Source organism: Nicotiana tabacum, chromosome 14 (genome assembly GCF_000715075.1).
Source record: "Nicotiana tabacum cultivar K326 chromosome 14, ASM71507v2, whole genome shotgun sequence".
Classification (NCBI taxonomy): domain Eukaryota; kingdom Viridiplantae; phylum Streptophyta; class Magnoliopsida; order Solanales; family Solanaceae; genus Nicotiana; species Nicotiana tabacum.
In genome coordinates this window covers 53,750,189-53,822,277 of record NC_134093.1, presented here as the reverse complement: position 1 = coordinate 53,822,277, position 72,089 = coordinate 53,750,189, and the positions used below count along the sequence as shown (strand labels likewise).

The 72,089-nt window shown below is 38.3% G+C and overlaps 3 protein-coding genes and 1 long non-coding RNA gene across 11 annotated transcripts; 3 read left to right on the top strand and 1 right to left on the bottom strand.

Moving 5' to 3' along the window:
- Positions 1-18,943: 18,943 nt before the first annotated feature.
- LOC107822874 (uncharacterized) lies at positions 18,944-20,377 on the top strand. Its single transcript, XR_001656497.2, has 2 exons — positions 18,944-19,304; positions 19,692-20,377. It is a non-coding gene; the product is annotated as an uncharacterized LOC107822874 (long non-coding RNA).
- Positions 20,378-20,836: 459 nt separating this feature from the next.
- Positions 20,837-29,846, bottom strand: LOC107822872 (uncharacterized). 8 transcript variants are annotated; one of them, XR_012698668.1, is made up of 11 exons: positions 29,626-29,844; positions 26,663-26,757; positions 26,002-26,066; positions 25,565-25,608; positions 23,527-23,604; positions 23,197-23,350; positions 22,281-22,460; positions 21,930-21,989; positions 21,739-21,853; positions 21,232-21,323; positions 20,837-20,855 (listed from the first exon to the last, which is right to left on the bottom strand). XR_012698668.1 is itself a non-coding variant. In XM_016649450.2 (10 exons), exons 1-9 carry the CDS (start codon positions 29,766-29,768, stop codon positions 21,743-21,745), a joined length of 930 nt encoding a protein of 309 aa, XP_016504936.1. In that variant the 5' UTR covers positions 29,769-29,844; the 3' UTR covers positions 21,033-21,365; positions 21,739-21,742. The 8 variants fall into 8 exon arrangements, 7 of the variants coding, with proteins under 7 accessions (XP_016504936.1, XP_016504935.1, XP_016504938.1 ...); XM_016649450.2 differs by lacking the exon at positions 20,837-20,855 and having other exon boundaries at positions 21,033-21,365; XM_016649449.2 differs by lacking the exon at positions 20,837-20,855 and having other exon boundaries at positions 21,033-21,323.
- Positions 29,847-50,954: 21,108 nt separating this feature from the next.
- Positions 50,955-51,485, top strand: LOC107822869 (F-box/kelch-repeat protein At3g06240-like). The gene has a single exon (XM_016649446.2). The coding sequence runs from the start codon at positions 50,955-50,957 to the stop codon at positions 51,483-51,485; it is 531 nt and encodes a 176-aa protein (XP_016504932.1).
- A 171-nt stretch (positions 51,486-51,656) lies between these two features.
- On the top strand, positions 51,657-52,037 carry LOC142168951 (F-box protein CPR1-like). The gene has a single exon (XM_075230128.1). The coding sequence runs from the start codon at positions 51,657-51,659 to the stop codon at positions 52,035-52,037; it is 381 nt and encodes a 126-aa protein (XP_075086229.1).
- The last annotated feature ends 20,052 nt before the right edge of the window (positions 52,038-72,089 follow it).

Sequence of the window (72,089 nt, the reverse complement as noted above, 5' to 3'; positions counted from 1 at the left end):
TTATTAATTAATTAAAATGGATAGTTAAAAATGCTTTAAATTATTCTAACATTGGCTTGCCTATCAAGTGAAATGTTAGGCGCCATCACGGCCCCGAAGGTGGAAATTTTGGGTCGTGAAAAGTTGGTATCAGAGCACTAGGTTACTTAGGTCTCACGGGTCACGAGAAAGCTTAGTAGAGTCTGAAGGATCGGTACGGAGACGTCTGTACTTATCTTCCAGAGTCTATCAAGTTTAGGAACAATATCACTTCTTTCTTATTCTATTGTGCGATTTTATTCTATCATCGATGATTGAATCATTCTATTCTTGTTCTCTCGCGGATGGCGATAACACGTACTACATTTACCGCCAGAGAGGGACCAGAGCCCCCGGTGGAAACTTTGACCAGGGATAGAGGCCGAGGCCGAGGTCGCGCCAGAGGCTAAGGTAGAGCTTAGTCTAGAGCTCAAGCAACAAAACCTGTTGTAGAACCTCAGGTGGATTTGGGAGCAGAGGTTCCAGCTCAGACTGTGCATGTTGGACCAGTTTATGTCCCGGAAGGATTCATAGCTACTCCAGTGCTTCAGGATGGTCTAGTCCTTTTGGTGAGCCTTATGGAGGGCGTGGCCCATAATGGTATATTTCCAGTGGCACCAGCCGTCTCACAGGCTGGGGGAGGAGCAAAAACTCCCACTACTCCCGCTCCGGAGCAGATGGCTCCCCATAATCAGGCTCCAGCAGTCCCGCCAGTTGGGGTAGTTCAGCCAGTTGTTGCGGCACAGGCTGGTGATAGGCCTGCCATGTCTTCTGAGGCCTTATTGAGACTCGACAAGTTTTCTAAGCTCTTTCCAGTTCACTTCAGTAGTACACCTTATGAGAACCCACAGGATTATCTTGACTGCTTCCATGAGGTGCTGTGGAACATAGGAATAGTTGAAAGCAACGGGATCGATTTTGTTGTATTTCAGATGACGGGTTCCGCCAAGAGGTGGTGGAGAGATTATATGTTGACCAGACCATCTAGGTCACCTGCACTTACTTGGGACCAGTTCTCACAGCTATTTCTGGAGAAGTTTATTCCTATTACATTGAGAGAGGAATACCGCAGGCGGTTTGAGAATCTCCAGCAGGGTAGTATGACTGTTACCCAGTATGAAACCCGATTTGTGGACTTAGCACGTCATGCCATCATCTTGCTTCCTACTGAAAAGGAGAGAGTGAGAAGATTCATCGATGGACTTACTTATACTATCAGGCTTCAGATGGCCAAGGAAACAGGGAGTGATATTTCCTTCCAGACAGCTGTGAATATTACTAGGCGGATCGAGTTAGTTCGTGCTCGGGAGAGAGGGCCAGTGTTAGATAAGAGGCCTCGTCATTCCGGTAATTTCAGAGGTGCCTCATCTGGAGGCAGGGATACTTATGGTAGGGTCCATTCTCCCAGGCCATTTTATTTAGTACTTCAAGCATCTCATGGTGCTTCAGGGAGTCACGGTCCTATTATGCCATACTCTGGGTAGCCAACATTTAGTGCACATCTAGATCCTATCAGTGCACTACCGCTCCAGAGTCACTACTGCGGTTATCCGGCCCGTTCGGGTCATCTTCGGCTTTAGCAACCACAACAACAGGATGGGTGTTATAAGTGTGGGAACATTGGTCACATCATGAGGTATTTCCCTAGGTTGTCGAGCAACAGATCTCAGCAGGATTCTCGTGCCATCATATCGGCACCGGTTGCTCCACCGCCCACCCGGCCAGCTAGGGGCAGGGGTCAGACAGTTAGAGGTGGAGGTCAGATTGTTAGAGGTGGAGGCCAGCTAGTTAGGGGCCATCCCTGAGATACAACTCTGAGTGGTGGGGCTCAGCCCCGATTTTATGCTTTTCCAGCTAGGCTTGAGGCCAAGTCATCTGATACCGTAATCACATGTATTGTTCCAGTTTTCCATAGAGATGCTTCAGTTCTATTTGATCCAGGATCTACTTATTCCTACGTGTCTTCCTATTTTGCTTTGTATCTAGTTGTGCCTCGTGATTCTCTGAGTGCTTCTGTGTGTGTCCACACTGGTGGGAGATTCTATTATGGTAGATTATGTTTATTGTTCCTGTGTAATTACTATTGGGAGTCTTGAGACTAGCGTAGATATTCTATTTCTTGATATGGTAGATTTTGATGTTATCTTGGGAATGGATTGGTTGTCACCTTATCATGATGTATTGGATTGTCACGCCAAAACGGTGACCTTATCCATGCTGGGGTTACCTCGAATAGAGTGGAAAGGGACTCTTGGACATTCCACCAGCAAGGTTATCTCTTACGTGAAAGCTCGTCGTATGGTCAAGAAGGGATGTCTAGCTTATTTGGCCTATATTCGCGATCCCAGCACGGAAGTTCCTTCTATGGATTCAGTTCCAGTTGTCCGTGAGTTTCCAGATGTATTTCCTACAGATTTGCCAGGGATACCACCCGACAGAGATATTGACTTCTATATCGATTTGGCTCCAGGCACCCAACCTATTTCTATTTTACCATACAGTATGGCTCTGCCAGAGCTAAAGGAAATGAAGGAGCAGTTACAAGACTTATTTAACCAGGGATTCATTAGACCTAGTGTATTGCCATGGGGTGCACCAGTGTTATTTGTAAAGAAGAAAGATGGTTCAATGCGAATATGTATAGATTATTGGCAGTTGAACAAGGCTACTAGCAAGAACAAGTATCCGTTGCCAAGAATTGATGACTTATTCAATCAGGTTCAGGGTACCAAGGTGTTTTCAAAGACCGATTTAAGGTCTGGTTATCATCAATTGAAGATTAGGGCATCTGATGTCCCTAAGACAGTTTTTCAGACTCGGTATGGGCATTATGAATTCCTAGTGATGTCATTTGGGCTGACAAATGCCCCAGCAGCATTTATGGATTTGATGAATCAGGTGTTCAAGCCCTGTCTGAATTCTTTTGTGGTTGTGTTCATTGATAATATCCTGATTTACTCTAGCAGTCGAGAGGAGCATGAACAACATCTTCGGATTGTGCTTCAGACTTTGGAGAATAGACAATTATATGCCAAATTTTTAAAATGCGAGTTTTTGTTAAACTCAGTTGCCTTTTTGGGCCATGTTGTATCGGCAAAAGTTATAAAGGTGGATCCTAAGAAGATTGAGGCAGTTTAGAACTGGCCTAGACCTACTTCAGTAATAGAGATACAGAGTTTTTTGGGTTTGGCAGGTTATTATCGCCGGTTCGTGGAAGGGTTTTCATCCATAGCAAACCCATTGACCAGACTAACCCAGAAAGGTGTTCCATTCAGATGGTCAGACGAGTGTGAGTTGAGCTTTCAGAAGCTCAAGACTGCTTTGACTACGGCACCAGTGTTGGTGTTACCCACAGGTTCAGGATCTTACACGGTGTATTGTGATGCGTCTCATATTGGATCGGTGCAGTATTAATGCAAGATGGTAGGGTGATTGCATATACGTCGCGGCAGTTGAAAGTTCACAAGAAGAATTATCATGTTCATGATTTAAAATTGGCATCCATTGTTCATGCGCTGAAGATTTGGAGACACTACCTTTATGGCATGTCATGTGAGGTATTCACGGATCATCGTAGTCTACAGTATCTGTTCAAACAAAAAGATCTCAATTTGAGGCAGAGAAGATGGTTAGAGTTGTTGAAAGACTATGATATCACCATTTTGTATCACCCAGGGAAGGCCAATGTGGTGGCCGATGCTTTGAGTAAAAAGGCTGTAAGTATGGGCAACCTTACGTGTATTCCAGTTCGTGAGAGGCCATTAGCTGCAGATGTTCAGACTTTGGCCAATCGGTTCTTGAGGCTAGATGTTTCATAGCCCAGTCGGATTCTAGCTTGTATAGTCGCTCAGTCTTTTTTATATGAGCGCATCAGAGAGCAACAATATGATGATCCTCATTTGTTTGTCCTTAAGGACACGGGGCGGCACGGTGGTGCCAAGCAGGTTGTTGTGGGAGATGATGGAGTTCTGCGGATGCAGGGTCATATTTGTGTTCCTAATATGGATGGGCTTTGTGAATTAATTCTTGAAGAGGCCCACAGTTCCTAGTATTCTATTCATCCGGGTACCGTCAAAACGTATCAAGTTTTGCGGCAACATTATTGGTGAAGGAGAATGAAAAAGGATATAATTGCATATGTAGCTAGGTGTCTGAATTGTCAACAAGTCAATTACGAGCATTAGAGACCTGGTGGTTTACTTCAGAAGTTAGAAATTCTTGAGTGGAAGTGGGAGCGTATCACTATGGATTTTGTTGTTGGACTCCCACAAACTCAGAGAAAGTTTGACGCAATATGGGTCATTCTGGACAGGTTGACAAAGTCAGCACATTTCATTCCAGTGGCAGTTACCTATCCTTCAGACAATTAGCTGAAATTTACATTCGTGAGATTGTCCGCCTTCACGGTGTGCCCGTATCTATTATTTCAGATCGAGGCATGCAGTTCACCTCGCACTTCTGGAGGGCAGTACAGCGTGATTTATGCATGCGGGATGAGTTGAGTACAACATTTCATACCCAGACAGACGGACAGTCCGAGCGCACTATTCAGATATTGGAAAATATGCTCTGTGCTTGTGTTATAGAATTTGGAGGTTCTTGGGATCAGTTCTTGCCACTTGCGGAGTTTGCCTATAATAATAGCTACCAGTCAAGCATTTAGATGGCTTCGTATGAAACATTATATGGGAGGCGATACCGTTCTCCAGTTGGCTAGTTTGAATCGGGAGAGGCTCGGTTGTTGGGTACTGATTTGGTACAAGATGCCTTAGATAAGGTCAAGATTATTCAGGATCGACTTCGCACAGCTCAATCTAGGCAAAAGAGCTATGCAGACTATAAGGTTCGTGACGTTGCATTCATGGCAGGAGAAAAAGTATTGCTCCGGGTTTCACCATGAAAGGTGTAATGAGATTCGGAAAGAAGGGCAAGTTGAGCCCTAGGTATATCGGACCCTTTGAAATTCTTGAACGGGTGGGTGAAGTAGCCTACAGGCTTGCACTACCACCTAGTTTATCAAAAGTCAATCCAGTGTTCCATGCTCCAAAAATATCATGGCGATTCGTCCCATGTACTAGACTTCAGCTCAGTCCAATTGGACAAAGATTTGACTTATGAGGAGGAGCGAGTAGCTATTCTAGCTAGGCAGGTCCGACAGTTGAGGTCTAAGAGTTATCCTTCAGTTCGGGTGTAATGGATAGGTCAACCGATTGAGGCATCTACCTAGGAGTCGAGTCGGACATGCGGAGTAGATATCCACACCTTTTCACCAGCTCAAGTACTTTTCTAATTTCGTTCGAGGACGAATATTTGTTTTAGAGGTAGAGAATGTGATGACCCAATATGTCATCTTTAAATTTAAAATTTATTTCTGTGTTCTATGACCTTGAATAGCACTATTCATCATTCCCCGACTTGTGTGCGTAGTGCGTATAATTTTTTGGAAAATTTTTATATGAAAAATTGATTAAAATGTGAAATAAAGCTTTAAAACTTATTTGAGTTGACTTGGATCAACATTTTGAGCAAACAGACCTGGATCAGTATTTTGACAGTTCTGATAGGTCTGTATCGTGATTTGGGACTTGGGTGTATGTCCGAAATTGAATTCGTAGGTCCCTAGCTCAAATTATCGCCATTTAACGGAAACTAGAAATCTAAAGACTAAAGATTTCCAAAGTTTGATCGCGGAGTTGTCTTTATTGATATCAGACTCAGATTGAGATTCTAAAAATTGGAATAGCTTCGCTACGTCATTTATGACTTGTGTGTCAAATTCGAAGTCATTCCGGATTCATTATTATGTTTCGGCACGAGTTTTGTTAATTGAAAAGTTTGAAACTCATAAGTCTGAATCGAGATGTGAATTGTAATTTCGATGTTGTTTGACGTGATTTGAAACCCCGAGTAAGTCCGTATTATGTTGCGAGAGTTGTTGGAATATTTGAACGGGATCCCGAGTGGCTTGGGTGAGTTTTGAGTGAGTTTGGGAATTTCGGCACTCTGACTATGTTGTGGAACATTTGAAGTGCGGAGGGCACATTTTAGAGTGCGGAAGTGCGGCCTCAAACTCCCAAAGTGTGGGGGCAGTAGTAATTGTGCGGACCGCAGTTGAAATTGTGCTGTCCGTAGAATTCTTCTCACGGCCGCAGAAAGGAGGTTCTGCAAGTTCGATGGTCTGACTTTGAAAACTTATATCTTTTAATCTTTAAGGAATTTGGAGATGATTCAAAAACGAATGTTGTAGCACTTTGAATCTAATTTCCATAAAGGTATATCATTAATAATTTGGACATTTGTACAGAAAGTTATGGTCAAATTACTAAAGCTTGATAGTGCAGTCACCATAGAAGTGCGACCACACAATTTGGAATTGCGGCCGCAGAACCTGGGATGTGCAACCGCACAAGAAAATGTGCGGTCAGCAGAATGAGAGTTTAGATTGTGTACTATATAACCGAGGGTTAGGGTATTATTTAACATTTGGACTTTGGGAGCTTGGTTTGTGACGATGTTTCGTGGGTTTTTCAAGAAATTCATCGGGGTAAGTGATTCTAACTCGGATTTGGTTAATATACATGAATATATCATTGTTTTCATCATTCAATTAGTATTGTGAGATAAAAATTTGGAAAAAATTATAGAAACTTCATAAACTATAATTTTAGGATTCAAAGGGCAATCCAATGTCGGAATTCGATAATTTTTGTATGGTTGAACTCGTAACGGAACGGGTGTTCGAATTTCATAATTTTTCGTCGGGGTCCGAAAGGTGGGCCCCACATTGACTTTTGGTTGACTTTTCCGAGAATGACTTAAATTAAGTCTCTTTCGAATTGCGAATAATTTTCAAAGCTCCAATTGAATTGTTGGCCAATAATTTGATAGGTTTGATTGGTTTGGAGACTAATTTGAAAGAAAAAGTCGTGGCCGAGTAATCATTTAAATTGCGAATCAAGGTAAGTGTCGTGGTTAACCTTGACTTGAGGGAATAGAACCCTTAAATTATTTATTATGTGAATTTCATGTGTAACGATGTATAGGCAAGGTGACAAGTGTCTATACATCGTTAAATTGATTGTTTGCATATTTATCTGGAAATCATAAATTATTTTCTTTATCATGAGTTAATTATTATATTAATTATTTCTCTCATATTCCTCGCCAAATATTAAGTCTTGAATTCATGCTATAATTGCTACATGCTTATTTGACTTATGTGCTACTTGACATTTAGTATATTAGATATTAAATTACCTATTTTCTCCCTGATTTCCACAATTAATTGCTACTTGTCATTTACTTGTTTCCTAAATAATTTAAAAATATTGTATGCTTTGTTGCCTAATAATTTCTTATCGAATGTGGTATTTATTGGAGTATTTTTATTACATTTAAGAGTTGTTAAATTATATTGTTGAAACGACGAATCACACCTAAATTGAGATAAAAATGAATATATTAGGGGATCGGGTTACACGCCGCAACGGATTATATTTTAAGTTATATTGTTGGAGTAGGTTGCATGCCGCAACAGAATTTAATTGAAGGATTATATTGGGGAAACGGGTTGCACGCCGCAACAGAATGAGAAAAGAAATAATTGGTTGTGACTGTTGAAATGATTTATTGGTGTTACTTCTATTTCTGTTATTATTATTATTATTATTATTATTATTATTATTATTATTATTATTGCGTACAGGTTAATGTAAGCAACCTGCCTTAGCCTCGTCACTACTTCGTCGAGGTTAAGTTCGGCACTTACAGAGTGCATGGGGTCGGTTGTACTCATACTACACTCTGCACTTCTTGTGCAGATACCGGAGTTGGTCCTAGCGGCGTACTATAGATTTGCTCGGATTCAACTATCAGAGGAGATTTGAGGTATAGTTGCACGGCGTTCGCAGCTCTGAAGTCTCCTTCTACTTTATTTTAGTTGTGCTTTCTTTCAGACAACTTTATTTTTATTCACACCCTTGTTTGTATTATCTAGAAGCTCGTGTACTTGTGACTCCAGTTCTGTGTTGGTATTTAGACAGCGTTATTATTTTGGATTGTTCACTTTAATTTAGACATTTTTTTTAGTTTTTTTGGTTTCTTTATTAATTAATTAAAATGGATTGTTAAAAATGGTTTAAATTATTCTAACGTTAGCTTGCCTAGCAAGTGAAATGTTAGGTACCATATCGGTCCCGAAGGTGGAAATTTCGGTTCGTGACACACTCTTCCTCTCAAAGCACACGTATATCAATGACAAGCAAGGTAGAAAGCATGGATAGCATCAAGAAGAGTGATTAAGCAAATACACCACGTGAACATCAATCATCGTTCTTGAACCAATAAATAATTTAATAAACCTCAAGAACCTTATTGTTCAAGTATCTCGACAAAGCTCAAACATGCTTTTCAACATAAGTATGGAACCCAAGTACCTCAGAATTACGGTCATAGACATGTATTTTGTGATTAGGTATAGTGATGACCGAATTTAGCACATCACCAATTTACAAAGAGGCCGTCAAATTTAATCTAGTTATGACAAGTTGAATCATGGTTTCTAGCGTTGAAATTCATATTCATATTATTATAGAAGTCAAGTAAAATATAAGGCAAGAAAATCACATAGTCCTACAAGGCAAAAAGAATCATATATTCTACCTCGAGCATGGATAAATCTGGCACATGCATATACGCTCGTCACCTAGCATATACATCACCCCGCATGTAGCAAACAATCCTATTTTATTAGGAAAAAATTTCTCCAATAAAGTTAGGCAAGACACTTACTAAAAGTAAGCTAAATCAACACTCTAAAAAGCCCTTCCTACGCAAATCAACCTCCGGACGGCTCGAATCTAGTCAAAATAACTTAATATCATAAATAAAGCTATAGAAAACGATTCCGAATAATAAAACTTCGATCTTTAACTAAAATAAAAAAGTCAACCTCGGGCCCGCACCTCGGAACCCGACAAAGCTCACAAATTCCAAACACTCATTCGAATACGAGTCCAAATATATGTGTTTCATCCAAATCCGACCTCAAATCGACCATCAAATCATCAATTTATGTTTTAAATTTTTTATTTACTAAAATCCCAATTTCTTCAATTTGATTCATCAAACAATCGCTAAATTCAAGGTTGGAATCGTGAAATATAAATAAATCCGAGTAAAAAATACTTACCCCAATCCAAATTATAAAAATTCCCTCCAAAATCGTCCAAATCCGAGCTTCAAAACCTTGTGATAAAAAATGACTAAATTTTGAAACAAGTAAAAAAAATAATACAGCAGTTGTTCTAACTTGAATCAGATCATAGATGACCTCGAAACTCAAATTTGATAAGGCCAACATAATCCTTGCGAGATTACACCCAAGATAGCCTTTTGAATCACTCAATTTGGCCTTAAAATGAGGGAGATATAATGTTTTGATATTTTAAGAGAAGTCTGAACATTTCAGGGACATAAATGATATTTTCGTAATTATTCACACCAGAAAAATCAGCAATAAAAAAAAATTCATTTTAGCACCCCAAAATTCATTCGGAACCTCTCGGACATAAACCATATATATATTTCAATCATAAAACATGCTACAAACCTGCTCGCACACTCAAAATATCGAAAAAAAGGTCATCTTGACCCTATATTGACCATGATCAAACTCCAAATCTTTAACTTAACTAGTCTCTCAACCAATAATCCAAAACAAACCCGAGCCCCTTGAGATCCCATACAATCTTACCAACAAGTACAAATCCATTAACCAAGTTTATCCAAAGTCTCAAAACACCCACAAGAACATCTCAACAAAGAACGAGGCCCAAACTAAATAAATTTTCTCTTAGATTGTTAAATATTTCCGTCAAAAGTGTGTCCGAATCACACTTACACACTTCGGATTACTTTAAAATTTTGCACACAAGTTCAATTCAACTATATCGAACTTTTCAAAGTGTCTAAACACCAATTGAAAATAATATCAAAGTCAACTCTTGATTAAATTTATGAACTGTTAAATTCTTCAATTGCCAACTTTCGAGAAATAGAGTCGAATTCTTTTAGGAACCTCCAAAATCAAATTCGAACATACGAATAAGTCTAAAATCTTCAGACGAACCTATCAGAACAATCAAAACCCGATTTTGAGTCCGTTTATCCAAAAGTCAAACCTTGATCAACTATCCCAACTTAAAATTTCTAAATCGAGAATCATTCTTCCAAATTAATCTCGAACAACTCAAAAACTAAAATCGTCCATACACGCAAGTCATAATATATCATATGAAGCTACTCAAAGTCTCAAACCACCGAACAAAATACACTTGCTTGTGTTCTCCAATGATAACTAAGGTTTTCACAGGGACTTCTAGGGGTATTTGAATGCATATTCTCACATAATGCCCTCTGAAAGTGGATGGGGTGCATGTATCTACCTTAAGTAGCTTTCCTGGTTTCCTGCCAACTTTTCCATGATTTCTTTATCATAGAACTCTATAGGGAGTTGTGGTAGGTGAATCCATATGGCAGTAGATGATAGGGTTGCTGCCTCAGGGACAAATTTTGACTCCCAGCGTCTTACAGAAAGGAAATTGCCAGTTATGAACCATGTCCCTTCATGTAGTGATTTCACCATATTTTCCTCTTGTCCAAACTTGACAATAATGAAAAAAAAAATCCATCCTAGGTTTCTTTATCATTACTTATTAGAGTCCAACTAAAATACACGCACCATTGAAGTTTGACATATGGGAAATATAAGTAACAAAACAGAGAATTTGCTAATGAATTCTTTTTTGTTTCCTTTAATGACTTTTTGATTAAACCATCCAAAAGTCTTTTAAGTAATGAACTAAACTTTTGAGTCATCAAAACTGATGGCTTGTCGCTGTGACAAATTAAAGACTAAACTCTAATGGAGCAAGTGGACCAATAGAAGCTCAAAACTTGAAGTAGACTTAAAAAGAAATATTTCCTTGCAATATAAGAAGGACCCCTCTAAAATATGGTTCTCTCAAAATAAAACATACTATTTGATCATTATTATGTTCTAGTGTAACAAATATGCAACTTTAGGAAAGCTATAATCGACTACCAATGTGTGCTCCATCGCAAGTATTTTCCATAGTGTAATATATTTTCTCAAACCTATTTGAATACTAAATGTATTTGCAAGTATTTTCTTCTTTCATACTTTCTTTTTTTCTTTCTAAACACAGTTAACAAGAAAAACAGAGAAAATAAAACTAGGCAGCAGTGATCCTGTAACGACCCGATCAGTCGTTTTAAAAGTTGTAACCCCATTCCCATATTTACTACTCATTATGTACTTTATAACTGTTATGTGACTTGTCGGGGTAGTCGGTTCAGATCCGTAGAGATTTTAGAATGAATTGGAACACTTAGTTCCAAAGTTTAAAATTTAAGTTGAAAAAGTTGGTTGAATGTCGACCTATGTGTAAACGACCCCGGAATAGAATTTTGATGATTCCAACAGCTCTGTATGGTGCCTTTGGACTTAGGAGCGTGATCAGAACTTTATTTGGAAGTTCGTAGTTAAATTAGGCTTAAAATGGCTAAAATAGGAATTTAAGTTAGGAAGTTTGACCAGGGAGTTGACTTTTTGATATCGGGGTCAGAATCAAGTTCCGAAAATTTTCATAGCTCCGTTATGTCATTTATGACTTGTGTGCAAATTTTGAGGTCAATCGGACTTGATTTGATAGGTTTCGACATCGAATATAGAAGTTGGAAATTCTTAAGTTTCTTAAGCTTGAATTGAGGTATGATTCGTGGTTTTAGCATCGTTTTATGTGATTTGAGGTTTCAAATAAGTTTGTATGATATTTTAGGACTTGTTGGTATATTTGGTTGAGGTCCCGAGGGCCTCGGGTGAGTTTCAGATGGTTAACAGATCAAAAGTTGGACTTAAACAGCTGTTGCAATTTTTCTACTGGAAATTCGGGGGCAAAAATCGAAGCCAGGATCGAGGCCATGATCGAGGGCAAGGATCGAGGGCCAGGATCAAGGGCCAGGATTGAGGGCAGGATCGAGGCTAGGATCGAGGGCCAGGATCGAGGGCCAGGATCATGGGCCATGATCGAGGGCAGTCTAGTCGATCAGGCCCGAGCCAATCTCAGCAGCCACGTCCTCCGAGGGCTTGTTTTGAGTGTGGTGACACTCGTCATATAATGAGGGATTTCCCCATATTTAGGAGGGGTGCACCTCCACAGATTTGTCAGGCCCCACCTATTCCACACCTCACGCTTCTCAGGCCATGATTTCTGCACCAGTTGCCACTCCACCTGTACAGCTAGCTAGAGGTGGAGGTCGGACAGGTAGAGGTCACCCTAGAGAGGGAGGCCATGCCAGATATTATGCCCTTCCTGCTAGGACGGAGGCAGTTGTATCCGATTCTGTTATCACAGGTATTATTTCGATCTGTCATAGAGATGCATCAGTCTTATTTGATCCAGGCTCCACTTATTCTTATGTGTCATCTTATTTTGCCCCGTATTTGGGCGTATCTCGTGATTCATTGAGTTCTTTTGTTTATGTATCTACACCTGTGGGTGAATCTATTATTGTGGACCATGTGTATCGGTCGTGTTCAATTGTGATCAGTGGTTTTGAGACCAAAGCTGATTTATTATTGCTCAGTATGGTGGATTTCGATATTATTTTGGGCATGGACTGGTTGTCGCCCTATCACGCTATTCTTGATTGTGACGGTGACGTTGGCTATGCCAGGTCTACCGCGGCTAGAGTGGAGAGGTACCTTGGATCATGTTCCTAGCAGGGTTGTTTCATTTCTTAAAGCTCAACGAATGGTTGAGAAGGGGCATGATGCGTACCTGGCCTATATGAGAGATGCTAATGTTGATACTCTTACCGTGGAGTCAGTTCCTATAGTAAGGGATTTTCCTGATGTATTTCCAACGGATCTTTCGGGTATGCCGCCCGATAGGGATGTTGACTTTAGCATTGATTTGTTACTAGGCACTCAGCCCATTTCTATTCCACCATATTGTATGGCCCCAGTAGAGTTGAAAGAATTAAAAGAACAGTTACAGGAGTTGCTTGATAAGGGTTTCATTCGGCCCAGTATATAGCCTTGGGGTGCTCCTATCTTATTTGTGAAGAAGAAGGATGGTTCTATGCGGATGTATATTGATTACCGCCAGCTGAACAAGGTTAAAGTGAAGACCATGTATCCATTGCCATGTATTGATGACTTATTTGATCAGCTCCAGGGTGCCAGAATGTTCTCTAAGATCGACTTGCGTTCAGGCTATCATCAGTTGAAGATTCGAGAGCCAAATATTCTGAATACTGCTTTTATGACTCGGTATGGTCATTATGAGTTCCTTGTAATGTCATTTGGTCTAACCAACGCTCCAGTAGTATTTTTGCACTTAATGAATAGTGTATTTCAGCCCTATCTTGACTCATTCGTCATTGTATTTATTTACGACATTCTGGTGTATTCCCGGAGTCAGGAGGATCATGAGCAGCACTTGAGAACTGTGCTTCAGACTTTGATAGAAAAGAAGTTATATGCAAAATTTTCAAAGTGTGAATTCTTATTTGATTCAGTGGGATTTTTGGGTCATATATTTTCATGCGAAGGGATCAAGGTGGATCCGAAGAAGATTGAAGCAGTGCAGAGTTGGTCCACACTGTCCTTAGCTATGGAGATCCAGAGTTTCCTTGGTTTAGCATGGTATTATCGCTGATTTGTAGAGGATTTCTCTTCTATTGTTGCACCTATGACCAAATTGACCCGGAAGGGTGCTCCACTCAGGTGGACCGAGGAATGTGAGGAGAACTTCCAAAAGCTCAAGACGACTTTGACTACATCCCCAGTATTGGTATTACCTACAGGTTCAGGGTCTTATATAGTGTATTGTGATGCGTCGCGTATTGGTCTCGGCGCAGTGTTGATACAAGACAGTAGGGTGATTGCCTATGCGTCCAGACAGTTAAAGGTACATGAGAAGAATTATCCGGTCCACGACCTTGAGTTAGCAGCTATTGTTCATGCCTTGAAGATTTGGCGGCATTATTTGTACAGTGTCCATTATGAGGTTTATACCGATCACCGAAGTCTACATCATCTGTTTAAACAGAAGGATCTTAATTTACAGCAGCAGAGATGGTTGGAGTTGCTTAAGGATTATGATATCACCATTCTCTATCATCCCGGAAAGGCCAATGTGGTGGCCAATGCCTTGAGTCGTAAGGCGGAGAGTTTGGGCAGCTTAGCATAATTACAGGTAGCAGAAAGGCCTTTGGCCTTGGATGTTCAAGCATTGACCAACCAGTTTGTCAGATTGGATATTTTCGAGCCGAGCCGAGTTTTGGCTTGTGTAGTTTCTCAGTCTTCTCTTTATGATCGTATCAGAGAGCGTCAATATGATGACCCTCATCTGCTTGTCCTTAAGGATACAGTTCAGTACGGTGATGCCAAGAAAGTTACTATTGGAGATGACGGTGTATTATGGATGTAGGGCAGGCTATGTGTACCCAATGTAGATGGCTTGCATGAGTTGATTCTCCAGGAGGCTCATAGTTCACGGTACTCCATTCATCCGGGTGTCGCGAAGATGTATCAGGACTTGAGGCAACATTACTGGTGGAGGTGAATAAAGAAAGACATAGTGAAGTATGTGGCTCGCTGTCTAAATTGCCAACAGGTGAAGTATGAGCATCAGCGGCCAGGTGGGTTACTTCAGAAGTTAGAGATTCCAGAGTGGAAATGGGAGCAGATCACTATGGATTTTGTTTTCGGACTCACCGGAGGTTTGATGCAGTCTGGGTGATTGTGGATAGACTGACCAAGTCAGCTCATTTCATTCCTGTGATGACTACCCATTCTTCCGAGCAGTTGGCTCGAATTTATATCTGCAAAAATGTCAGGTTTCATGGCGTACCGGTATCCATCATCTCTGACCAGGGTACGCAATTTACACCACGGTTCTGGAGGGCTGTATAGTAAGAGTTAGGTAATCGGGTTGAGTTGAGCACAACATTTCACCCTCAGACAGACGGACAGTCCGAACGCACTATTCATATACTAAGGATATGCTCTGCGCTTGTGTGATAGATTTTGGGGGTGCTTGGGATCAGTTCTTACCACTTGCGGAGTTTTCTTACAACAACAGCTACCAGTAGAGCATTCAGATGGCTCCGTATGAGGCCTTGTATGGTAGGCGGTGCCGGTCTCCAGTGGGTTAGTTCGAACCGGGCGAGGCTAGGCTATTAGGCACAGACTTGGTTCAGGATGCCTTGGAAAAGGTTAAATTGATTCAGGATTCACTTCGTACATCCCAATCTAGACAGAAGAGTTATGTGGATTGGAAGGTTCGTGATGTTGCATTCATAGTTGGTGAGCGGGTCTTGCTCCGGGTTTCGCCTATGAAGGGTGTGATGAGGTTCGGGAAGAAGGGCAAGTTGATCCCTAGGTATATTGGGCCTTTTGAGATTCTTGAAGAGTTGGAGAGGTGGCTTACAAACTTGCACTACCACTTAGTCTCTCTGTAGTTCATCCGGTATTCCATGTTTCTATGCTCTGAAAGTATCGTGGCAATCCGTCTCATATGTTAGACTTCAGTTCAGTTCAGTTGGACAAGAATCTATCTTATGTTGAGGAACCAGTAGCTATTTTGGACAGGCAGGTTCGAAAGCCGAGGTCAAAGAACATTGCTTCCGTGAAGGTTCAGTGGAGGGGTCATCCGGTCGAGGAGGCGACTTGGGAGACCGAGCAGGATATGCGCAGCCGTTATCCTCGTCTTTTCACCACTTCAGGTATGTCTCTATGCTCGTTCGAGGATGAATGATTGTTTTAAGAGGGGGAGGATGTAACTACCCGGTCAGTCGTTTTAAAAGGTGTAGCCCCATTCCCCTATTTACTTCTCATTCTGTGCTTTATAACTGTTATGTGACTTGTCGGGATAGTCGGTTCAGATCCGGAGAGATTTTAGAATGAATTGGAATACTTAGTTCCAAAGTTTAAAACTTAAGTTAAAAAGGTTGGCTGAATGTCGACTTATATGTAAACGACCCCGGAATAGAATTTTGATGATTCCAACAGCTCTGTATGGTGATTTTGGATTTAGGAGCGTGATCGGAACTTTATTTGGAAGTCCGTAGTTAAATTAGGCTTGAAATGGCTAAAATGGGAATTTAAGTTAGGAAGTTTGACCGGGGAGTTGACTTTTTGATATCAAGGTCGGAATCCAGTTCCGAAAATTTTTATAGCTCCGTTATGTCATTTATGACTTGTGTGCAAAATTTGAGGTCAATTGGACTTGATTTGATAGGTTTCGACATCGAATGTAGAAGTTGGAAATTCTTGAGTTTCTTAAGTTTGAATTGAGGTATGATTCGTGATTTTAGCGTCGTTTTATGTGATTTGTGGTTTCAAATAAGTTCATATGATGTTTAAGGACTTGTTGGTGTATTTGGTTGAGGTCCCGAGGGCCAGCATCGAGGGCCAGGATCGAGGGCCATGATCGAGGCTAGGATTGAGGGCCAGGATCGAGGACCAGGATCGAGGGCCAGGATCGAAGCCATGATCGAGGGGCAGGATCGAGGGCAGCCTGGACAGAACTGTAAGTTATAAAGCAGGGGACTTCATCCCATTTTCCATTATTTGACAAATTTGAAGCTTGCGGAGAGGCGATTTTTGAGAGATTTTCAAGAAAAAATATTAGGGTAAGTGATTCTAACTCGGATTTGATCAATATACATGGATATATCATTGTTTTCACCATTTAATTAGTGTTTTGAGATTTAAATTTGGAAAAATTTTAGAAATCTCATAGAAACGAATTTTTGCGATTTTGGTGTCGATTCGGAATCGGATTTGAGTGAAACTGATATGGTTGGAATCGTAATTGAATGGGTTGTCGGATTTTGTGTGTTTCGTCGGATTCCGAGACGTGGGCCCTACGGGTGATTTTTGAGTTAATTTTAGATTTTTATTGAAAAATGTAGTATTTTCTTATGAAATTGATTCCTATAATTTTTGTTGACTGTATCGAATTATTTTGGCTGGATTTGAGCCATTCAGAGTTGGATAATCGAGGAAAAGGCCTACTAGTGGATTAAATAGGAACAAGTCGAGGTAAGTGACTTATCTAACCTTGTATGGAGGAAATTTCCCCTATGATTGGTATTGATGTGATAAGTGTAATGTGTTGAAAGTCGTGTACACGAGGTGATAAGTATGTACACGGGCTAAATGTGGAAGATTACGTCTTTAAATTGTGTAGTACACTGTTGCATATTAATTAAATTATTTTATTCTGTTATATTCATCATCATTAATATATTTTCGTATTTTAAATTTGCCTGACCTATTCCTGCTAAGTGTTTTATCTGTTTAGTTGAAACTCTGTTTTCTTTTGTTCTGTGCATTACTTGAAGGATGAATTTCTTAATTTAAATATTATAAAAAAAATAAAGTATTTTACATTTAAAAATTTGATATTTAGACAAGGTGTTAAATTTGTGAAATATTAGTTTTGTTGAATATTTTGTGAAAATTTCGTACTCATTGTGATGGAGTCGTGATCTCTTTATTATGAAAAATATAGTTGTTGATTTATTTTGCCATGAGCCGTGAGCTCTTTATTGTGAAAAATATTGTTATTTATTTATTTTGGCAAGTTAAAATATTTGGGCACTTGAGGTGCAAATTGTGATATATTGTGATATTGATACGCATGCGGTGGTATAAGGTCTGAGTGTTGAAACGTATGCGGTGAGATAAGGGTGGCTTGATACGTGTGGCTAGTAGGGGAACTACTAGAAGTCATGTGGTGTGATAAGGATGGCTAAAACGCGTGACGCTATTTCGAAAAAAATATTTTCTTTAAAATTAAATGTGAAGGCTCCCGCTGTGATATAAGAAAATGAGATATTGTGAAATTATTTATTATTTGGGACTACGAGGCGGTACCTCGGGAGTACCCTTGTTGATATTTATTTATGGCCGCAGTTGCCTTTGATTATTGTTGTGATTTTTCTTAAAGTTGAAAATTTTATTTTGTTTCCGCGAGGTATTATTTTCCCTTATTCTGTGTAGTTAAATGGTGACATACTATTTACCTGATTCATTTTCATTGTCATTTTATTGTTAGTATATTGTTAAACATGTCACCAGGTCTTTTATTATTCCAGTAGGGCCTGACTTGACCTCGTCACTACTCTACCGAGATTAGGCTTGGCACTTACTGGGTACCGCTGTGGTGTACTCATACTACGCTTCTGCACATTTTTTTTGTGCAGATCCAAGTACTCCCTATCAGACCAGGCATCAGTGAGCTACCGGTGTACGGAGATTTCGAGGTATATCTGCCAGCGTCCGCAGACTCCGGAGTCCCCTTCTATCCTTATTATGTTGTTTTCTCTATTCACATTAGACTCAGATGTATAAAGATATTCGTACTACTTCTTTAGAGCTTGTGACTTGTATTTCACCGGATTTTGAGAATTTCTTTATGTAAACTGAAAGGATTGAGATTTTAAATTGTTATGTTGGTTATTCCGCATATTGATAGGCTTACCTAGTCTTAGACACTAGGTGCTATCACGACATCCTATGGAGGAGAATTTGGGGTCGTGACAGATCCAGACTTGAAATTGTGACATTACAGTTCAAAATGTAATTTCTTCAACTTTAACTATCAAATTGTACCCTATTCTAAGGGAGCTCATAGTATAAATCACTTCATTAAGGGTAAAATGAATATTTTAAAATTAAATTATTATTAATTATAAAAAATATCATTCTTTTTAGGACATATTTTAAATTAAAAAAGAAAAAGTGTCACATGGATCGGGACGGAGAAAGCACTAAATAGCTTGAAGAATAAGGGATGTCAATGAAGAGGAAAAGGGGAGAAAGCAGAGGTGTCATAGAAAGTGTGAAAAGTACAAGTGATTGGTAGAGTGGCAATAACTTGTGCTACAAAGGGAGAGGTATGATAGAGACATAACACCAAGTTCTAAAATTGTGAAAGAAATGAAATGAATGCATGATTTGTCTGCAAGGCAAATGCAAATGTTTATAAGGACAGTGACCCAAACGTCACCCTTTGTCTAAGCAAACTAAGCCCTCTCCTTTCTCCCTCCTATAGTCTCTCTTATTTTCATTTTAATTACCTACCATGAACTTCATCTCCACCCTCTTTTCCTCATGGGGTGGCTGCAATCCCTCTTCTCTCCATTGAAGAAGCTTTGGGTTCGTCTTCACTCTGCTCCCAAGAAGAGTATGTCCGATCCTCCATTACTTGTTACACTGTTTCACTTTTATGTAAGGTTTACTTTGTCAAAGATTCTCTATGTACACTAGATAATTAGCTCTCATTAACAACGGCATATACAAAATTTAGATGTTGTGGATTCTGAAAAATGTCTCAACTCCCTCCATACTTAGTTCTGACCAATCCGTTAGCCTATTGTTGAATCAGAACATTAAGAAGTTCGATTGACTTGATCTTTTTACAGCCCTATACACATGCTTATATATATTTCATCTAGAAACAACTCTGCATTTGCATATTCTTCCGTTCTCTTTTACAAAACTATAATGTTGCTCAAGAAAAATGTGTATATACTTACTTTTGTACAAAAATTTCTCATTTTTGGTTTTTCAGGAAGAGGGATATATATCCTGTACGAGGATGTTAAGTCTTGCCCTTGTGAAGATGTTCAAGTGCTTTGGTCCATACTAGTGGAGTCGCATCCACGTTCTTTGCCTCCACCAAAATGAAGGTCTTTACATAAAAGCACAAAAAAAGAGAGGGGAGATTTACAGTCACATGTACATAGATTACAACACTTTTGTCCCACATAGGTCCTTTTCCCATCTCTTCATTCATGTTTGCATCTTCAATCTCTTGTGAATTGTGAGTGAGGTTCATCTGAAAGTCTTTATATTATTGAAATTATTATGTCTTTCACTTATTGTGAGTGTATTATTCTTTGCAATTTGGTAAAATGCTTGTAAATGTAATGCGAGTGAGCGAGTGAAAAGTGGAGAACAAAAATGTTATTTTGCTCGAACTTTTTAAAAATATTGTCGAGTGTGTCGGATTCTTCAAAAACAGTGCATTTTAAAAGGATCCCACTGCCACTTTTTTGGGGAATTCGAGCAACACAACAAGAAGGTAGAAGAAAAGAAGACCTTTGTGAAATTGAAACACCAGACTCCAGCAGTACAAGGTGTAATCTTAATATTTTGCAAGTTGATGACAATTTTAAGAGGTTCTGCATAGTCGGTGTTTCGCTTCCAAGAACAAAGAGATGTTCTAATAAAGTAGACTCTCATTATTTTATTTTCTATTTGTTGTCTTGTCAGTTTCAACAGTTAATGAGTCAATAGGTCTTCAAAACTTATTATGAATTAAATAAAGTTGACTATGGGCTAGCTTAAGGACGTTAGATTGAGCTGTGATTTTCATTTCGACATACATCAATCTGGATGATGAACTCTTTCCTTTCTTTTGCTTTCTTTTACTCCCACTATCCCAGATTGAAATTTATACTCCATTGACTGTGATGCGTCTGCAACCACCTAACTTTTTGATCGTTTAAGAATAAACACATGCCATTTATTTCTTGATTATTTAAGAATAATATAAAGAAAACGTGGTAAGATTCGAGATTAGATTTCCCTTAAAAAGAACAGCAAAAGTTATGTTTACTTCTCCCATACGTGTGTAACTTAATAACTTTGCAATTGTGCTAAAGTCTGCAGGCCGTTTAGATACGTGTGGGATACAGTGTTCAGAAGTCTTCTAGAGATGATACCTGTGAAACTGCTAAAGAAAGAACATAACTCATGGAATTGACAACACAAACAACGAAACTAAAACTGTTAACAGTACATATGTTCTGCAAATCATCAAAGATAAAATAAGTCTATGGGATTTTAGACGCTCATATTGCAAGCACGGGGAGAATATAGCAGTAAAACTTGATCCGTTTTCTGGAAATAAGAATAATCGCTTGGTTTAAGTTTAAAGCATAACTAGGAGAACAAACAAAACAGGTTGTACAAAACTTTAAGCTTGAACATACACCAAATCTGTTACTACATCATAAATTCTATGATCTTTCCTAAGAAACATTAGAGAATAGCTTGCAGAAAATGAAACGATGCATCTAAATTTTAACCAGGGAGAGGATACCTACATCTGGAAGGACATGCAAATGCATTAACTCTGGACATCAGCTTTAGCTTTCTCGAGTCTACTTATCACATCTCATCTCTACAAACTTATCTTCTGGCAAATTGATCATGATAACCCACATTGTATCAGAGCAAGCTTAGACACAGATTAACCACAATGAAGAACAATCATCAGAAATGAAGACATGAACAAACAATCAAAACGATGAAACCAGTTTCTTTCTACTTCTGTGGAATATACAAGTAAGCTTAGTAGTACAATGATCATAACTTTTTCACACTTGGTCAAAATTTATGGTGAACAGAAAGTTCAAGCCCATTATATCCCCAAGCAAAATTAAGCACCTCGGTAGCAAAAACGCAAAATCAACATCAAACACAAAAACAGAAAACAGAAACACCAGCACCAGTAGCTAATCGAATGTCCATTATCACACTAAAAACAGATGATATAACAAGTAGTGTTAAGGTCACATCAGAATTGGATTTGACTTGGGGGACCAACTTACAGCACTATAAAGCAGAGGAAGGGTAATGATCAACAACACTGGGCAGCCAATTCTGAAAGAATGAAACAGCATCTAGCTCTGCTGGAGACAAGCCGCCAAGGGGTGTGACAGTTATCTGTGATAAAGGACAATACCAATGATTGGTCTTTCTCATCAAATGACTGACAACCATATAAATCAATAGTACATACATATCCTTCTCGGAGAGAACAGTAGTCTGTATCACCATCCTCCACTAGAATTCTGGTAACCTACAAAGGAAAGCGTAAAATCAACAGATTACTCCATTAAAATCTCTATAAATTTCTTTTCTGTTTCTTTTTTCCTTTAACTTTCAAAGAATCAGGAATAAACAAATATCTGGTGTGTAATACAACAAAAGAGCAGCGTCTTTCAAAGGGCTATTTTAATTTCCTAAGGTTGTCAGGTTTTCACAAAACATTAGTTCTCTATTTGTTGCAAGGAGCCCGCATGAGGGGGAAAGATCTGGGAGATAAGGATAACAATAATGGAGCAAGCAACTGTTGAGAAAGGGATCACACTTGTTTCTTGAACAGTAGATGATCTTGTGGTGCCTTTTTCAAAGCTCTAGCTTCTGCACTTTCTGATGAATTCGTCTCCATAGTCATTGTGGACAATACTTTTCCTCCTTCTCGTTCAGAATTAACTTGCCTCCATCCCATTTTGACAAAACTTTTTCCTTGTCTAGTCAGACGGTATCCCTAGAACGACCAGGATAAATCTTTTGAGGAAATGGTTAAGGAGAAAAAACAACACTTATCCAATCAGGTGTAGGTGTAAATGATACAGACACAATGTAACAGTTTGTAAAACAAAGTATTCAAGTTTTAAGATACAGGCCCTCAAGGGAAACTCAAGCTGAAATAGATAATCATTCAAATTTCTATTGGCAAAATAGTGACTGAGCCACACTCATTATGACGGCTTGAGTAAAGCTTGTCTTAGGAGTTGTACAGGGAACAAAGAAAACCACAATCTAAGAAAAGCCTTATTTCATTTGTATACAATAAAATCTAACAGAATTTTATAGTACATAAAGACAGATGAGACTATTGATTCGTCAATACAAAGTAGATGACCAGTGCAGTTTGTTCATAACAACCTTGTCCATTCTTAACTATTTTATTAATAAAGAGACATGCTTCAGTTGGCCTGAAATGACTCATTTGGCCTAACTTTAGCTGTTAATAGAAATCTAAATAAAACAAGAGACCAACAGCGAGTAAATGAAGTAAAGCAAATCAGACTGCTGACAAGGCCAACAAGAGGCGATCACATACAAGAAAGTACATCAAAATGAAGACCAACTTTTACATGATATTTTCACCAATGATGAAAGACGAGAGTGAATCCCAACATCTATATCTACATTACAGTTTCCTTCTCTAGGTGATTCTCTATCATAGACAACAAAAACAAAGCTAGCATAAAGTTTACCTTGTGATTGATGACATCTGTTGGCACATCAATATTCAGAAAGCAATTTTGGGGATAGTTGTTTCTTTTGATTTCAGCTAATATAGCGCTGATGATGGGTAAGCATGCTTTAGCAGCCAATGTGAAGTCATTAACATTGCTTTTTCCACGAACCCTGTATTTAGCAATCCCAAGGAAATATGGAACAAAGACTTATGAAGAAAACAACCAATAGGGCACGAAAAATGTAGAATTTCTGGAGCGCATGAGGGCCCTCAAAACCAAAACACAAGGTAATGATGCTGCTCTCTGCATGAAACACAATAACTCAAAAAGTTCACTGATGAATACCAATTATATGATACAGACACAGCAGGAATACCATTGAAGAAAGCCTCCCTAGCGCCAGCCACTGTACCCGAGTATACTCTGAACATTTCAGCAAGGGTACAAATTAATTCTCACAGAAGCAACCACAAAATTACGAATGTCAATATATTTTGTTCATAATTTTTTATTTTTTTTACGTTTGACATTTGATTTTGCTTGAGTTTCAAGCATGGTAAACTAAATTAACTTGACAAAGCACTATTCTTCAATTTTATGTTCAAGGATCATCTAAAAGAAAGTACAAAGTCAAGAAGATAATGCCAGTTGGCTGTATGGATTCCCTTTCACCCAGTTATACTTTGTGCTCAATTTTTAAAATAAAAATCCATCACTGGTACAATGCAAAGTTAAACTTCCTGTGGATAATTTATGGATGAGACGAGCCATTTGACTAAAGGTGAAAAGAGCAAACTTGGAGACGATAGGATGAGAAGAATCATTCAGTTAAAGGTTAAAGAAACCTTTAATTTTTGGATATCATAGAGTCAAATAAATTATACAACAGATGGACCTAAAAGTGCTACATTCCCAGTATATTAGCACAAATGGTAAGTATGCTTATTATTCACTAGCTGAATCTAGAAACTGAACTGAGTACTTGTACCATTTGAGCAGCCAAGAACAGTTTGCAACAAAGTCGCCATGGATTAAGGACTCAAAGCATAAAGAACTTATATGAGATTTCAACACGCCGTAATAGGGGTGGGCATAGTTTGGGGCCTTTGGGCAAAAAAGCCAAAATCCAAATTTCTCGGATTTTTTTTTATTTTTTGATTTTTGGATTACAGTTCGGTGTTTGGTTTTAATTTTTGAAAAATTCAGGTTTTGGATTCGGGATGAAAAATTTTGGATATCTGAAAACGAAAATTCTTAAACCTTATGTTTGGTCCTCAGGTCTTAACCTAAGTTGCTCGGACACGGGTGTGGGTGTCCGACACGGGTTCAGATCTAGAGGTCGGATCCTTCGACATGTAAATTCTAAGATTCCGGGATATAGATCCTAGTACGGATACGGGTGCAAGGATCTGGTTAAAAATAATTCAAAAATATAAAATTATTTATAAATTATGAGAGATTTTGTGGAATACTTATAGCTTGTAAAGTGTGGATTTCTTTTATATTCTCACGTTGTAGATAAGTAAAGGATTGATTTCCTAGATACCGTATGTTGTTTTCTTCAAATTTACCCTAGTTTTGGTTCTTATTCGGGAATCAAATTGTATCTTGTCTCGAATTTTTCTGTCCGTCATGGTCAAAGTACCCAAAATGTTTGATCAAATCCGGTATGGATCCCATACACCCACACCAATATCGTGTTGACACGGGTGCGGCACCTGAAGTGCCGTGCGGAGCAACTTAGGTCTTAACCACCCAAACAAACATGCCCATTAGAGATTAGCTCGATATTAAATTAGATCATCAGTAAAAAACAACAACCTACTTAAGAATAGGGTTTCAACTTTCAAGTTTAACTTTGATACTAAAAATAAGTGAACTTATTGTTCTTTTCTACTTACCACCATCACCTTTTTTCGCTCTTCGCATTTGTACTCACAATTACCAAATTTCCTGGTGGGAATGAGGAATTACTAAAGCAAGTTCATATGTTTGGAGGTTTTTTTTTTTTTTAGTGAGAGAAGAAGCCCAACATATATGTTCAAACCAAAATCCGAAATAACCAAACCGATCACCGAACTCTAAAGTTCGACCAAAACCAAACTTATCTGCTTAGATTTGGATCGTCATTTATTAAATTCAAAAATTGAAAATCAATAACGAACTGCCTGACACCCATCCCTACACATTACAATATGTTGAGGGAATGTTCTTTATATTTTCATTAGATAGTTGATACTAATAAAAAGAGGTATAAAACGACAAATTATAACATAAATAGCCCAAGCTACCCAGTCAGTGGAATTAAAAATAATGGTATAGCAGCAAGATACTTCACCATCACCACAAAGAAACTGAATGCTAGTGAAGAAAATCTACTAACATATGATAGCCGCAGTTGTCACCCATATTAACACCACTGATCACCTGAAAGAATAGATTAAGATTATTGCGAGAGTGTTCTAGCCAACGACTTTCTAATTATGCAAAGTCCCAAGGCATTGATAATTAAAACCTAGCATGGTATATAGTAGTAATCATGTGATAAAGGAGACAGAAAACTAAGTATTTGGAAAATCAAACCGCATAATGCCAATAAGAAACACTAAGATGTCATGATGAGGAAGAGGGAAGCAATAACTTAAAAAGGAAACTTATACATATAAACGAGGGGAAAGCAAGAGTCTTTGTGGGTGTTCATATGTATTAGTGATGTTCCATTTTTCTTTTTCTTTTATGTTCTTTTCTTTTCCAAACAAAATCTATTTGGAAGAGTTGTGAATAGAGAAATATTATCTCGGTTTAAGAAAGCTGTACTACCAGATCAGGTACTGAAGGGAAAAGAGCTTTGGAGATACCCAAAGAAGTACAATCTGCTGGAGTTCCTGTAAGAAAGAAGAAATAGAAAAAGGAAAGCGAAGTCAGCATTCTCATCTTCTTCTATTACTTCAAATCTGGGATCTTGAAGCATGACAGCTCAGATAATATCAACATATCATTTTCTTGGTTGTATTTGATTGAGCATTTCTGGACCAATATCCCATGACATATACTAGCTGTTAGTAAAATTTTAAAAGAACTTTCCAAGAAAAGCTCCACAGTTCTAAATTACAACTAATCTTTAACTAGATTGCTTTTAGTTTTAAGTTAAAAGCTTATGTTCATCTTTATTCATCTATTCAAATAGAAAACCATTAGAATGCCAAATTATGTGGCACAATCTCACAAAACTCAGGTTTTCAAGAAAGGAGAGACTTCCTCCTTTATTTGTCTGATCAATTTCCAGAATAGTTTGGTATTGAGGTGTAGTTGATTGACTTGTCTGTTCAATTACATGGACTAAGAATATCATAGCACTATTTAATATAACAAAGGGTTGTGAGGCATTGATCATTAGAATTAGTAATCCAATAAACTTAGTCAAATACTGTAGTTCAGTCCAGAACTCTAAATTATTTATTTGTTGAAGATTGAAACAGACCTGAAACTGAAAAGGCTGTTGCTCCTCTAATGTCCACCTGCTTAACAGAAAGGGCATGACGCCATGTAATGCTATGACTAACAGCTGACTTTTCTCTGAAAGTATTAATAAGCACATAACCAGTAGCAAAAGTCTTAATCTATTATGTAATTTTGCAAGTGATAGATGAGGCAAAAATTGCAATATATAAGAGCATAAGTCATCAACCAAAAGTCAGTTAACTCCTAACTTTAAGATTATCCAACAGTGAACTGGACATCAAGAATTTTGGAAGCTTCTTAACAATATAATAACTTAAACATTAAACAGTTCATTCTAACAAATATTGGGCCTACTAGAAAGATGGCATACATAGGGCAAACATTATTGACAGGAAAACAAATATCATGGGTTCATGACTTGCATCATTAAGCAATGATACAGACACTGCGTTTTGCACAAGTGGCAGGTGAAAATCAAAAGGTAAACATGGTATCAATGACCAAAACATAAAACAGTCAAAAAAAATCACTCAAAGTTTCATTCTTCTCTGATTAATGGTCTAGTGCTTAGCAAGTCATTCAGTAGACTTGGGTCACTTGCAGTCTGCCAATGCAGTAAAAGGCTACTTCTTCCCCCATCCCCACCCCCACCCCCACCTCAATTCGTAATTCAAAATTAGAGGAGATCCTCAAAATAGAGAGAGAGAGAGAGAGAGAGAGAGAGAGAGAGAGAGAGAGAGAGAGAGAGAGAGAGAGAGAGAGAGAGAGAGAGAAAGAAAAAGAAAAATTGCAATTGCTTGTAAAGCACAGGGCTTGTAAAGCACAGGAAGAAGCAAAGAAAATGAGATGTTTATATTTAACGTAGTGCTAATGAATGATTGACTTACTGTTTCAAAAGGAGCAAAACAGGAAGAAGATGTTCATAACCAAATCCACAAGGAGAAAAATAAGTTCATGGAATGAGCCGACTATGAACAGAACAACAAGCAGATCTTACTCCAAACTTTTAATTGCCAGAACCAATATTTATTTGCTAATTAGCATATTTAAGTTCATCATACTGCTAAAGTGAAACAATACATGCTCAACTCCAACCTTCCTTTGTAAAATCATAAAAGATTTACATTATGTTAGACTCCGATATGTAAGATGTACTAAACATCATATCAGTCTCAGCAATATAAATTGTTAATACCATGCAACATGTTCAAATAAAAAACTAACAGCAACATGAAAATTTTGTCAAGCTCTCCATGAGAGCCAAAGCATCGAGTAAAAACTGATTTCCTAAAGAAGACATGACCAAAGTAGTAAACGAGAGCAGTCAAAGAATTGAAACTCAAATAACCAAGAGAGCTCATCAATCATCCAAATTTGTTACCTGCCTGTCTCAAAATATCCCTTTTGCATTCGGGGATGTTGCAAAACAATGTTCACTTTAATCATTAAGCAGTACAATTTCACATAGACCCCAATTTTGGACTATCAAAAACTAATAAATGCTTTGCAATCGCCCCCAAGGGCTTGGTTCAATGGTAAGAGTGTAGCTCATGATGCGTAGGTTAGGCGCATGCCACTGATTAAAACCCTACTGCAGACAGAAGGCTGGTATTTAAATGGAAAAGGGTATAGGGACATGCGCATTATTTACCGAGTTTCAAACATTGCACCACTTGCCATCAGAGATTTTTCGATTATAGATATATTTTCTTTGTATTCTTTACTTTTTAACCATAAAAAGCAAGTACCACAACCATTTATCATTAGATCAATATTTACATACCTAATTCTAAAACCATCTTTAATAAATTATGATATGGCATGATTAAAGACAAATCTAGGATTTGGAGTCAGTGGGTTCAAAACATGTATGATCTTATTATACTATATGTATACATTATAATTTTTTTGCATATGTATGCATAATTCGAGCTGAAAGCAGGTTCAGCTAAACCTGCAGAACCCAACCTAGACCACCCCTGCATTGAAAACACTAAATTTGGGATTACCGGTAGGGGTGGGCATAGTTTGGACAAACCCGAAATCCGAATTTTTTGGATTATTGGTTTGGATTTTCGGATTACGGATTACATTTTGGTTTTGATTTTTAAAATTTTTGGATATTGGATTATGTACTTAGGATGTTTGGATATCCGAAAATTCAAAATTTTTATACTTTACATTTAGTTCATTATTTGCATGCCAATAATAATAAGTCCAATACCCTATTCATTAGATATTGTCTCATATATTCAATTAATTACTAAGTTACTGTCAGAATACATTCTATTTAGACATGGTTTTACTATTGCTACTTCTTATCGGCCGTATTAATGTCTCTATTGCATTTTCATGATAATTATTTCATTACTTGAATATTTTATTTGGATCATTGTGGTGAGAATGAGAAACTTTTAAGGCAATTTAACATGAGTACTTTATTTGGATATTAATTTTTGTAAGAAAAGGAAACATCTCAATTTAAAAGCTCAAAAACGAAAATCCGAAATATCCAAACCGATTTATCCGAAACCGAACTTAAAAAATCTGATCCAATACGAGCTTATTTGGATTGTCATTTCTTCAATCCGAAAATCCAAATCGAAATTTTCATATCCAATTCGAACTGCCCGAACGCCCACCCCTAATTACCGGAGTGGTAGAACTCCCTGCACGCCGGTAAAAGTTTGGGTTTCCAATACAAGTTAAAAAGTCAAATTTTCTCTACACATTAACAAAATATACTTTTTCAATTTACCTAGTTTAACCACCCATACCGGCCGAAATAAGGAAAATTAACCTCAAGCATTATTCAACAAATCATTGTAATATATATAAGCAACCGAACTAAGTAAAACTAAGAAGTCGCTACATATAAGTAGTTACAGAAATTTAACTAAAAAATAGTTGTACATACTAACATAAAACGTGCAAATTCACATTAAATTTGTAAGGAGAGAGTGCTTGAGTGAGTGATCATACGAGTCAGGAGCACAAACAAGGACGTGAAAGCGATTGGTAGAAACAAGCACATTAACTAGAGCTCTTAATCCCGGCGCGTCGATTCCGTCGTCGTTCGTCACCATCACCGTCGGTCGATCGCCGTCGACGAAGTTATCCTCCATTTCGCTTCTCGAAGTTTTCCGTTCAGTGAAAGTATATGCAAATTTTTATCTTCCCCGTTTGGCAATGGATTTTATTTCTTTTTTAAGGTTTAATTTGAAACATTATTTACAATTGAATATTTATTTTACAATTTAGTCCTTTTTCTAATTTCAACTTAATAGAGAATTTGAAATTTAAAAAAATAATTAAAATAGTACAACAACAACAACAGCATACCTACTATTATCCCACACCGTGGGGTCCGAAAATTAAAATAGTATTACAAGTAAAACAAAACTTCAACGTTTTTTCAAAATAAAAACATAACCAAAATAAAAAAAAAATAAAATAAAATATATATATATATATATATATATATATATGAGCTAGTTTAGATTTTAGTCATTTTAGAAAAAATAATTTTTTTAACTTTGAAAAGAATTTAACTTAAATTTCTTATTTTAACCTTAATAACAAGCTAAATGGTCACACTAAGGGTGGCAAGTGGGCCGGTCCCGGGCCTAAACGGGCTAAGTGGTCCGGTCCAAACGGTCCCGATCTCGGTCCCGGAGCGGTCCCAAATTAAACGGGCTAAATGGTCTTTTTGTAGGGACCGGTCCGGGACCGGGACCGTTTGGTCCCGGGTTAAACGGCCCCGGCCCGCGGGCTAAATGGGCTAAGTGGGCCCAACAGATTTTTAAAAAAAAATTAAATTGAAATTAGAGACAAAAGGATGTTAAAATAATATCTAAGTCTAAAGACAAAAATATTGTAAAAAGATATGCCTTGTAATTTTATTATAGCATTAAAAAATATGACAATATCTTTCTTAGCCTTCATCTCCCTATGGAATGAGCACAACAAGGTGTTAATACCACCATTGAGCAGAAGAAGAAACTAATCAAGATGTGCCAAAATATAAGTTACATAATACATACTAATTTTTGTTCATATAAGTTACATGGTATCTCTTACAAACTTTATAAATCTATCAAGGTCCGGAGGAATTTCCGTTGGTGATGGCAGAAAAGTAGCTTGGTCATCGCCACTTTCGGGCGAAGTAACATCCTCCGCAAGTTCAGCTAGCATTTCTTCGTAAGCTTCGTCTTCATCTGGTTGTGATTTAGCAAGTCCAAAATTTCTTCTTTCCGACCGGATTCAATCTCTGAAAAGTACTGATTTTTCCAAACTCTCCCTCATAGACGCTCTATAATCACCGAATTGAAGTCTTGCTTGACTGAAAGCGCTCTCTGATGCCACTGTTGAAACTTGAATAGTTAAAATATCTCGGGCCATCCTTGAAAGAAACGGAAAGTATTTTTCTTTGTCCTTCCACCATTCCAAAAAATTAATGGAGCCGTCGGGATTCACTTCCTCAATTGCCTGCGACAAATAAACTTCAAGCTCATTTAGTTGTGAAAAATCACTACTACTAGAACCTTGAGGATCCCTAAACCCCGCACAAGCACTAAGTGCTCTTACTCCCGCAGTTCTTTTAGATGATTGAGAATCAGAAGAAGAAGGAGTTGGAACATTTGGTCTAGCATGATTTAATGCAACATGATAAGTATTAAAAATAGTTTGAGCATTTATTCTAATTGAGGCTATTGCTTCCGGAAGTTGAGACAATTCCTCATCTTCAAGTGCTAAACTATTATAAACAGTTTCATACCAAAAATGAAGATCTCCTAATTTCATATAAGGATTTAATAAAGCAAAAATACCATAAATAGGGGGAATATGAAAAAAATATTTTTTAAATTTTTTTCTCATAGAATCAATAGCAAGTGTATAAATTTCCCCACCCTCTGAAAAATGAGCAAATAAATTTGCAAGTTCTGCAATATAAACTAAACAGTTAGAAATAGTATGATAATATTGCCCAGAAAATTCATTTGTAGCAATATGAAATTTTTCTAAAAAATCTACAAGTATTTTAACATTAGCCCAATCCCCATTTGTAAGGTGTTCATCATCATCACTTACATGTGCATTAAATGTTGAGTTTATGGGGCTTCTATATTCATATGCAACAACCATTTTTGTTCATCATCATCACTTACATCCCCGAGTACTCATTATCTCAAAAATACTCAATCTGTTTGCCAAATGCACACATAATTACTCAGCATTGTACGGGTGCCTGGAATCAATGCCCCTCGCCAAAGCACGTGTATATATATATATCATTATGCATGTGCTCACTGCTGGTATGTCAGACTTCGGAGGGCGGATCCTGCCCAAAAGCTAATATAAGGCCTGTTGTGGCATGCAGTCCGCTCCACAATAATAAATAAGCCAGTAAGGCATGCTGTGCGTGCAGCTCGATCCACAATAACACTCACAATCCGGCTCTCGAGCCCACTCAGTCATCAATATCTCAAGTCTCAAGGGCTCACACATCTCGTACCACTCAACCCAAACAATGATAACATGTAATGTAACAGTGAATGATAACAGAGACTGAGATGTGATATGCAAATGAAGAATCATGACTTAGTACGTAATTGTAGTTAAAGCAAATAACTCAAAAATAGTAGAAATAACCTCATTAAGTTACAACCGAATAAGCACATAGCCTAACATGATTTCTAACATGAATCACACTTCAATTAGTCTAATAAGTAGGGATTACATAGATAAAACAAGACTTGATAGTAACTCAGTACAAAAATCCACCCGGATCATGGTTACCACGGTGCACGTCTATAAGTCTATCACCTAGCATGTGCGTCACCCGAACACAACATAAATAACACATTTTTTGGGGATAATTACCCTCAATTCAAAGTTTAGAAATATTACTTACCTCAAAACGCGTAACTTACTACTCTAACAAAGCCCTTGCCTCGCGAATCGGCCTCCGAACTACTCGAATCTAGTCACAAACAACTTAATACAATCAATACAAGCTATAGGAATCGATTCAATACGATAAAGCTAAGATATTTAACCAAAATAAAAAAAGTCAACCCCAAGCCCGCATCTCGAAACCTGCCAAAATTTACAAAACCTGAACACCTATTCAATTACGAGTCCAACCATACCAAAATTATTCAATTCCGACCTCAAATCAACTTCCAAACCTCTATTTTTCATTTTAAAAAGGTTTCCACAAAATTCCTCATTTCTTCACTTTAATTCACTATTTAGATGCCAAAACAAAGATAAATTCATGAAATATTAACAAATTCGAGTCAAAAATACTTACCTCGATCCAAATTTTAAAAATCCCCTTCAAAATCTCCCAAATCAGAGCTTGTTCCTCGCGTTCGCGAAGTACAAATCTCCCCAGCTGCCAATTCCTCATTCGCGAACGCGATGACCCTGTCGCGAACGCGATGACCGTTGATCCCATACCTACCCAAACACGATCCCTCTCCCACGAACGTGAAGGGTAAATGCCTGATGCCCAAAACCGGTCTTCCTTCTACGCGAGCACGAGTCCTGCTCGCGATCGCGATGACAGCCTCCTCAAGCCTTCATGAACGCGACCCTTGTGTTGCGAACGCTAAGAGCAAAAACCCACCTGCCATCAATAACACTACGCGAACACGGACCCTGTGTCGCGAACGCGAAGACGAATGCACCATATACCAGATCAGTAATTTTTTGAGAATAATATGAAGCCGAACTTCATCCGAATTACACCCGGGGCCCCCGGGACCCCAGCCAAACATACCAACAGGTCCTAAAACATGATAAGAACTTAGTCGAAGCCTCAAATCACATCAAACAACATCGAAATCACGAATCACACCCCAATTCAAGCTTAATGAACTAATGAACTTCCAACTTCCAAAACCAATGCCGAATCATACCAAACCAACTTCGATTGACCTCAAATTTTGCACACAGGTCATAAAATGACACAACAGACCTACTCCAACTCCCAAAACTGAAATTCGAACTCGATATCAACAAAGTCAACTCTCTGTCAAAACTCTCAACCATCCAAACCTTCAACTTTTCAATTTACGCCAATTCAAGCCAAAACGACCTACAAACCTGAAATCAATATCCGGACATACTTCTAAGTCCAAAATCACCATACGAAGCTATCAGAACTGTCAAAAATACATTATAGAGTCGTCTATTCAAAAGTTAAACTCCGGTCAACTGTAACAACTTAAGCCTCCAACCTTGGGACTAAGTATATCAATTCATTGCGAATCATCCCCGGAACCAAATCAATCACCCCCGGCAAGTCACTAAACCACAAATGAACATAGAAGAAACGATAAATGGGAAAACGAGGCTACAATACTTAAAACGTATGGCCGGGTCGTCATACCCCAATGCACAAATAAAATAAAAATAACGAGAGTGGACAAAAAATCTCTGAAAGGCCAAAAGCCGAAGCAATAGTAGCTCGTGAAGTACTCAGACTTCTCCAATTCATGGTCCTATATGGGCACCCTACACTTAGTTCTAACCATCTAGCTCGCTTTTGCACATATCGTATGACCTTGCTTCCCATGCTCATAATCCTACAAAATGAAAACAAACTCTACAGAAATAACATAATAAAAAATAATAAAAATAAAAAAAAGCAGCAAAGCTAGCCTCCCAACAAGGGATGATTTATAGTTGCATTTGAAAACCATAAATTTTCAAAGTCTTACAACCAACAACTATTGTGTCATATTTAAGACCACATAAAATTTAATGCCCAATCAAATAGGTTCACATATATTAAAATAAATGGAGTATATTTTTTCGACTTTAACTTCAAAATTTTCTTCTTCTTTTCAATTTAAATCAAATATTGCGGCTGCATTTCAATGAATTTTTAAATGATAAGTACTTGCCCGCTCATGATGTTTATATTAAACCAAATAGTTTAACCATAAAAGTTACAAATTAAAGTGTATATACATATCAATTAACTATGATTAACTAATAAATAATTTATATTAATAATAAGTGCCATATATTCATTTGCTTCGTGTAAATATCAAGTACGTGCAAACTTTTACCTTCTAAAACCTTCAAGAGTATTGGAATAGATATTTGCTAGTTAATATCGCTCGTACTAGTATCAAGTTGTTTCAGACTTTGGTCAATAATTACTTCTACACAACAATAATATCGTGCATAACAAGGGAAAACACATCTTTGATCTTTCTATCTCTTAAGAGTAAATCAGAAAAATAATTTTATTTTTCAAATGAATCAGTGAAATTATTTCAAGTGGTTAGACATATATTGAGAGTAAGCTTAAGTTTCTTCAGAATCAGAAAGAGAGGAAAAATAAATGTTCATTTAATCTTGCGTCTTATATTAAACTGCATAGATCTGGCTCATATTCTCAGTGTATCTTGGAATTGAATTTTTGTCTGCAATATAGGTTTGAGTGAGAAGATGAGGAAAAAAAGAGGAGCGTATAGTGTAAGCTAAGATAAGAATTGAAAAAAAAGAAAGAGCTCAACTTCATTAATAATCCAACACGTATCTATTTACAAATTAAACGTGTGTAACTAATTATGAGCCTACACAATCTAACCACCGCTCTTATAGTCCGTTGGCCAGACTTTTTTTTATTTTTTTGGGACCAAAAGTTTTTTTTTTTTGTCGAAAGTATTTTTTAAAAAAAATTAAAGTTATTAGAAGGAAAAAAATATTTTTGAATAGAAGCAACAACAGTTTTTGAGAAACAGAAAAAAGTAACTTCTCTTCAAAAAGTACTTTTCTGATAAGCACTTTTGAGAAAAATAAACAGTTTTTAAAAGTTTGGCCAAACACTAATTACTGCTCAAAAATATTTTTTAAATTAATTAGCCAAACACAAACTGCTTCTCACCAAAAGTACTTTTTTGAAAAATACTTATGAGAAAAACACTTTCAAAATAAGCTGATTTTAGAAGATTGACCAAACAGGCTATTAACCACCTAACTAATACTTAGCTTGTTAGGCCAAACTTTTAAAATAAGATTCTTTTGAAAATTACTTTTTTAAAAAGTATTTTGGTGAAAAGTAATTTGTGTTTGGCTAATTAATTTGAAAAGTACTTTTCAGCAATAATAGTGTTTGCCAAGCTTTTAAAAAGTATTTCTAAGTATATTTTTTTCAAAAGTATTTTTGAAGAGTAGCTACTTTTTTCTGTTTTTCAAAAACTATTACTCAAAAGTACATTTTTTTTTCTTATAAAAATTTGATCAAATACTTTAACTTAAAAAAAATTTCTTTTAAGAAAATGCTTTTGACCCCGGAGAAAGCAACTTGGTTAAACAAGCTATACTTAACAATAATTAGCCAGTTAACTATCTACACTAGGTTAAACAAGCTATACTTAACAATAATTAGCCAGTTAACTATCTACACTAGGTCCAGTTAAATCTTAATTCAAGTTTACCTAACCTTAGATAACATCATTCTCAACATCTTAAAGACCTGTCTCAAATTTTTGTTGAAAAAAGGATGAGATGGGATGAAAGAGATATACCATAGTATGATGTCTCTATCAATATTAATGTCAGGTTCTTGATTTGATTTGGCTATCTTGTTGATAATTAACTAAAACCCTTACCTTCATCAGTTTGTAGTGAAAAATTGTGATGACCCAAAAATGTCATCTTTAATTTAAATATTTATTTCTGTGTTTTATGAAGATGTTGGGAGCTTACCTGTTATGAGTTATTATCACGACCCAAAAATCCAACTAGTCGTGATGACACCTAACCCAATCCGTTAGGTAAGCCAATTACCAACTATTCAATTACAATGGCAATTATTTAAAAGAAAATATCAAAAACCAATACATTTTCCCAAGAACTGGTAGTACAAATCATGAGTTTCTAAGAATAGAGTATACAAAGCGTAAATGAAATAAATACATAGTCTGTTTGAATAATACATAAGCAGAGCTTTTATAAATCTAAGTCTACCCTAAACAAGAGACAGCTACAACAGGAACGCAGGTACATTTTTAAATCCCGCAACCATCGAGCACAACAACAACAACAACCAACATCTGCACAAAATGTGCAAAAGTGTAGTATTAGTACAACCGACCCCATGTACTGAGTAAGTAACAAACCTAACCGTAGGTTGAAAGTAGTAACGAACTTCCACCAAGGTTGGGTCCAAAACCAATAGTCCACAACAGTCCATAACAACAATAAGCAAATAATACCAGAAGTAACTCAGAGATAAAATGCTCAGCCAAATCATGATTTCAAAAATAATAGTTCTTCCTTTCAAATCCATCAGTAAAAACTCAAATCTTTTGCCGAAGTTGCCAATAATATGAATAGTTTGAAAACAATAAATTTTTCCAAAAATCTTTTCAATAATAAACAATATATTTCATTTTCCTTCCGGATAACTCGTGTAAAACAAATGCATCACTATGCCCATCTGTCAAAATGTGTGAGAAATCATGAATAATGTGATACTGTACATCATGAGGAAAACACATCTCTATGCATATATGTCATGTGTGCATGTCAATGCAATATATCTCAGAGATTGCACTCATGTACTCACACTCTTAGAGTACTCAATCTCATTGTCTCGCATTCTCTCTCACTGTGCTCAGCACACTCAATCACTCAGCGCTATACAATACCTGCTGCGGCATGCAGCCCGATCCCTATTTATAGTCGACTGCGCTCACTGGGGTGTACAGACTCATGAGGGGCTCCTACAGCCCAAGCGCTATAAGCACGGACAACTCACGTGCTGCACGGATAACTCACGTTCCATAATATAAATATCTGGATCCGCACGACCAACTCACGTGCTGCACGACCAACTCACGTGCAATAATAATATAAGGATCCGTACGGCCAACTCACGTGAAATAATAATATAAGGATCCGCACGGCCAACTCACGTACAATAATAATATAAGGATCCGCACGGCCAACTCACGTGCTACACGATCAACTCATGTGCAATAATAATATAAAGATCTGCACGGCCAACTCACGTGCAATAATAATATAAAGATCCGCACGGCCAACTCACGTGCAATAATAATATATATAAAGCCAACATGGCTTGCTGCGGCGTGCAACCCAATCCCATAAATATCCTCACAAATCAGGCCCTCGGCCTCACTCAGTCATCAACCTCTCCAGTCTCTCGGGCTCACAATGTCATAAAAATAGCCCAAAATGATGATATGTTGTATCAATAAATAACAACAGAGACTGAGATATGATATGCAATGAAATGAATATGACTGAGTATGAATTTTCAATTTAACACAATAATTTACAGCAATATGACCTCTGTGGGTCCCAATAATACTGGCACATAGCCTCAACATGATTTTTAATATACTTTTCAGCTCAATTTCTTTAACACATAAAACTGCATGAAAAATTCCAAGATTTTTTAACTATAAAATTCCACAGAAATAATTATGTCATAATTTTTATAGTGCATGCCCACACGCCCGTTATCTAGCATGTGCGTCACCTCCCAACAATTCACAAAATACATATATTCATGGTTCATACCCTCAACTCCAAGATTAGAAGAGTTACTTACCTCGAACAAGCCAAATCTAATGTCGAGCAAGCTAAGCAATGCTCCAGAAATTTCATTCTGCGCGTATCAACTTCCAAATGGCTCGAATCTAGTCACAATTAATTTGATTCAGTCAATAAAATTTATTGGAATTAATTCCATAAGAAAATGCTAATTTTTCATCAAAATCCGAAATTTAGTTCAAAAATCGCCCGTAGTGCTCACGTCTCGGAATCCGACGAAACTCACAAAATCCGAACCCGCATTTAACCACGAGTCCAATTATACCAAAATTACTCAAATTCGACCACAACTTGGCCTTCAAATTCTCAATTAAAGTCTATAAATTTTCTACTATTTTCAACCCAAAACACTAATTTGTTGATAAAAACAATAATAAAATCGTGTAATTTAACCAAAACCGAGTTAGAATCACTTACCCCAATACATATGGTGAAAATCGCCTAAAAATCGCTTCAATCCGAGCTCCATAGCTCCAAATGTGTTAAAATGGCCGAAACCTCAAAATATATCTTTTGTCCAGGCATTTACACTTCGCGATCGCGGAAAATGCTTCGCGGTCGCGAAGCACAAAAATTTTCAGCCCAAAATTTGCCTTTCGCGATCGCGAAGAACAAATTCCCAATACTTCGAGACAGCCTCTAGTATAATGGTCATAACTTTTTGTGCAAAACTCCAAGTTGCAAATAGTTTAACTTTCTGAAAACTAGACATCAAGGGCTATAACTTTTATTTATTTTTCATCTCCCAAATTCTTTACAGATTTCTAGATATAAGCTTCCAAAATCAGCCATGTGCAACGGAGATTTCCAAACTCTTCCCGGATAGCCTATAGTATATCTACCATAAATTTTTGTATACAACTCCAAATTATAAATGGTTTACATTGCTGAAAACAAGATATCAAGGGCTACAACTTTTATTTTTGGATCATCTCTAAATTCCTTATAGAGTGTGAGATATAAGCTTCCAAAATCGGGTCAGTGCAACATAGATTTTGTTCTACGCGATCGCGAAAGAGCTTCCGCGATCGCGATTCACAAGGTTCCAAACTGCTGTTTTCTCTTCGCGAACGCGACCAAATATTTGCGATCACGATGCACACCTCTGTAGGTAGAAATGAGCAACTAAAAATGGCCTAGAAATGGTCCGAAACCACCCCAAAACTCACCCGAGCCTCTCGGGACCTCAACCAAATATACCAACAAGTCCTATAATATCATACAAACTTAGTCGAAGCCTCGAATCACCTCAAACAATGCTAAAACTACGAATCATACCTCAATTCAAGCCTAATAAACTTTGAACTTTCAAATTCTATATCTTGTGCCGAAATACATCAAATCAATCCGTAATGACTTCAAATTTTGCACACAAGTCATAAATGATATAACGAATCTATTCCAATTTTCAGAATCGGATTCCGACCTCGATATCAAAAAGTCAACCCCCCGATCAAACTTCCCAAAAATTTAACTTTCGGCATTTCAAGCCTAATTCCACTACGGACCTCCAAATAATTTTCTGGACACGCTCCTAAGTCCAAAATTACCATACGGAGCTATTGGAATCATCAAAATTAAATTCCGAAGTCGTTTACACATAAGTCGATATCCGGTCACTGTTTTAACTTAAGCTTTAAACTTTGAAACTAAGTGTTCAAATTCATTCCAAAACCTCACCGTACCCGAACCAATTACCCCGGCAAGTCACACAACAACTATAAAGCCTAATTTGAGCAGTAAATGGGGAAACGATGTTGTAATACTCAAAATGACCGGTTGGGTCGTTACAGTTACGTATCACCGGAATAGTTGATGTTAATGTCGTTTATTTTCTAGAAATATATTTCTTATGAGGCATGTTAGTATTGTTTTCATGTTATGTTATATTGATTGGATAATGTATGTGTTGTTAGGATTGGTTTTTGGGATTCTCTGGCAGGTGGATAGGCCTAGTTACAAAGGAAACTTTGGAGAAATTTTTGGAAATTTTGGGAGTTAGTAAAATTCGAGAAATTGAAATGTGCAAAAGAAGAGATAAGTTATGTTATGTATTTGGGGGCGGACTCTACTTCTCATTCGAGGACTATTAACATGATGGACACCTATTGGATATGATAATAAGTGTACGAGTCATATTATAAGTGATATGAGGTCTAAGAAAAGTCCTAAGTCTAAGCCAAGTTGGAAAATTTCATAATAGACTAAAGTTCCAAGTGAGTACGCACAAGAAAACATTTTGGACGAGAATATCTACATATATATAAGGAGTTATGTGATGGAAATACTATCAAATGAAAGATCTTCGAGTCTAGTTTCTAACGCTTCAAACCGTTCATCATTTGGATATGTATACAGAAAGTTATGGCCATTTTACTGGACATGTGTCATATGCGCGTCTGGATGCGCGGCCGCGCATATTTGAGACTTTCTGCCTCGGGTGCGCGGCCACTTGCCCAGGTGCGCGGACGCGCACGTAGGAGCTTATTTAATACCCCCAAGCCGGATAGGGGGAGGGATTAAGTCATTTTTGAGCTAAAACCTGATATTTTTAGAAAGAAGTGAGAGTGTTCTAGAGAGAGGAAGAAGCTCAAGTGTCTTGTTCATCAAATCTTGCTCAAGCCTTGAAATCCAACAAGAAATTTCTCAAGTTCTTCATCTAAGAGGTAAGGTTTCATACACTAGTTTTTCAATTTCGGATTTGGAGACAATATGGTTGATTAGGAGTATGATTCTTGGGTGTAAGAGTATTATTTATATATGCTTATACCAATAAGGTTTGTGGGAAGATTTTTGAGTTCAAATGGGTAAAGATTGAGTTGAAAATGGTAGAAATCTTCAAAGACTTTAATTTAAGATTTGAAGGTTCATTTGACTTCGAAATTTGATAATTTTTGTATGGTTGGACTCATCTCGTAACGGTTGTTCGAATTTCGTAAGTTTTTCCGAGATTCGAGACGTGGGCCCCACTGATATTTTTAAAATGAATTTTGGATTTTAATCCGAAAAATTAGTAAATTCATATGAAATTAATTCCTACGAATTGTATTGAGTATATTGAATTGTTTATGACTAGATTTGAGGGTTTCAGACACTAATTCGCGAGATAAAAGTTTATTGGATTCATGAATTTGGTTGCATAGCGAGGTAAGTGTCGTGGTTAACCTTGACTTGAGGGAATATAACCCTTGAATTATTTGCTATGTGAATTTCATGTGTAACGATGTATAGGCAAGGTGACGAGTGCCTATACTTTGTCAAATTAATTGTTTGCTTAATTATTTTAACATCTTAAATTATTTAGCACACAAATTAATTATTATAATAATTATTTATCTCATATTCCTTGTCAAATATCAATTCTAGAATTTCTACAATAATTTCTACATACTTATTTGATTTATGTGACTTAATTGCTACTTGACATTTAGCATATTAAATATTATACTGCCTATTTTCTCCCTAATTTCTATAATTAATTGCTACTTGTCATTGTTTGTTTCATAAATGAATTATAATTATTGTATGCCTTGATGCTTAATAGTTTCTCATTGAACGTGGTATTTATTGGAGTATTTTTATTACATTTAAGAGTTGTTAAAAAATATGGGGGGATCGGGTTGCACGCCGCAACAAAATTGTTTAAAGTTTATATTGGGAGATCAGGTTGCACGCCGCAACGGATTTATTTAAAGTTTATATTGTTGGAGCGGGTTGCACGATGCAACAAAAATTTATTGAGGAATATTATTGGGGCGGGTTGCACACCGCAACAGAATTGATTGAAATGAATATAATGGAGGAACGGGTTGCACGCCGCAACAGAATTAATTGAAATGAATATATTGGAGGATCGGGTTGCACGCCGCAATCGAATTGAATGTGAATATATTGTGGGATCGGGTTGCACGCCGCAACAGAAACTGATTGAAATAATAATTGGTTATGACTGCCGAGTTGGTTTCAATTGTTGAAAAGAGATACCTGTTTTATTTCTATTATTGTTGTTATTATTATTATTGCGTACAGGTTAATGTATGTGACCTGCCTTAGCCTCGTCACTACTTCGTCGACGTTAGGCACGACACTTACCAGTACATGGGGTCGGTTGTACTGATACTACACTCTGCACTTTTTGTGCATATTTCGGAGTTTGTCCCAACGACATACTGTAGATTTGCCCGGATACAGCTATCAGTGGAGACTTGAGGTATAACTGCACAACGTTCGCAGTTCTGAAGTCCCCTTCTATATTATCTCAGTTGTGTATTATATTTCAAACAGCTTGAATTTTATTCAGACCTTTATTTGTATTATTCTAGAAGCTCGTGCACTTGTGACTTTAATTTTGGGATGGTATTTAGATATCGCGATTATTATGGATTATTCACTTTATTTCAGACTTTATTTCCGCATTTATTTTTTTGTTATTAATTAATTTAATTTTTTTGTTAAAATGGCTAATTATATTCTAACGTTGGCTTGCCTAACAAGTGAAATGTTAGGCGCCATCACGGTCCCGAAGGTGAAAATTTCGGGTCGTGATAAAAACCTCAATGACAAGCTTTTTGATAGGAAAGGCGGTTACAAGAAGAAATGCCCTATTAATGAATTCGCCTTCGAGCTTTGCCTGTCCTTTATAATAAAAAATTCTGACTCGGTCCGGAAAGCGCTATTAACGATTTTTTAAGATGCATCCTTTATCTTTTACTCGTCTTATGACCCCTTGATTATATTTGAAGTACTCCCTCCGTTCACTTTTACTTGTCCACTATGGACTTTGCACACCCCTTAAAAAATAATAAATAAAGTGCATAATTTATCATGATACCCATATTAATTGATGCATGTTTTTAATGGATTTGAGAAAATTATTTGAAACGAGTAATTAATATTGTGGATATAACAGAAAAAAATAAATTGTCTTCTCTTGATATGCTAAAAGTGACAAGTAAAAATAAAAATCTATTTTTAAAATACTGGACAAGTAAAAGTGAACAGAGAGAGTATAATAAATAACACATTTTAAGCCCATATGGTGTAGAAAACACTCTTAAGAGAGTGGGAGGCGAAAATAAGAGCCCGTTTGGACATAAGAAATTTTTTTCTTTTTCCAAAAAAGTTTCACTTTTTTTTTAAATCAGCGTTTGTTCATAAAATTTTTAATTTTCATTTGAAGATATATTTTGAAAATTTTTGAATTTTGAAAAACTCCAAAAGGCTATTTTTTAAAATTTTTACTCACAAAACTTCAAAAACAACCCAAAATTATATTCATGTCCAAACACAACTCTAAATTTCAAATACTATTTTTACTTTAAAAAAAATTTCTCCATATTTTGAAATTTTACAATTCTTATGTCCAAACGCCCACTGAATATCAAAATTTTATTTTGATTAGCATTTTTTACACGCCCCCTCCTCTCCTTTATTTTTTTGTCATCACATACACCCTTTCTTTATAAAATTTTCTTCGTCATTCCATTAATTCTTCTATGTGACTGCCATAACCAAACACTTTAAACCTAGTAACGGAGAATCTGAACAACAATTATCAAATGAATCTTTTTTAGATGATATTGGCCGCAATTTCCAGGTCTCGAATATCAAAACAGATATTGGCAGGAAATTTTTTCCGGCAAGCTTCTATTTTTCCGGTCAGCCTTCAACCTCTTTCATTCATCTCTCTCCTCCCAATCCATCCTCTTTTTCAGTATTACTTAGCCAAGAATCATCACGAATGACTTAAAAACTATTTTATCAAGTTGAAACTCAAATATTTGGAGATCCTTTTAGTTGGCATGAAGGGGCGGGAGTGAGCTTCAACAGTTTTCTGATGAGGTGAAATAGGAAAGAAAAGAAAAGAAATAAAATAAGAAGAAAAGATATAGAATAAATAAATAAATTAAAATTAATTGATTTTACATGTGTAAGTAAAGATTGGTCTGTAATTTACACTTTTTTTTGAAAGTGAAATTGGCTTTAAAAGGTACTATTATTTGTTACACTTCAAACAATCAAACACAGCCGCATATACCAACTGACCAACCACCGAAAAATGTTAACAGTAATCTGTTTAATAAGGAACCAAAATTAAAAATATTAAAAATCTTGGATAAACTTTATCAATGATAAAAAGCTAATCTTTTATCACTAAAATCTCTCTAACACGGACATCATCTCAACAATAGAAACATAAAAAAGTATTCCAACCTAGAGGAAAAATTATGACTAGGGGTGGCAAAGGAGGTCGGGTCGGATATGGACGGTGAAAAATGAGTAATTCAAAAATGGATAAATTATCCGATTCGATTCATATTTAAAATTGATAGAAAATAGATTAACCGGTGAATAATATCGATATCCATATATAATTACTTTTGGGAAAATTTTTAGTCTCCAAAACTTGAGTAACCCCTAATTTGAGTCTTTACAAATGTAAAAGTTAAACACATTTGTTATCTATTTTCTAAGTGGATAATATGTCCTTATTTATATTTGACCCATTTTTAAAAGCTCATTATCCAAATCATTTTTTAGTAGATAATATGAATGCATTGAAAGGGAGAAGAAGAATGAGAGAACAGAGAGAGAAGAAAGTTCTCGATATTTTAACTCTATTATTTCATCTGTCTTTACACGTGTGTAACCCTTTACATATATATCCCCTACTCTAACTTTTTCTAACAGTACATATAACTATCTATTAGTGCTAAACTAATACTAATCAATTATGTACAACTACCATTGCTTATGTACAACATTATACTGCACATGTTGATTTCAACACTCCCCCTCAAGTTGGGTGATGAAAAATATTTATCATACCCAACTTGCTAACCATTTCACTGTGCAGGTGCTTCCCAAGTGCCTTGGTCAATATATCTGCTATCTGCTCCTTGCTGGACACATGTGTTGGTTTTATCATCCCTGTTTGCAATTTTTCTCTAATAAAATGACAGTCAATTTATATATGCTTTGTACGTTCATGATATATAGGATTTGATGCAATCTGCAGTGCTGCTTTATTATCACAATATAACTCCACGGGCAAATCAACTTTCATACCCAACTCTTCAAGCAATCCCTGCAACCATACCAACTCTGCTACAGTGTGGCCATACTCCTGTATTATGCTTCTGCTGAGCTTCTTGAAATTGTACTATGCTTCTTGGATTTTCAGGAGATCATTGAATCTCCAAGTTTTATGCAATAGCCTGTTACTGATTTTCTGGTCACTGGGCACGATGCCCAATCAGCATCACAAAATGCAATAACCTTGCCGCTTTGTTTGCTACTCATTAGCAGACTTTTCCCTGGGCAGTCTTTCACATATTTTACTACTCTTAGGGCTGCTTCATAATGAGATTGCTTTGGTGCATTCATGAACTGACTTAGAGTCAGGACTGCAAAAGAGATATCTGGTCTTGTGATTGCCAGATATAAAAGTCTGCCAATTAACCTCTGGTATACTCTTCTGTCTTCAAGTTCATAGTCATTCTCCTGCATCCCAAACAACTTGTCATATTCCACACTAGTTAGCTTCACATTTTGATCCAGTGGAAATGTAACTGGTCTTGCTCCCCCTAAGCCACATTCTGATGTAAGCTCTAGAGCATATTTCCTCTGATTCATGACAATGCCTTTGTGTGATCTTGCAAACTCTATACCAAGGAAAAATTTGAGCTCCCCTAAATATTTCATCTTGAAATTACCATTCAGAATCCTTTTAGCATCTTGTATTAGGCCATTGTCACTTCTTGTAATTAGGAGATCATCTACATATACCAATATAATTACTATATCCCTACCACTCCTTTTGGTAAACAATGAATAGTCCAGTTTGCTTTGGCTAAAACCAGAAACTACAAGAGCTGAAGTCAGTTTCAGGTTCCATTGCATGCTGGCACCACTTGAGTAGTCTACACACTCTAGTCTCCCCCTGACTACCAAAGCCCTGTGGTAAGGACATGTAAACCTCCTCCGAAAGATCACATTGGAGGAATGCATTATAAACATCCATCTGGAACAAAGGCCAACCACACTGAGCTGCCAAGGCAATCACACTCCGTACTGTGACCATCTTTACTACAGGAAAAAAGGTCTCATGATAATCCAGACCCTCCTGCTGAGTAAACCCCTTCGCTACTAGCCTTGCTTTATACCTCTCTACAAACCCATCAGCTTTGTATTTGACTTTGTAAACCAACTTAAAACCTATGGGAGACTTCCCTGCAGGCAAGGTTACTAACTTCTAGGTATTATTATCTGTGAGAGCTTGAATCTCAAGCTTCATAGCTTGTACCCAATTGTTGTCAGTGACAGCTTGGTGAAAGATGTTGGTTCAATGATGGAGGAATAGGAAAACAAACATGTTTGATAAGAAGAGGATAAGAAAGAGTAATTGATGGAATCTGTGATGGAGTAAGGAGTGGAGGATGAAGGTTTGACCTGATGGATAAAGTCTGTAAGCCACAAGGGAGTTTTAGATGGCCTTCCAGATTTCCTCAAAGGAGCTATAGGAGTAGGAGGCAAATCCTGGTGTTGTGGTGCTGAAGGCAAGATTGTAGGAGGAGCAGACAGGACAGGGGAGGATGTTGGAGTAGGATAAGGAATATGAGAGGTAGATGGAGATGAGTGAACTGGAGATGACATATGAAAAGAGGTAGATGGATACAAGGGATGATCAGAAGAAGTTGAAGGAGAATCAGGATCTGGGATTGAGGGTGGTAAGGGATCCATAGAAGCTGGAAAGGAATCATCACAAGTAGAAGTTGGAATACTGGTAGGAAATATAGGTGTTGAGCTTGAAGATAGAGTATGGAGAAAGGTGGATTTAGGATACTTAAATGGAAACAATATCTCCCTGAAAGAAACATCCCTACCGACAAAGAAAGTTCCATTGGAGATATTGTATAATCTATAATCCTTTTGAAAAGTTGAATAACCCATAAAGATAGCAGGCATGGCTCTTTGAGAAAACTTGTCAGTATTATGTAAGGTGGTTGCATAACAAAGACATCCAAAAACTGTAGTGATGTCAAGTGTGGGAGGATGTCCATGAAAAACCTTATAAGGAGACTTCCCAGATAGGACTGAAGATGGTAATATATTAATAAGAAAGGTTGCAGTGAGTACACACTCCCCCTAGAAATTTAATGGTACATGAGCCTGAAACCTAAGGGCTCTAGCCATTTCAAGTAAATATTTGTGTTTCCTTTTTGCCACTCCATTTTGCTGTGGAGTGTGTACACAAGAGCTTTGATGTAAAATTCCAATTGATGAGAAAAGAGTTGAACACTGATAATTGAAGAATTCAAGACCATTATCTGATCTTATGATTTTAATTTTGGTAGAAAACTGATTTTTGACAAGTGTGAGAAATGATTTGATTAAAAGGAAGACATCACTTTTCATTCTCATCAAGTAGATCCAAGTCATTCTAGAGTAATCATCTACAATAGTAAGGAAATACTTGTATCCATTGTAAGTACATTATCTATATGGACCCCCAGACATCCATGTGTACAAGTTCAAAAGGAGATAGACTCTTCTTTGTACTAGTAGGAAAAGAAAATCTAATTTGCCTTGCTAAAGGACAAACAGTACAATTTAGAGTCTTTATTCAACAAGCGATTCTTCAATGAAGGAATCTTTTGTAATACTGCTACTGGAGCATGACCAAATCTGTGGTGCCCAATGGAAGAATGTGAGCATGACTTTGATGAGATATTGGATGATTCTAGGACTGGAGTAGTAGAGGCTGGAATTGTTGAAGGTATAAAAGAGCTGAAAGCAGGAGTTGAAGGTGTTTCAGGTACTTTGATAGGTGGTGGTATCTTGGCAGGTTGAAGTATGTAAAGTCCATCCTTCTCCTTACCAATTCCCCTCACCCTGCCATTGTAGAGGTCCTAAAAAATGCAGAATTCAGGAAAGAATAATGCACAACACATCAGTTCTTTAGTTAGCTTTGAAACAGATAATAGATTGTATTTGAAGTTAGGAACATAAAGAACATTATACAGTTCTAGGTCATTAGAAATAATTAATGATCTTGTATGTGTTACTGAAGTAGTGTTGCCATTTGGCAGATGTACTTTACTAGAGTTAGAAGCAACAAAATGAGATTCAGTTAAGTGGTCCAAGCTAGAAACCATATGATTCTAAGCTCCAGTATCTATGACCCAAGCGTTAGTTTCAGAACCTACAGAGTAACATGCATTAAGGAGATCAGCTATACCTGCCATGTTTACCCTTGCATCTGTTATTGTTGGTTCTTTGTCAATTAACTTTAACAGTTGGTTATACTGTTCTGGAGTAAAAAATAGTATACTGTTGGGCCCTAATAAGCTGCCTACTGAGCTGGTTCCTTCAGATTCCTCAACACAGCTCACATTGTTGGCTGTAGGTCCCATGCTTCCTCCTGAATTTCCCTTGTCAAAAGTTCTCCTTTTGTTGAATTTGTTGTTAGGTGGATACCCTACCAGCTTATAGCAATTCTCTTTCTCGTGATCCTTCATATGATAGTAATCACATTGCAATACACTATTTCCATTCTTCTTTCTGAACCTGTTACTTTGGATGGAAGCCAAGGCTGTAGGGTCATTCAAATCAAGTTGTTGCAAGGCTGGAGCTACCTGTGATATCATGTTTGATTGCACTCTTTGGCTTTCATCTTGCATGATCATATTGTATTCTGATTGAGAGTGGGAACATGGACAGTCAACAACACTTGACTCCTTGCTTGCACATATATTTTATTTAGACCTATTAGAAATTGTACCAATCTTTGTTGTTTCATGTGTTCTGCATATTCCTTATGCTTTGTGCAGTCACATGGCAATGGTACCATTGACCAATACTCATCCCATGCACATTTCAATTTTGAGTAATATTCTGACACTCATAAACTTCCTTGGCTAGTGGTACAAATTTCTCGGAGCAGTTGATAAACTCTAATGAGATTTTTCTTATCAAATCTTTCCTTTAGGTCTGTCCAAATACTATAGGCATTGGTTGAGTATATTATACCATTCGCTAGTTCCTTAGACACTGAATTAGTTATCCAGGACAACACGAAAGCATTATATCTCTCCCATTCATGTTCCAAATTACCATTATAGTGTTTTTTCCGACATTTTTCATCTATGAACCCTAGCTTATTTTTGGCTAATAAAGCTACTCGCATAGAATTACTCCAAGCTGTATAGTTTTCTAATCCCGTTAGTTATTGAGGGATTAGACCACTACCTGGACTGTCGGAGGGATGTAAGTATAGAGGATGCCCGGGATGTATGTCCGTGAACTTTTCTCTGTCGTCCTTCCCGGTCTCCAAAGTTGTGTCATCATCGACGAGGCTTGGAATTAGTGAATCGAAGGTAGAATCAAGGTCGATCTTCAAGGAAAACCTTGCACTTTGCCGGAATTTGCGAATTATGAGATCGATCGATCGCAAACCCTAGGTGAATCGCCCAAATTTCTGACGAACTCTTTTAATTTCTTACTTCTCCGACAAAATTGAGTGAGCATATAGATACTAATCTTAGATTCCTCGAAGAATCAGCTCGAAAATTGCCATGGATTTATGGCTCTGATACCATATTAAAAGGGAGAAGAGAGCTGCTCTTCGAGCTAAAAATGAGAGAATAGAGAGAGAAGAAAGTTCTGGATATTTTGACTCTTTTATTTCATCTGTCTTTACACGTGTGTAACCCTTTACATATATATCCCCTACTCTAACTTTTTCTAATAATACATATAACTATCTATTAGTGCTAAACTAATACTAATCAATTATATGCAATTACCATTGCTTATGTACAACATTATACTGCACATGTTGATTTTAACAGAATGAATAAATATTTTTTATTAATTTTGCCACCACTAATCACGAGAAACAATTTGGCATTCCCACCTCAATATTTAACCAGTAAATAAATTTAATATTGTTTCACTTTGTAATGTCCTTTATCATCGATTTATTGAAAAAATATTTTATTATGAAAGTTTCTTTTAGATTTTAATTTTCAGTAATTATTGCGGTTACTAGATGCTTACTCATTTATTTTGTTGTTTGATTTACATGTCAACAATAACCCAGTATAATCCCAGGTTATTTTCGATAGACCCTCGGCTCCGTCACAACCTCTTGGTTGGAAAGGAAGTGGAGGTGCTCCCATCATTTCACAATATTTTTGCACATTTGAAAGGAAGTATAGTATTTAAAATCAACATAATTTCTATAAGAAGAAAATCATTCACACTTAAATGGCGAAGGCGAAACTAAAGGAGTACTAAAACCATAATGCCTAAAACCTGCAAATGAGAGGCGAAATAGAGGATAAGTTGGTAAGTTTTCTGTGAAAATCTCTCTTGCGTACGCAAAATCTGAAGTTACAATGGAAACTACAGCTTTAAAGAGGAGAAATGTCCATATTCCATCTACTTCAAGAAAAGATTCAAGCTCAATAATCCCTCCTCCATTTCCCCAAGCAATCATCATCGAGATACTAGATCTCGAAGCTGCCCGTTAAGTCACTTTTTTGATTCAGGTGTGCTTCAAAACCATGGCTTGCTCTAATATCTAGCTCTGAGTTCTCCGCTAATGACAAAGAATATCGCCACATCACGGTTATGTTAAGCTTTGGATCGGAGATAATTACCTCAAGGATTGTACTGAGGCATTTGACCCGGATTCTCCCATGCGCAAATCCCAGACTACTTGGTGTGTGGGTTCTGCCAATGGATTAATTTGTTTGAACATTGGACTAGTGTGTATCCCATTTGATAAGACTTCACCAAATAATTTATGTATTTGGAACCCATCAATTAGGAAGTCCAAGAAGTTGCCTGGCTCAGAAGTTACATTGAGGAGGGATTGTAATAGCTTTTCAGGATATGGTTTTGGATTTGATGAGTTACATGACGATTATAAAGTTGTGTTTATTCTCAATACTTTTAGTGATTTTCCTTCATATGATACTAAGATCAGAATTTACAGCCTAAAGACTGATTCTTGGAGAACAGTGGATAATTTTCAGGATGGCTTTATGGTAAATAGTTCAGGTATATTTGTTAAAGGGAAGCTTTATTGGACCTCACTTGCTAGTGTTCATGAGCTCAATGGCTACAGTAGATGCAACATCATGTGTTTTGATTTATCAAATGAGACATGGGGAATGGTGGAGCAACCTAATTATGGAGAAGGCAAGTGGAGAAGCCAGAAAATTTAATAAGGGTGTTCAAATTGCCAGTGGGCTATGCAAGGGTGTTCAAAGTCTATTTTTAATTACTAACAAGTAATATTTTACCTTATACGTAGTATAATATTTCGGCAAAGGGTGGTTAGTTGACCACCTTTGGGCCAACATAGCTTCGCCCCTGGAGAAGGCAAATTTAGTTTGATGCCGGGAGTTTTTGGAAGTGATCTTATCGTGATTTGTAACCATGAGGGATGTCATTATGATGTGTGGGTTATGAATGATTATGGAGTTGAAGCATTCTGGACAAAGATGTTCATCATTTACTGTCCCGATGATCCTGGGAATCATGTGCATTATCGACCCTTTGCCATGTCATTTTCACCGCCGATTTGCCGGTCAAATAAGGGTGAAATTTTATTTTTGTATCGGTCAATGTTTATGATATACAATCCAAAGGATGATTCAATCAGACAACCTGAGGTTACTAAATTTGAGAGCTGTTTTGAAGCAGAAATCTATGTTGAAAGCCTTGTTAGTCCCTCGTTGGTTGCTGACTGGGGACACGATAACCATGAAGACTAACAGCCATGTCGTCGATAACTGTAAGAGTTCTGTTACCCATTTCATTTTAATAATTGAAGTTCTCCTTTTGCATTTCCTTTTAGTCATATATAGAACAAGACAGTGAATATCTTTGAAGCTATATGTTACATTTTCTTGTGTTGGTTGAAGTTCTTCTAAGCATTCCTCTTTTTTATTTTGTCACTATTTGCATGAAAAAAGGTTATTAGTCGTAATATATTATTTTTCAAAGTTCTAGTTAGAGTAAATATATGTTATTTGTTGTCTTAAATAGAGGTTTAGAAATTAGAAGACATGATTTTCCTCTAGGCAGGGCATCCCAACAGCTTGGTTAGTCTTACATTCAGGTTTTGCGGCACCTATTGTCCATTTCATTTGGGGATACTTAATAGAGCTAAAAGAAGAACAATAAGAATAATAAAGTCTTGTTAAGTTCTGACATAATATCCGATTTTGGTCTTTTTCCTTGTATCAGGCTGTTTCTTTTCTCTTTCTCGCAATCTTTTTCTTTCTTTTACTTCTTTGGTGAATTAATGGCCGAATCTTGTTTCACTTTGACAGACATTGTGATGAAAGCACAAGCAATTTGGACGAGAAAATGAGATTTAGGAAGTAAAGCTGCAATAGTCATGAGGGTGGAGTGAACGACCAAATCCGAGGGTAGTCCAGGAGAGTAATGGACTTGGACTGAGCCCTTGTCTGATAGGGTTCTATCAATTTAAATTATAGAATGAGTAAATAATATCATACTGATTTATTACTTTCAAAAATAAATAGATCTACTTTACTGATTATTTATGCTTCTTTATGAATAGACCTGGACCACGTTTGCAATCGTCTGTAGTTCCATATTCTCAGAATTGTTAGTCGCTATAATGCATTCTACAAAATTCGTCACAATAGGGATCAAATCTACTTAATATCTCAAAACCTAGCAATCTATCTCTCGAAAGCCTTAAAAGGCTCCTTTTTTTTTTGGTAAGGTAAAATTTTATTAATAAGGTACCAAGATGGTACAATAAAGTTACAGAAAAAATTCCCAAATTACAACATCAGCAAACTATTCTCCCCCTCCTAACACCTCTAGAAAGTCCATAAATTGATTCAGATTTCTTAACTGGCTACATTTACACCAAAAATACAGATTATGAAAATATATATTCTTAATTCTAATAATATTATTTCTATGTCCTTCAAAGCAGGCCATGTTTCTTTCCAGCCATAAGGTCCATAGAATGCACAATGGAATGGTTCTCCACATCTGTTTCAGCCTTCTAGGTTCTCTTTGGGATTGCCAAGTTTCTAATAAGCCCCTCACAGATTGAGGCATCACCCAAGAAATACCACAGATGCTAAAAAATAGATCCCAGCATTGCGTAGATACTCTGCAATGGAGAAGTAGATGGTTTACTGATTCTTGCTCTTATTCACATAGGTAACACCTATTGCACAGACTAAAACCTCTTCTCTGCAAATTGTCCTGAGTTAAACAGGCTCCCCAGGCTGCTATCCACCCAAAGCCAGCTACCTTAACTGGAACTCTGATTTTCTAAATAATCTTCCTAGGCCAGTTGTTATCTCTGTGATTTGACTGTTCTATCAACCTGTCATAACAGCTTTTCACAAAAAAAGTTCTATCCTTGCCGTCAGTCCAAATGAAAGAGTCCACATTGTTATTAACTATCTGCCAACCTGTATCTGAGTAAAAATCAGAGATGGTACTGTTAGGATCGGAAACTCGGGTAGTGCGGAATTTAACTAAACAATGTTATAATGACAATAACAAAGACAATGCAAGTTGATAATAACGATAATTAAAGCAGATAAAGAAGACACCAATTTAACGTAGTTCGGTCAGTGTGACCTACGTCCACAAGCGGAGAGAAAATTTTTTACTATACTAATAAGAGTACAAAAGAGAATACAAAATTAGAATAAATACTCTAATTAATCCCAAATACCCTAAGAGAATAACCTCACAAGATAACTACAAAGAAATAGTTCACACAAGTGCTTCCCAATACTTAACTCTCATACAAAACACTTTTAATAAAGGAGGAAAGGAAGAAACAAGAAATGAAGACTCAAATCTCGTTGGTGTGATTAAAATGAACTAATGTTCTTTCCTTTTATAGGCAAAAAAGCTTTGGCATCTTAGTTGTAAAAGAAAAGATACAACTTGTGCAAATAATATCCACAACACAATGAAATATTTTTGGGTCCCAAAGAATATTGCCAACAAAGTCTACACTTTGCAAATATGCTTATGCTTATGTGAGATGGACTCCATTAACCAAAATATTGGCCATATTACAGATACCATCCTTGTTAACAGAATAATTGAACAAATTAGGGAATCTAGATTTCAGACATTCATCCCCTATCTATAAATCTGTCCAAAACTTGATTCTTTGCCCATTTCCAACTTTCAGTTTAGTATACTCCAAAAATTCTTCCCATAGTCCGCTAATGCACTTCCATTAACCACCTCTTGCCTTCATGTGTAAAGAAGGAGGTCTCCAGCCTTTCTTATTACCATAAATTGCATTAATCAAATTCATCCAAACTTTATTATCTTCCAGAATGTATCTCCAAATCCATTTGAAAAGTAGGCTCTTATTATGCAATTTTCAAATTCCTTACTCCCAGACCACCTCCTTTTTTATCATTCAATACCACCTGCCATTTAATTAAATGCAATCTGTTTTTCATAGCATTCCCTTCCCATGGAAATTGGTTTCTCAAAGAATTCATTTTTTTTTCTACTGCAACAAGCATTGAGAATAAAGACATCAAACATGTTGGCATACCATCCAACACACTATTAATTAGAGTGAGTCTACCCCTAAAGGATAGGTACTGTTTCTTACAAGGAATTAGCTTTCTTGCACACCTGTACGGAACCCCTTTTCCATATATTAGGATCATTTTTCTTTGCCCCCCAAAGAAGCCCTAAGTAAATTATTGGAAACTTCTCCACTTTACAATCTAAAATGTCACCCAGTTCATCAATAATATCATCAGCATTTATACTGAATATACTACATTTTGCCAAATTAGTCCTTAATGAGTGGCTGCTTCAAAAGTTAAAAGAACTCCTTTGAGTTTTTTTTTTGAAAATAACTCCTTTGAGTTAAAGCATTTGTTCTTTCTCTGGCTCACAAAATAGTAGAGTATCATCAACATATAAAATATGAGAGATTTAAACCCTGTCTTCATTAGTACTTCCAAAGCTCATGCCTTTAACCCATCCTAATTCTTCTGCCTTCATTAAGATCTTACTGAAAGCTTCCATTACCAGAGTAAATAAATAAGGGGATAAAGGATCCCCTTGCCTCAATCCTCTTTGAGATCTAAAATAGCCTTGGGGGTTTCCATTTATCAATACTGAGAACCTGACAGTGGAGATACAATAACTGATCCATTCAATCCACTTGTCACCAAAATTCATCTGCTTCATTATGCTTAATAAACAAGACCAATCAACATGATCATATGCCTTTTCTAGGTCAAGTTTGTAAGCAACACCTATCTTCTTCCTTTTCAACAAATATTCAATACTTTCATTAGCCAACGTAGATGCATCTGTTATTTGTCTACCCTTAATGAAAGCATTCTGACTCTCAGAAACTAGATTGTCAATAACCAATTTCAGTCTTTCTGCCAACAGCTTTGCTAGAATCTTGTACACACTCCCCAATAGATTAATAGGCCTAAAATCTTTCACCTCTATTGCTCCCTTTTTCGTGGGAATCAAAGCAACAAAAGTAGAATTTAGGCTCCTAATAAAGGTCCCCATTTTATGAAATCTTTCAACAATTCTCCACACATCATCTTTTACTGTACTCCAACATTTCTGAAAAAACATAAGGTTGAAACCTGGGGCTTTGTCACCTCTAAAACATTTGATTACATCTTCCACCTCCTCCATTGTAAATGGTCTCTGCGCAGCCATTCCTTATCTTCACTTCCATTTGTTATTTTCTCGGGATAAAGTGACAATTTCTTCTCTATTTTCGCTCAAATTCTTCTCAATTTCTAGTTTTTGTCGCTTAAAATGATGATTTACTCTATCCATTTAGAGTTATGTTTCTAATCACTGATTTTCATAGTCAAACTGTTTGGTATATTCTTCAACTCTTTGTTGGTTTTGTTTACCCTAAAAATGGATAACAATTAAATTTGTATGTGATTTTAAGGATACGTGGATTAATTCAATACAAATGATAAATTGCGTTAGATTAAATAGATAAAGGACGTAGTAGATTGTCAAACCACTTAAAGAGGGTGATTCTGAATTCAATGACAGCCTTAATGAGATGTCTGCCCTCGATCCCGGACTCACAATAATGAAGCACTGATGAACAAGAATAAGAACTTTGAATAACAGAGAAAATAAGAGTATATTACCTTGATATGCGTGTTACAGTATCTTTGATGAATAATCAGACCCTTTTTACATAGTAAAGGAGTTTTACCCTAAGTACAATTCTATAAAAGGTAAAAAAATCTTCTGTTTAACCAATTACCGGTTCTCTGCCGATACGTGCCAAGATCCACGCCGTGATATCCGCCTGGTCACGGACATCACGACCTTTTGTTAGTAGTGCTCGGTTACCTGGTAGTGCTCTCCGAGGCCTTTGGGATTCGAACCGAACTCGTGGTCATGGCCCTGATACTCTCTTAAACCGGGCGTTTTGCCCGGACCCCGGCTCGAGGGGCTCCTTATCTCGATTCTGGTTCCTTTCCATTACGTCTCTTGCTCCGTTTGCTTCATCTGAAGCCGAGGCATCTCATGAGCTCAGTTTTACCCGTATACAGATAGTCCCCTCGTTTCTCGGAGAGTAAGTTTACGGAAACAACGAGAAATGACACAAGCACCTCGATTCCTTCTCCAACACGCCATAACAGAAATAACATAAGATTCCAAACATCCCGTCAATTGTGTCATAATGACTTCAAACGCGTGTCAGCTGGTCCCTGGATACAAAACGGCTCAAAGCCTCTATAAATACTCCCCTCCTTCATTCATTTTTTACTTTTTGACCAAGCTTCTACCCTCTTACCGAAGTCGAGAAGACCGCTCCCGATGTGGTTGACCTCGAGAGGTCTGCTCCGGGTGCGACTATCGATGAACTGGCAGCCGAGCCTCCCTTGAAAATGTTCGTCACCGAGGGGTGTTCGGTCGTGGACAACTTTAAGGTCGAAAAACCCTCATCGGTGCAAGGCCGATGTGAGGCGGTATCTATGTACATTTGCTCTATCATCGAGGTTGTCTTCCCTACGGTTTGTAAGGACTGCATCTGGGCAGATAAAGACATAATAATCTCCGGGCCCGATGATGACATTACTACCCATATGGAGGGGTATCTAAGTGTTTACACTTACCCCTTCACACTGGGCCCGGTGGACCCCGTTATTCTGGACTTCTGTTGGAGTTATGAAGTGTGCCTCGGTCAGATCCACCCATCGCTATGGAGGATCATAATCCTCCTCCGATTCTTTGTGAACAAAATTGACTCTTGCCTGTTCACCATTGATCATCTACTCCGCTTGTACAGTCCCCGAATCTTCTAGGGAGGGGGGGGGATGATAAAGCTCGTACGATGGGCTAGCAAACCCCCATTTTCAAGCATCAATGAGGATCGGTATCGGGGCTGGCAGGGACACTTTGTCCGGGTGAGGACCGCAGACTTGATCCCTATCGAGTTCAGGCCATTCCCCGAGAAGTGGAATGTATCACGTAAGCATGACTTTATTTTAAATGTTGATTTTATGTTTTATTTCCCTTTTTCTCATCGGTATTTGCTGTGGTACAGCCCTTGCTTGAGTCCCAAACGCCATTCCTCGAGTCCCAAATGCCATTCCTCGGCTCAAGGAGTGGATCGAGGGCATTTGCTCGCAGATGCCTTATTCTGAGCGCTCGTGGTGCAAATTCTCGAAGAGCCGCTGGGAGGCCCATTCCCACGGTAATATTTCTTTCCCGGATAAGTAACACTAGGCTCCGTTTCTCAACACCATGTTCTCATTCCCTCTCTTTTCTTTTTGCAGGTTTTCCTAAAACCATTGAGCATAGGCCTTTGGTAGGGGGCAAAGACTTGTCCGTCAATCCTTTCACTTCGGGGTAGCCCGGGGCCGCAGCAGGAGAGAAGAAGAGAAAGAGGGCTCCGAGTTCCCTGAGTTCAGAGAAGAAGAGGCCAAGGAGAATGTTGGACCATAAGCCAAAGGAGAGTTCTAGCTCCCGAGCGCCTGACTCGGACTCACTTTTTCGGCTTAGGGACGAGCCCTAGGAAGGTGATGCTTTTGTGGCCTGTGAGCCATCCTTCCCCGAAGAGCGGGTGGCAGCCGAGGGGGAAACAACGGAGGCTGATCCCCCTCAGGTTCAGGAGGTCGATATAGATGTGAGGGCCGAGACTTCTCGAGATGCCGGCTTCGCTCCACCCGGTGTCATAGAAATTTTGGTGTCGCCTTCGTTCGCCGAGTCCATGCACGACGAAACCCGAGCGGTGAAGGAGCGATCCAATGAAGGGGCCCACGGTATGGATGATCCCCTCCGTTTATTTTTCGAAGGTGTGGACTCAACCCCCCTGAAAGACTTCTCCGGGTTGGGTGATTTGGAGTTGCTGAGAAAAGACCCATCTTCGGAGGTTGGTGGGTTGAACTCGAGCATAAAATTAATCAACCGGTTCCTCGTCCCGAGCATGGATCTCGGTCGAAAGTGGTCAATAATCATCACCATCCCGGAGGATGCTCGGGTTCTTTTCGCCCCCGTTGGAGTAGCTAGCTACCTCTGGTGCCTGGTAACTGAAGAAGACCAGGCAAAAATGAACGAGGTGGATACGCCGTGCTTGTTTAACGAAGCACAACAGGTGCTGAACCGGGTAAGGTGTCATTACACTATTTCATCTTCGGATTTAGTTTTTAATATCTCTCATGCCTTTTTTTAAAAATATTTTTGCATGCCTCAGTACTTCATCATGAAAGTTTTCTCCGATACCGGACCGAGATTAACTAACTTGAGACTGAGGTCAAAGAGCTTGCTGAGAAGAGGGACATGTATAAGCATCTTAGCGAGCAACATGAAGGAGAAGTCAAGAGTCTTCGGGCTGAGTTGGATGTGGCTCAGAAGGAGCATGCCGACCTAGTGGAACAAGTAAAGATTTTTGAAGTCAGTGATGATGAGTTAGACATGGAGACTAACGACCAAACCTCGTAGGTCCAGCAGAAGGTTGATAGGATCGACCAACTCTGAGCCGAGATAAACGAGGTCAAGACCATGGCCGAAGGGTGAAGGAAAAATGGACCGATTGGTTTCGGAGAAGGAGACTGCCCGGGAGCAGCTGGCATCAGTGGAGGTCCAACCCCAAGTGGCGAGAGAGAAGGCCGAAGCACATCCTCAACAAATCGAAGACCTTCAGTCTCAACTAGGCTCGGCCATAGCTGAACGGGATGCTCTTGGAAAATAGCTCGAAACAACGAAGTCTGTGTCGAAAATAACCAGGGCTGCTGCTGCAGAGATGGTGGCCCAGTACAGGGCTGATGCTGAGGCAGCCCAAGATTGCCTGAAAGTTACTGTTGAGTATGTGAAGTGGTTGTCCTGAAGGGAGTCTCTCAAGAAGGTCCATGCCCGGGGTTTCGACTTGTCGGCCGAGATCGAAGATGCGAAAAGGCTCGAGGCCGAGGCTAAGAAGCTGGCAGACCCCGAGGGTGAGGAAGACTCTGAGGTTTCCGGCGAACTCGAGGATGGAGAAGACCCCGACGACTCCGGTAATAAGGCGGGTTCTGATGAAGATCAGGCTTAGGCGCCTTAGGGATTTTTCTTTGTTTTTGCATTTGGTTCATTTTGTTGAGGCCGTTATCGTTGGCCTTTTTAAAAGACTTTTATTACAATGTGTATAAGGCTTTTTTTCCTTTGGCAATTTCTGAGTTCATTTTTTTTGGCTTCCCCTTTATGATTTGCAAAGATTCCAAATGCCTTAGCACGGAATAAAACGTAGAAATAAGGTCTTGTCGGAGGTTCGAACAAGGCTCGTTCTCGATGTAAATTTTGTTTGAAATTTTTGGGGGGCTCGGTATGACCGGAAGCTTTCCCCGAAGTGCTTGTTTAGATGTTTTTAGATTATAGTTTTACCGAGGGTAGCCTTTGAACCGATTTGGAATTTTTGAAGGCCTTTATGTTTTGATTACGGATTTCAGACGTCTCTGAGCCGTTTCTAGGGTGGCCATAGCCTTTTAAGTTTGGGTACTGCCTAATAGGCTTTGTACCTTCTGGCTTCGATACCCGAGCCGTCTGAACCTGTCTTGGACGACAGTCCCCGAGTGGGGGTGGCCGTTGCCTTTTAAGTTTAGGCACTGCCTAATAGGCTTCTGTGCCTCTGGGCTTCGATAGCCCAAGTCGTCTGAGTTTGCCTTGGACGATAGTCCCCGAGTGGGGGGTTAATCTCTTGGATCCAGATAGAGGCGCCCCTTGGGCTCGATATCCTTAAGGAATAAAATGTAATAGTCTTAAGGGGCAAAATATGTATCTGCAAGGCAGAAACTTTCTTTCATTCATGTGTGCAATATACAAGATTGTAAGTGTGTACAAGCTTCATGTTATGTCTTTGGTGGTCTACGCGGACACGGTTCACTTGATCGTTTGGACCTTACAATAAATCCTATCCACCGAGCTCAGACTGTTCAAGCACAAAGTTTCCTTCCTTGCTAAAATCATTACACGAGGGTGATGGCCCCTAGTATTCGAGGACGATCGTCGAGAGGGCTCAGATACTGTTGATGCGACCATCGATTCTGGTTCATAACCAGTCTTGGATTCTAAGTTAACACGATCCACTGTTGCCTCGTTAAAAACCTTATCGGAAAACCCATTTGGGACAAAACCGGTTCAAGGAAAAAAGAGTGCAACGCATGCTTTCAGGCCTAACAGCTGCACCATTCTTTGGCTGCTGCCTGCAAGTTTTAGTCCAATTCGCAATATATGTAAAGAAAAGAAAGAGTGGTGTCATACCTTAGCAGTAGTATCATTTTAAGTGGGTCACATTCCAGTTGTTTGTTAGTTGCTCACCGTTCCCTACTTCGAGATTGTATGAACCTTTACCAGTAATCTCGACAATTCGATATGGACCTTCCCAGTTCGGTCCCAACTTTCCTCTGTTCGGGTTTCGGGTATTCAGTGTCACCTTTCTTAACACCAAGTCCCGATATTGAAGTGTCAGAGGTTAGCTCTTCGATTGTAATACTTTTCGATTCGTTGTTTTTGGGCGGCCAACCAGACGAGGCGGCCTCGCGTCTCTCGTCCAATAGTTCCATGCTCGTGCTCATGGCCTCACCGTTTGACTCTTTAGTCAAATATCGGAACCTGAAACTTGGTTCTCCTACATCGACCGGTATTAGCGCTTCGACACTGTAGACCAACAAAAATCGGGTGGGCCTGGTACTAGATTTTGAGGTCATACGGTATGCCTACAGGACATCGGGCAAAATTTCCTTCCATTTTCCTTTGACGTTGGTCAGTCTCTTCTTAAGGGTTTAGAGTATGGTCTTTTTTGTAGACTCTGCCTACCCGTTCCCACTAGGGTAGTAGGGTGTTGATAGGATCCTCTGATCTTATGGTCCTTGATAAAATTTGCTCACCTTACTGCCGATGAATTGCTTCCCATTGTCACATACGATCTCGGCTGGCATTCCGAATCGACATATTATGTGATCCCAAATAAAATCAATAACTTCTTTCTCCCTAACTTTCTCAAATGCCTAAGCTTTAACCCATTTAGAAAAATAGTCAGTCATAAAAAATAAAAATTGAGCCTTACCGGGTGCCCATGGCAGGGGACCGATGATGTCCATTCCTCATTCATGAATGGCCAAGGCGACAAGACTGAATGCAGCAGCTCCCCGGGCTAGGGGATCGTCGGTGCGTGCCTCTGACAGCCGTCGTATCTCCGTACGAATTCCTTAGCATCTTTCTTCATATCGACCCAGTAATAGCCGGCTCTGATTATTTTACGAATCAACGATTCGGCCCCTAAGTGGTTTCCGCAGGTGCCTTCGTGAACTTCCCTCAAAACGCATTCGGTGTCTCCTGGCCCAAGATATACGACGAGCGGTCCATCGAATGTTCTTCTATATAGTGTGTTATCTTCGGACAGGCTGAACCTGGCCGCCTTCATACGTAGAGCTCTCTATTTTTTAGGATCCGAGGGTAGCTTCCCGGTCTTCAGGTAATCTATATACTTGTTTCTCTAGTCTCAGGTTAAGCTTGTCGAGTTTATCTCGGCATGGCCTTATTCCACTATCGATTTAATGAGTTGTACGACCGTTCCCGAGTTGAACTCATCGTCATCAACGGACGACCCCAAGTTAGCTAGAGCGTCGGCTTCGCTGTTTTGATCCTGGGGTACGTGCTACAGGGTCCACTCCTTGAATCGATGTAGCGTTACCTGTAATTTATCTAGGTATCTCCGCATTTCGTTCCTCTTTCACTTCGAACGTCCCATTGACTTGATTCACCACAAGGAGGGAATCGCATTTAGCTTCGATCATCTTCGGCCCCCCAGGCCTTTAGCCAATTCGAGACCTGCAATCATGGCATCATACTCGGCCTCATTGTTAGTCAATTTCACAGTTCTAATGGATTGTCTAACTACGTTACCCGTGGGTAGATTTAACACGATGCCAATCCCAGACCCTTTTGCGTTCGAGGCACCTTCTGTAAAGAGGGTCCAGATCCCCGAGAAAGTCCCCGAGTTCAACAACAATTCCCTTTAGACTTTGGGTATTAAGGCCGGAGTTAAGTCGGCCACAAAGTCTGCCAAAATTTGGGATTGGATGGCGGTTCAGGGTCGATATTCGATATCGTACCCGCTAATTTCCACGACTCATTTGGCCAATCGTCCCGAAAGCTCGGATTTATGCATTATGTTTAACGGATAAGTAGTTACGACACATGTGGGATGGCATTGAAAATACGACTTTAACTTCCGGGAGGCACTTAGCAAAGCAAGCGCCAACTTCTCCGGGTGAGGATACCTAGTCTCGGCCTTGCCCAAAGTCCTGCTAACATAATAGATAGGAAATTGCGTACCTTACTCTTCCGGGACTAGGACCCCACTTACCACTATCTCGGATACCGCTAAGTACATGTACAACTGCTCGTCTGCCTTTGAAGTATGAAGCAAAGGTAGGCTCGAAAGGTACCGCTTGAGTTCTTCCAAAGCTTGTTGGCACTTCTGCATCCACGATAAGTTATTCTTCTTCTTTAACAGTGAGAAGAAACGATGGCTCTTATCGGAGGATCTTGAAATGAACCGGCTCAAGGCGGCTATGTGCCTGGTTAGCCTTTTAACGACATTGATGTTATCCACGACGGTTATGTCTTCTATGGCCTTGATCTTGTCGAGATTGATCTCGATTCCCCGGTTGGACACCATAAATCCGAGGAACTTCCGGATCCGACCCCGAATGCGTATTTCTCCGGGTTCAACTTCATATAGTATTTCTTTAGTATGTTGAAGGTTTTCCTGCAAATGTTTCAAATGGTCCTCTGCTCGCATGGACTTTACTAACATGTCGTCAATGTAAGCCTCAATTGATTTTCCTATTTGTTCTTCGAACTTTCGGTTTACTAGGCGTTGGTAAGTGGCACCGACATTCTTTAATCCGAACGACATTACATTTTAATAGTAGGTGCCGTATTTAGTGATGAAGGAAGTTTTTTCCTGATCGCCCGGGTCCATACGGATTTGGTTGTACCGGAATAGGCATCGAGAAAGCTGAGGATATCATGGCCGGCTATTGCATCGATCATGCGATCGATGTTGGGCAAAGGAAAAGAGTCCTTGGGGCATGCCTTGTTCATGTAATTGTAGTCTACACACATTCTTAATTTATTTCCCTTTTTAGGTACCACTACTACGTTTGCTAACCAATCCGGGTACTTAACTTCCTGAATGGAGCATATTTTAAGGAGTTTAGATACCTCGTCTTTGATGAATGCATGCTTGACTTCGGACTGAGGTCTCATCTTCTATTTAACCGAGTGAAATTTCAGATCTAAGCTTAGCTTATGAGTAGTTATTTCCGGCGGGAACCCTGTCATGTCAAGATGGGACCAAGCGAAACAATCTACGTTAGCTCTAAGGAATTCAATGAGTTTTTTCCTGAGCTCGGGACATAATCCTGTGCCCAGGTATACCTTCCGATCGGGTAGGTGCTCGATCACTATGAGTTGCTCCAGCTTCTCGACCGTTGATTTGGTGGCATCAGAATCGTCAGAGGCTATGAAAGACCTGGGAACCCCGTAGGCGTCATCCTTGCTCGTCCTCTGTTTTCCTGGTTCGGTCGGGGCCTGTGTCGGTGATTGTTATTTGGTTTCTTCCTTGGTGACCGAACTCGGTTTCTTTGATGTCGAGAGTGTGGATATCGGGACTATCTCATCGACGACGAACATCCCTTTTGCAGCCGGTTGCTCTCCATAAATTGTTTTAACTCCTCCTGGTGTGGGGAATTTCAACACCTGGTGTAATGTTGAGGGTACTGCCCTTATGTTGTGAATCCATGGCCTCCCGAATAGAGCATTGTACCTCATATCTCCTTCGATCACGTAGAACTTTGTTTCCTTAACGGTTTCGGTGGTATTCACTGGTAGGGTTATCTCCCCTTTAGTGGTCTCACATGCCATGTTGAATCCGTTTAGAACTCGGACTGTAGGCACAATTTGGTCTTGTAGACCTAGCTGTTCTACGACCCTCGATATGATGTTGGCCGAGCTACTTGGATCAATTAACACACGCTTAACTCGAGATTTATTTATGAGTACAGATATTACCAGTGCGTCATTGTGTGGTTGCACGATGCCTTCAGCGTCCTCGTTGTTGAAAGATACGGTTACTTCTGGCACATAATCTCGAGTTAGTTTTTCCCTTATGATGGACACTGTGGTGCGCTTTAACATTGGCCCCTGGGGAATGTCAACCCCACCAATGATCATGTTTATGACGTGCTGAGGTTCCTCTTGCTCGATTTGTTTGTTGGAGTCTCTATTCCTGAAGTAATTTTTGGCTAGATCACTCAGAAACTCTCGGAGTTGTCCGTTGTTGAATAGCCGGGCTACTTCCTCTCTCAGTTATCGGCAGTCTTTGGTTCTGTGGCCGTGAGTGCTATGATATTTACACATTAGGTTGGGGTCCCTTTGGGCAGGATCAAATTGCATCGGTCGAGGCCACTTAGTATCTTTGATGTGTCTGATGGCTGATATGATGGCGACAACGTTGACGTTGAAGTTATACTCCGATAACCTTGGTGCTTCCTTAGACTCGATGTATCTACCAAAACCGTTTTTGCTCATAAGACCCCGATTATTCTGACCTCAGTCGCTCCTTCTTTCATTTCTTACAGTGTTGCGTCCGGGCCCATTACCCCTTCGATCTCTATTATACGGTTAATACCGGTCTCTATTCGATCTTGGTTCATGATCAATGTCTCTCTTGGATCTATCACCAGCTCTGACGGGATAAACAGACCCAGAAGGGGCTCCGAGCTAATCATCTTCGACCCTGATTATTGATTGGTACCGGTTATGGACGTCGGCCCAGGTTACTGCTGGGTATTCTATCAAATTTTGCTTCAACTATTGTGAAGCCAATGAGCTTCAGGGATTGAGTCCTTTGGTAAAGGCCTGAACGGCCCAATCATTGGCGATCGGAGACAGGTCCATTCGTTCCATTTGAAACCTCGATACGAATTCCCTGAGCATCTCGTTATTTCTTTGCTTTACCTTAAAAAAGGCTGATTTCCTGGTCTCGACCTTGATGGCCCCGACATGCGCTTTTACAAAGGCGTCTGGGAGCATAGCAAACGAGTCAATGGAATTAGGAGATAAGTTGTGATGCCATATCATAGCTCCTTTCGACAAGGTCTCTCCGAACGTTTTCAACAGAATGAATTCGATTTCATAACCTTCCAAGTCATTCCCTTTGATGGCGTACGTATACGAGGTCACATGTTTGTTGGGATCGGTTGTCCCATTATACTTCAAAATTTCGGTCATACAGAACTTCTTTGGGATCGGCTTCGGAGCTGCTCGGAGGGAAAGGTTTTTGGACCAACGTTTTGGAATTCAGGCCCTTCAATATTGGTGGTGCTCCCAGGATTTGGTCGACCCTGGAGTTGTAGGTCTCCACTTTTTTGTCGTTGGCTTTGATTTTCTTTTCTCCCGATTCCACCCGCTTTGTCAGCTCCTTGAGCATCTTTATTATCTCGGGGTTGGTCCCGGGTTTTGCTTTACCCGGCCTTTCCGTGGCCGGTTCATTTCTGCGGGCGCTTTCCTAGGACGATTCGGGCTCAACTCTGCTGGGAGCTCGGCTTTGGTTCTGCAACTGGGCTATCGCTGCCTATTGAGCTTGTAACATTTCGAAGATCATGCCCAAGTTGACCCCGTCACCTTCGCTGTCGTGTGTACTTCGGGCTATCAACCGGGCTCCCCCGTAAATGTTGTTTTTGGGGTCAGTAGGCAGTTTTGCTTTGATAGCCACGTGTGAGTTAGCATCGATCAGATCAGCGACCGGGATTCCGTTGGGGTCAGCAGGGGGCACCTCGTTGCTGGGTACCATGTTGTTTTCGCCATGGTGGCCGGACTCATCATATCCATGTTCAAATGGGCAGATTAGGAGTTTTACATTTTTAATCTGACCTGAAATTAAAAGCTTAAAGAACAAATGTAAAATAGAGTGTGTTATGGAGATTGCTATCAAATTTCCACTATTATCCTTAGCTCTACGGTGGGAGTCAAACTGTTTACCCTAAAAAATAGATAACAATTAAATTTGTATGTGGTTTTAAGGATACGTGGATTAATTCAATACAAACGATAAATTGTGTTAGATTAAACAGATAAAGGACGTAATAGATTGTCAAACCACTTAAGGAGGGTGATTCCGGAGTCAATGACAGCCTTAATGAGATATCTGCCCTCGATCCCGGACTCATAATAACGAAGCACTGATGAACAAGAATAAGAACTTTGAATAACAGAGAAAATAAAAGTATATTGCCTTGATATGTGTATTACAGTGTCTTTGATGAATAATCAGACCCCTTTTATATAGTAGGGGAGTTTTACCCTAAGTACAATTATATAAAAGGTAAAAAAAATTCTGTTTAACTAATCACCGGTTCTCTACCGATACGTGCCAAGATCCACGCCGTAATATCCGGTTGGTCAAGGATATCACGACTTTTTGTTGGTCATGCTTGGTTACCTGGTGGTGCTCTCCGAGGCCTTTGGGATTTGAATCAAACTCGGGATCATGGCCCTGATACTCCCGAGGCCGGACGTTTTGCCCGGACCCCTGCTCGTGAGGTTCCTTGTCTCGATTATGGTTCCTTGTCGTTACATGTCTTGCTCCGTTTGCTTCATCGGAAGCCGAAGCGTCTCATGGGCTCGGTTTCACCCGTATACAGGTTTATTTTTCTTTTTTGGCAGAATAGCCCGGCAGACACTTTTACTTATTCGACTTTGACATCCCGCCCCCTACTCCACATAGTTTCTACCAGGCACTTGAACTTGTATAAAACATTAGTTTTAAACCCCTCTGACCATTGACCAAGCTTATGTGGCCTTTGTTTTGTTGAGTCAAACAAAATAAGTGATTGCACGCTCCTACAAGCGAGTAACTATAAAAAATTTGATTAGAAAATAATAAAAGAGAAAAAAAAAATGCTAGCCATTATCTCGCTCCTCTCTATCCCATCCGCTTCCTCTTACCCCCAAATCCCTAGAAAATGCCATTGAAATTGCCACGGATCTACACCCTCTAATATTAAATTTTGTTTCTCAAGCTAAGTTTTCTCAAACACCATTATATTATTTCTCCTCTAATTTTAGCAATCAACTGGAGCTATGATAAAACATTAGTAGTATAACACATGACAAGATCAAACTGATAGAGCTTAGCAGAGCAGCTAGTCAAGGAACAAAGTTATTTAATTTTTATTTTTCTCAAAATAACGGAAGAAGACGCAGAAGAATTAAGGGACGGTGAAGCTTGAAAATAGCGACTCAAGCCAAAATTTGGGTCGTCATCGACTGCTGATGACGATGAACCTTGATTTTGTTAGTTTTATAAATTTTTTCGGCCATTGCTGGAGGGGTCATTAAGGATTTTGAGATAGGAAATACTGAGTGAAATATTCTTCTCTTTCTTTTTCAAATTTTTTGGTGCTGCTTCTTTGGTGTTTGGCTTGAAAGAAAATTTAAGGATATATTTTCTTAAATTCGGTCGGTGTCTGGGTTTTTAAAGGATGACATGAATGTGAAGAGAAGAGAAGAGAAGAGAAGAGATAATGGTGGATTTGGAGTGGTTGCCGGCGATGGTGGCAGCAAAAACGCCATGGCTGGTTGAATGGATTGTAGTAATGGAGAAAAATTAGGACAAAAAAAAATGAAATAGGTTTGATTGAGTGTTTTCAAATGGAAAAGGAAGAGTGGTGGTGTGTGATAGTGGTAGTGGCGGGTGGAAGAGGCAGAGATAGAATGGTGGAGAGAGAGCAAGAAGGTTTGATTTTTTTTTTTTTGGAGAAGAAAGGGATGAGTTTGATATTTTTATTAAAAAGTATTTTTTATAAAAATAAATAATGATGTGGTATTAATTTATCTGAGTTGGATATGATGTGTCCTTTATATTAGCGCGAGTGAACAACACACAATAACAAAGGTGTTTAAAACAAACAAGTGCCTGATTGAAACTATGTCAAAGTCGAATAAGTAGAGGTGACTATTCTGCCTTCTTTTTTTTGTTCCTCACTAGTTGTAACAGGTTCTTGTCAATATATACCATTTGCAAAAATAGGGGCGGACACTTTATTCTAACACGAAGTATTAGGAATGGAGGTAAGAGATAATTCCCCAAACTCTTCTCTTGCAGATTCTAAAGAATATTTCAAGTTTATCAGTGAGGGGAAAAATAAAATGAAATTGTGTTTGATTGTTTTCTCTCCCAATGAATTCATAATCGAGCCTAGTCTCTAAATAAACAGTGATTGATATTTAACTTTTGTAAAAATGACTCTTCATCATTTCTAATGTCACGTGGAGGCAAAAGTCCTGGGTAATTTCTTCCTATGTGTCGAAGTCTTGGTGGACAGGGTTATCCTGTACCGATGGAAGCTAGTGGTACCCAGTAAAATTAGTTGAGGTGCGCGCTAGCTGGCTCGAACACTACCATTATACAAAAAATGTCACGTAATGGCTGCATGTAGTTTACAGTTTGTGATCATTTTGCTGCTAGATGAGATGTGAAGCATACTGGAGCTCTAAGAAAGCCTCGTCTTACAAAATGTAATTTCACCATCATCGTGAGATATAATTTTTGAACCTTAACTGAAAATGTTACACGGAAATTCTTTAGTTTAGAGCCTAAGCCATATCATATTAATCTGAATATTGCATATAAAGCTAGTTCTGCCATCATTTATGAAAAACTACACGAATCCTTTGCCCCCCCATATGTTGCTCAGTTTCTGTATACTTTCTGTCGACTGTTAATTCTCTAAAAGTTGCAGTAGTTATGCAGTTTTATCTAAAGAATTGATTATAAATTGTTAATGTGGGGAAAATGTTCCTTAATGTGCTTGGAGCAAATGACTATTCATTTGATGAACATGCCATTAAACTTCAATTTACTTTGGATTTGAGAGTATTTTAGTATGTATCATTTGGGGAATTTATGCTTTTTGTTGGTTGTGGATTTGCGGGTTGTATGTAGCTAGGCTATTATTTGTTGGTTATGGTTCTTTAGAATATATTTGCATGCTTGGTTAAATTTCATAAGGATGAGGCGTACTCCATGTTTACGGATTTATATTTAAAAGGTCAAAAGAATAACTGCTACTCATAGTATCTATATCCTTGCTCCATAAATAAATCTCCAATAGTAACTCTGTCTAGCAAAAATAGTGATGATATCGTTGCCAACAAGTCAATGTTGGCATTATTTATTTTCTGTGGATTTACATGAAACTGCAGGTTTCTTTTGCAAATCCCACTTGTGACTGCTTTGTATCATATGTGTTTCTCTGCTGAAATTTCCAATAATTCCAATCTCATCTTCATATATATATCCTAATATTTTGTGGAGAATGGTAGGAGGTGTACTAACCTTAGTGGCGTACGCATGAATTTTCATAATCGGTGCCAATATTTGAATAATGAGTGAAGGAATAAAGCATTATGATGGAAAGTCATGTCATTGATATATCTATATTATATTAAAAGCACGAAGGCCCTTAGCTGTAACGACCCGATCGGTCGTTTTGAGAATTTAAGTCTCGTCCGGCGGCATAAAAGTAATAAAACATAAAATGAGCCTACAGATGTTCGAACTCGCACCCTCTGATAGAATTCTTCAGCCTCGTCTGTTTAAGCTACAGAGCTCTTCGTGACAAGTGGTGTCACTTTATTTTTTTTATTTGTTTCTTGATTCTTTATTTCAATTATATACGAATAATTAATAAAGATTTTCGATGATGACACCACTAGAGCTAAGGTAAATCCGCCCCTGCCCTAGCCAAATAGACTTGCGATTCATTGCTCTTCACAAAATAAAAAACCACAGTAATATCCACTGCCATCTCAGCACCACCCTCAAAAATATATTTTAATGGAGGGAATGTTCACTTCTTCATGTCAAAGAGGTCAAAGCTAGTGTCAAGAATTGAATCTACATTTTTGTGAATGACAAGTAAAACCTTTTAAACTTATGACGGGGTAGAGGATTCTGTGTTATGTTAGCTAGTGCAACTTCCCAAAAACAGTGATACCACAAACATAGAATTTAAATTGTTAGTGTAACGTAGAATAATATGAAAATTTAGGAAATACCATATCCAATTCAAAATAGTCTTACAAGTTTGTCTACTTCGATCCAATTCTGTAGTGATATAGTTGACACGTGAATTTTCTCATTTTTCCTTCTTGTTTTTACCCTATGAAATTGGGTCAAATATCTCTTGGTACTTACTAATTCTGGCATTTTGATAGAACTTTGAAAGGCTGATTTTGAATTTCAGCTTTTTTTTCTTTTTTGATGTAGCTCTATCTACGTTGTGACATAAATATCACAATCTCAACTCTGCAAGTGTAGTATCTTGGCATAAAGTATTACTGTATTTGATGCATAAGTTGTACTCGTCTAAATGTTAGTTTAGTATAAATGTAAATGTAAAAAGCAACACCTTCTGTTTCTTCCTTTTAAATTTTTTGTTGGTGACATTATTTGTATGCATTATAACTCAAGTACCTTATCCTATTCAAATTAGTCTTATAATTTTTATTTGATCTATATATATATATATATATTTTTTCTACAGACACTTTTTAATACTTTTTACAGATTTTGGATACTGGAGTCTTGGAGTTTACAAGCAAAGAAGCAGGTTCTGAAGTCTGAACATACAAGTTGATTATCATTTCACTAGGAATGTTGGGCAAACTTTATATTATCATTTTCTGTAATTAATTAGTGTATGTATGAAATTTATCTTTATGTTATATTTTTATCTGCAAATTAAAATTTCTGGGCAAAGATTGTCCGTCCTTAAAAACCATTTAGGACCAGAATATGTGGTCGCAAAATGCCTGATCGCTTCAATACACATGCATTGATTCCAATTAGCGACCAGAAACTATGTCTAATAGGGTATTATCGATCGCGAAGCTTAAGACCAGATTTACATATTTTGAGATCTTAAATTACGGACCAGATTTCTAGTCTAGTATATAAATAAGTCTTCTACTTCCAGATTTTGTCCAAGCGGGAAGCTATTGTGTTAGCATGTGATTAATCAGGTTATCCTAAAAGAATGAGTATTAACTTTTTGGAAAGTATTACATTAGCTATTAAACAGATAATGATGTCGTACGGACCTACAATAAGTACGATTTGCCCTTAGTTTAACAGACAAAACCCATTGATGAGTTCTAGATACAACACAATAGTGTCGTATATACAGCATATGTCTCGGATCAATGTTTCCTTGTATTTTTCCTTAAAGCCA

Coding starts and splice junctions, on each gene's coding strand:
- LOC107822872 (XM_016649450.2), bottom strand. CDS start 29,768: ATGGAGGATAACTTCGTCGACGGCGATCGACCGACGGTGATGGTGACG. Junction 23,351..23,526: donor GTGTCTGTATCATATAATTG/GTATTCATCAGT, acceptor TGCTAAATACAG/GGTTCGTGGAAAAAGCAATG. Junction 22,461..23,196: donor CAGATGTCATCAATCACAAG/GTAAACTTTATG, acceptor TGGTCGTTCTAG/GGATACCGTCTGACTAGACA.
- LOC107822869 (XM_016649446.2), top strand. CDS start 50,955: ATGCGCAAATCCCAGACTACTTGGTGTGTGGGTTCTGCCAATGGATTA.
- LOC142168951 (XM_075230128.1), top strand. CDS start 51,657: ATGCCGGGAGTTTTTGGAAGTGATCTTATCGTGATTTGTAACCATGAG.